The 69,414-nt window shown below is 48.6% G+C and overlaps 2 protein-coding genes and 3 long non-coding RNA genes across 6 annotated transcripts; 4 read left to right on the top strand and 1 right to left on the bottom strand.

The window, feature by feature from the left end:
* The first annotated feature begins 2,219 nt into the window (after nt 1–2,219).
* Nucleotides 2,220–10,396, top strand: LOC131582131 (uncharacterized). Its single transcript, XR_009278287.1, has 4 exons — nt 2,220–2,292; nt 5,405–5,554; nt 6,248–6,299; nt 10,276–10,396. It is a non-coding gene; the product is annotated as an uncharacterized LOC131582131 (long non-coding RNA).
* A 12,491-nt stretch (nt 10,397–22,887) lies between these two features.
* Nucleotides 22,888–26,211, top strand: LOC131582345 (uncharacterized). Its single transcript, XR_009278314.1, has 3 exons — nt 22,888–22,960; nt 24,994–25,134; nt 26,069–26,211. It is a non-coding gene; the product is annotated as an uncharacterized LOC131582345 (long non-coding RNA).
* A 1,374-nt stretch (nt 26,212–27,585) lies between these two features.
* GATA2 (GATA binding protein 2) lies at nt 27,586–45,877 on the bottom strand. Of its 2 annotated transcripts, none has more exons than XM_058844930.1 (6): nt 45,625–45,877; nt 38,264–38,752; nt 36,961–37,560; nt 34,144–34,289; nt 31,066–31,191; nt 27,586–30,230 (listed from the first exon to the last, which is right to left on the bottom strand). In XM_058844930.1, the coding sequence occupies exons 2-6, from the start codon at nt 38,490–38,492 to the stop codon at nt 29,931–29,933; spliced, it is 1,401 nt and encodes a 466-aa protein (XP_058700913.1). In that variant the 5' UTR covers nt 38,493–38,752; nt 45,625–45,877; the 3' UTR covers nt 27,586–29,930. The 2 variants fall into 2 exon arrangements, with proteins under 2 accessions (XP_058700913.1, XP_058700912.1); XM_058844929.1 differs by lacking the exon at nt 45,625–45,877 and adding an exon at nt 39,279–39,568.
* On the top strand, nt 39,894–45,827 carry LOC131582255 (uncharacterized). The gene is made up of 3 exons (XM_058845210.1): nt 39,894–43,711; nt 44,113–44,655; nt 45,658–45,827. The coding sequence occupies exons 1-3, from the start codon at nt 43,165–43,167 to the stop codon at nt 45,825–45,827; spliced, it is 1,260 nt and encodes a 419-aa protein (XP_058701193.1). The 5' UTR covers nt 39,894–43,164.
* Nucleotides 45,878–45,955: 78 nt separating the features above from the next.
* On the top strand, nt 45,956–49,854 carry LOC131582096 (uncharacterized). The gene is made up of 2 exons (XR_009278271.1): nt 45,956–46,558; nt 47,240–49,854. It is a non-coding gene; the product is annotated as an uncharacterized LOC131582096 (long non-coding RNA).
* The last annotated feature ends 19,560 nt before the right edge of the window (nt 49,855–69,414 follow it).

Raw genomic sequence — 69,414 nt, 5'->3', positions numbered from 1 at the left:
CTTCCCCACCACTGCCACAGGAGAGTTGAAACCTTGGCGAGCAGAGGAGTCACTGCTACCACTGCTGCTTCCTTTTCTTGCTGCCAGATAAAGAGGACAGACTCTCCTTTTTCACTCCATTCTGCTCACACAATGGGCAAAGGGGATCAGAGCCAAAATTACAAGTGTGAGCCCTTAATGCATCAGGTTGAACAATGGGCTTTGGAGGCGTCTGCCTTGTTGCGAGAAGCAGTACAGCTAGTTCTGACTACCCAGTGCCATGGAAAAAAACCTCATTGTCCTGGCAAAATGCTCCCCAGAATGAAAACACCCTCCTCCTTCTTTCTTCAGCTTACTAATGGGAAGCAAAATAACAAACCAGGCCCACAATTAAACAAACATGCCACTAACTGAGCCGAGCTCAAGTGTAACAGATGTTGTTGCAGTTGGACAAGGCTGGAGGCCGGGAGCAAGCCACGCTGGCTGGCTGCTGCTCCCAGGATGCTGTTGCTGAAGAGGTTTCTTTGCTATACCACAGCCTTCTCCTTCCACCAATCTTTCTTCCCTTTTCTTTGGTATGCCTTTGTTCTTGCTCTCCTCCTTGTCCTGGCCTATCCCCAACTGCTTCACCTCATCACATTTCATTCATCACTTCATCAATTTCACTTTTTAGCACTGAAAACCACAGGTTTCAGAAAAGCTCAAGAGATGGGGAAAAGCCATGTCAATTAACTTTTTAGGCCATGTTAGTATAGGAGAATAAAACAATTATTTTTCTCCATTTCATTTTCGTTGATCTGTCTCCTCACTGGTACCCAGGCTCCACTGGGTTAATCAATGCCACCTCCCAGTTCCTGCAGTCTCCCTCCAAGTTTGATGGCTGTGGTGCAGGTGACTGTGAGGCTGTAGCTCAGCACACCTGAGATTCCCACCCCAAAAGTGCTTCTCCTCCAAATATTACAGGCATCTCTGCAACACAAGAAATTTGGTGTTTGAGAGGTGACAAACAGCTAAAGAAGGGCAAACAAAAGGGAAATTGTGTCCTTTTCATATCGCTGAATCCATCTTCTCTGTGCCTTTAGAACTCTGGTGCAGTCTATGATGGGAGTCTTATTTAAGCCAAGGCTTAAAGTCCCTGACTGCCTACCTGGCACCAGCTGACTGATGCCTCTGATGGCCCATGCACCCCCTCATTTACGGGGATCTGTTTCTTCCAACTCCATGTAAAAGGGACCAAAATAATTTGGCACAAGGCAGAATCAGAGGCTGCTTGGCCTTGCTTGTTCCCCAGCAAAGCTATGCCAGGCTTCTATTACTGCTAGAGGAACAAGAGGGACTCAGGGGTACTCCAGGGCTGGGGACAGACTTCACAGGCCTTTGGGTCACTCCCTAGAGCAAAGCTTGCTTCTCTCATCCGAGAGCCATGGTCACCAACACCTGAGGTGTTGGGAGCTGGAATACAGGAATACATTGAGCATCTGTGCCCACACACATCTTTGGCTTGTCTTTTGCTCTACTTGCTCTTGCAGGTACAAGGCCCTGTGCAGCGGGGTTTTGCTTTGCCCCAGGCTGCTGTAGCACTGTGACTTCTGTGATTATTAATAGAAGCCTAAGGAAGTAAGAAAAGTTAACTTCTCTTTCTCCTTCAAGCAGGGTAGCTGGAAGACCCCTGAAATCTTTCCTGAGGTGTGTCAGAACAGACACTGTGCCAGCACAGAGGCCCTCAGAGCCACATGTCACCAGCACAGTTTGTCACTGGAGCATCCCCCACCTGCCATGCTCAGAAATTCTATACAGTGGAGGAGGAAAACAGCTCAGAATGAAACCTTGCTTGGTTTACCCTGCTTGTTGGGCAAGACAGTCTGGATACCCTGGGCACTGGCAATGTTAAGCCAAAACCACCTCTCAATGCTCTGCTGTCATAAGAAACCTGCACAACTGTTATGAACCAGGGCTTCCAGTTCAGCACTCTGATGGTCAGAGTGAGAGCAACACCAACAGAGAGCCCCAGCCAGAACAGGCTTTCATTGCTCCCAGTGCAGTGCTGAGTAGTATTTCCACTCATATGACAAATTTATGAACAAGGAGCCTTTGGCAGAAAGTATCCCTGTTGTCAACACCCCCTTCCAGGTGAAAATGAAGACCAGTTCCAGGTGAACATCCAGGTATTCCAGACCAGGGAAGTACTGGAAGTAAATCGCAGCAAGCCAACCAACCACCTATCCCCTTATTTATCAGCTAAAATTTGGGAATTTTATACTTTTGAACTGCTTACACTGAGACAAAGCACCTCAGATGGAAAATTTGATGGCGGTATTGGGTTTTACTTCCTTTTTCCAGTCAATAGACACAATACATGCACATAATGTGACTGCACTTCGGTAAATACAGCAGCAATTTTACAAGGATGGCTTTTAGAACAGTTACTGACATGAGCTAAAATGACTAGGAATTACCATCCAGAAGTGGATGCAAAATTATCAGACTTCAAGTAACTCAGGAGATACCCTGTCCTATAATACAATGGTACTTTTTTCAAAAAATGCATTCTTCTTCTCACTCCCTTTATTCTTCACCCCACCCCCTTTCTCTCATTTAAAACACAAATTTACATCTGTTCAGTTCCCTCTCTCTGTTGCCTACAGCCTCTTTTATTTTCACAGCAGCTTGGAAATGCAGATTTTGTGACTAAGAGCTAGAGAGACACACCTTGTTACAGCAATGTATCTGGGCTGTGGCTGCAGAGCAGCCTCCCTCCTCTCACCAGCTCTGGGGTTCACTGGATGCTGCTCTGAGCCTGTTCAGGATGCAGAGCAGAAAAATGAAAGCAATTTTTGGTTTCCATAGGTTTTATGGCCAGCTCAGTGTATCGAGGCAGCTCTTTACAGGGTCAAGTGAAAAGGAGGGGAAAAGAGGGAAGCCCAAGTAGGAGAGTGTGCTCAGCAGAGAGGTTGGCTGGGGATGCTGCAGAGCTGCTGCTCTCCAACCCTGTTTCTTTAACGCTGGTACATTATATATCCTGTATGGATGCTTGTTCTGGTTCTTATTCAATGCATTGACCAGAACATGCTGTTTAACTGCAGTTCTTCCCTTAATCCCATCCCAGCAAAGACCTGTGTGGTATCTGTATTTAAAGCCCATTTAATTTCAGCCTTCTGTATGCAGGACTATTTTGACAGAGCTGGGGAAGTAATGACACAAATAGTGATAGCACAAATAGTTGTGCTGGCAGATCAGAAGAGGTGGCAACCTCTGGATGAGAGCCATGAAAAGCAGCTGTGGACAGACAACTCCACACAGAGTTTGGCTGCAGCTGGAACAGGATGCACAGCCTAGAGCTTCAGTCACCATTCTACCAGGTCAAAGAAAGGGGAAGAGTGAATCAGTCCAGAAAAAATGAAAACTATTCTGAATGCTGGCTCATAAAATTAAAGGCAACTTTTAAAATCTCAGCAAAAAAAAAAAAAAAATTTGGCTAATCTTCTACCACTCTCTTATTTCTGTGTACTGGTGTACACCTGGTGTAATTCCCATCCCAGACAAAAGTAGAAATACCAGGATACACAAGTAATTGTTGTTACTATATCTCTTCAGGTCAGGAAGAAGTAGTGGGGATTTCTCATGAATTATCCTACCAGTTTCTAAAAGTGTGTCTGTACAGCCTCGAGTGTCTCTGCCTCTTCTAGAGCAGACACTGTAAGGCACCAGCAATAGCACCATTTCTGGTTGTGACTCAGTACAATTTGGCTGCAACATCTCAGATGCCTCATCCCATGAGCTCTGGAGCTCTCCACACATTGCTTCATGTCCAAGTGAGCATTTACTGGAAAGAGAAAGTAAAGTGAAAGGGTAGCACCCTCTGTGACACAGAGCAAGAAATGAAGGCAGGACTGAGAGAGACTAAAAATGCTGTATAGTGGCAATTCTCAATCATTTTAACAGCCCTCAGAAGAGCTGCTACAAAGCAGAATAGCTTGTAACAGCCGTGTGGGGCCAGAGCCAGAGCAAGGAAGGTATCAGCCAGCTCTGTCCCCATCACAGAACTGAAGCTTAGCGTGACTTGGATTTGTTTTCTCTCTCGGCAATGGGGATCTATGGATGCCAGATGATTAGGGCTCTTTTAACAAAAAATGCAAAGTAGAAGTATCACATAACCCTGCTATCTGCTCACCCTTCATCCAGAGATTACCTTCTCTTTTAGATCCTTCTTCTGTCCCTCCTGGATGGAGCATTCACTTTTGCAGAGCACTGGCAATGTGATGCCATGTTCATGCAGGCCTGGAGGAACCTTGGTTTTTCCAGTACCACCATCAGGATGAAAACGTGACCTTTTGCTGCAGCCAGACCTGCCCATAATCCTCAGGTCACTGGTGACAGAATGCCTGACATCCATATATTGCCTACAAACATTCCAGGAAATCTCTCTGAGGCAAAGCCCCTTTGGCCATGCGCTGCTATGTCAGGCAGCCTCCATCTCTTTGCATTTCAATCCCATCCATCTACAGCCAATCATCTGGGAATCTTGTCACTTGCATGAAGTCTGTGCTCCATAATTACAAGGGCCAAACTAAGGTCTTTAAATGGTTTGTGAGGTGACTCAGGTGATGAGGATGTGACCTAAGGTATCAAAACTTCCAGCAATAAAGGGGGCATCATGTTAGCTAATCCCCTTCAGGGGCTGGTATGTGGCAAGCACTGGAATGCACCACTTTTTTCCCTCTGGCTTGATATAACTACTTTCAGTGTTATTTAAAGCTCTGACTAATCACAGGCAATGGCCAGGTTTATAATGCAACAGTGTGTAGCCTGGAGCAAATTCTGACATAATTACACTGTATAAATTCCCCCATTAGTAATGACACTGCATTGGCATTGTGTAAGAAGCAGCCATGGTCCAGTCAACTGGCTCTGTGAAAATCTATCTGACAATTGTTTACCCTGTTGGTATCTTATTAACACTTCTTACAATGATGAGACTGTTACATGACAGCAAATGGAAGCCAAAGGCTGAAGAGTCTCTCCTTCCCTTGTGATGGCTTCAACTGTGGTTGTTTTCTTGCCTGGTTTTCTCTGGGTGAGGCCTTGCTCAGTTCTGATCAATCTGAAGTAGAAAAAGAAGCATGTGGTTATGGTACAAATCACAAAAGCCCATAGAAATCCTGACTGGGGTTGCATCATCTGCTTCAAGGAGCAATTACTCCCCTAGGTCCCATCCCTTCACTGCAGTGGGATTATGGGCCATATTAGGATTTGTTCCGACCTGGCATTGCCTTGCTCCATGGCAGGGTAGTGAGAGCCAAGCTGCTCTCCTGCTGGTTTTAGCTCATGCCAGTGGAGCAGCAGGGTGTTGTGAAGGGCTAATTTGTCAGATCCTGGTATGTTGCTTTGCAAAATGACTAGATGATATATTTGTTTCCCATTGCAGTGTCAGGACTGTGGCACATTTGGACAGCCTGGGAAGAGGGAGACTGCACCCTTGCTTGGGAGGACAGTGATAGAACCCTCAAGACTGTGGCCAATGCCATTTGGGCAAAGGAAACCAAACACATTTCCAGTTTTGGAGCACTGATTCAATGTAGGTCAAGGAAGGATTTTGACCTTTTTGGCCATTATCTTACATAAAGATCACAAAATTAAAAATAATAATCCAAATAAATTCAATGAATATTGGTTATAAAAACAAAATCTTGTAGAGAACTTCAAAACAGTTTTATCATCTCCCTGAGTAAGGTTCAGGAGGGACCCACTGAAAAGGCACCTTAAACAACAGGCTTTCTAGCAGCAGAACAGCAACAGAAGTTCAGAGGTTGGGAAAGGGCAGTATGATTCCAGCCTCTCTCTAATCTGGGAGACCTGAGCTAATTTCAAGTATGGGGCATCTGGAGCCTTTTCAGATGTTCAGTTTTAAGTTGGCTCAGGAGACCAGCAGGTCTCCAAAACTGGCAAACTTAAGAAATAAATGGAGGGGTTTTTTTAGTTATAACTGGAAAAAAAATCCTACCTGTAGAGGATTATCCCTTGCAGTACGTTGTCTATACCAGTTAATTTACAAAATCCCAATGACTGAGTTTCGTTGTGAAGAAAGTGAGAAAGACTATTCTTTAAGGGATGTATTGACACAACTATTTGGGAATCTTTTGGGCTTGATGCAATACAAGTAACATTGTTGGCATTTGTCCATTTTTCCATTTTCTAAGAGATGAACTCATTAACCCCCCACCCCAAAATCTGAGGCAATATTGCCTGTCTTTTGTTTGTTTGTTTTCAGCATCATCAGAAAAGCAGTGATCTGGAGCCCCACACAGTCTCCTTCTTAAGCAGTAAGTAATGCCTCTAAGAGATTCTTCCTATTGGTATTCAGAGGCTAGAGCAAAGTACAGAGATGGTGTTGGAGATGGTTATGGAGACAGTCCCCTGCTGGTGTTTCCACACTGAGCTGGGTCCCTATGGGAATACAGTATTTTCCCCAGTCCCCGCCTCTCTGGGGTGCATGCCCTTGCCTGGGCCAACACCAGCATAGAAGAAGTTAGCACTGCTGTTCCCTGTGGCAAACCAATCTGTGGCTAAAGGAGTATTTGGATACCCTAGGCTGCCAATTCAGAACTTTCCTAAAACCAGCAGTAAAATTTGCCTCCGATTCCTTTTTAGGAAAAGAAGGCTGTAATATAAAGTCCCATTTTCTAGGTGTTAGAAGTTTACAACCCACACCATTAAAAGCAACATTCTGTGTCTAACTTAACTTTTGGTCTTCAGGAACAGCTAGGAGGAAAAGAGAAGGTTCCCTGTTTGTTCTACAAAATAGAAAAGTGGTTGCTTTCTATACTGTAAATATGCATTAGAAAGCTCTTATAGGCTCGTGCTGGGGATTTGATGTTTTTAACTGACTACATTCCTTACATTTTTGTATAACTGCCAAGAAAGCTAAATAAAATGGCTTTTTTAGTGTTTTCTCTAAGAATAGCCCCGCTTCTTTGTAAATATAGCAAAGGAATTGTTGATAATAATTCTTTGGGAGAATAACTGGTGTTATTGATGTTAAAAGTAGAAAGATTGCTGTTTCTCTGTCTCAGAAACAGAGCTAACCAAGTAGGCTGGGGCTTCAGAAAGCCTGAGCATTCCTTGGCCAGTTACTGAACTTAGACTGGTTTCATTCCTGTGCCAGAAGGTGTAGAATCAGAGAAGACCAGCACTGAAACTCAAGTAGAAACAAAAAACCCAAACACTAAGATTTGCATTTTCTTTCAGGATGCAAAACTGGACTTTTTCCCCCTTGTTTGCATTTCTCCGTTTGCAGATGGTTCTGCCTTCTACCAGTTTACCCTGTAAAACCGGGGTTACTTTACTCAGTTTGATTCAAATGTGCACAATTAACACTTGGGCACCCTTAAACCTCTGCAGTGTTGGGGGAAGTCCCACCCTCCTGAGATATCAGCATGCAAAGACCAACATTCTCAAGCTGAGCCAAAGTTTAGACTACAGAATCCTGGCTTGATTGGCACCCATCATATATATGCCAAGACCTTAGATGTGTTTTGTAATGCCATGCAATAAACTGGTGGTAAAACCAGGATAGCAGAATGAGAATTTGAACCAGCCTGTGCCATGCTTTGACTGATAAACATTCCTGCCATCCAGGATTACGAGAAGGTGGAAGGCTCTTAATCCACTTGTATGTCACTTCCAGGGGAAAAAAAGCTACAATTATTTTTTTAGGGTTGACTGAAAGCATCTGTCTTCCCTGCAGTTGAGACAACCCCTCACAAAGGCTCCCTGTCATTAACCAGACCTGCCCTTCAGCTGAGCATGCAGAGATTTGGTGCTTGTTCAGCCCAGCTTCGTCAGGGCTGGTAGCCCTCGTCAGGATTATTTTTCAAAACAGAGACTCAGTGGGGCCAGGCTGTAGCACACAGTGCCCAGACACTTGCCTTCTGTTTGCACTGAGTCTGCTTCCTCCCAGCTTCCCCAGTTGCTCCCCACCTTTGCCATAAAAGCCATTCAATGGTTGTTCCTGATTCACCTTTGTCAGTACCACACAGCATTTTGTAGCCTTCTATGATCATTTACTCTCTCACTTACTTTCCAGACTGAAATGCCCCAGTCTCTTTAGGTATTCCTCATAGAGGTATAGTAGGTTAAAACAGGGAAATTTTAGGAAAAGCAGTAAGTGCTCAGTGCTGTGATGACTGGCTTTTTTCCTCTATTGTCAGTTTGGTTACCTGCTCTTTTTGTCTCTGAAATTTCCACTGTGCCAGATGGCAATTGAGGGCAAGTATCCTAGCATCTTTTGAGCCAAAGAAAAGTTCTGTGTTTCACTTTCAAGACTGTGCTTGTGCCACAGCTTTGATGATATCCAAAGCCACAATATCTCAAGTAGCAACAAAATTCATGCAATCTGTAAGGGAAAGGCTTCTTGTCATCTCTACAAGTGACTTGTGAATGTGAGGTGGTGAAGGATGGAAGGCAGAGTTCCCACCCCATAAGGACTTTCAAGTTTAAAAAGTTAAAACAGCTCCTGGTGGTCCCTGTATCTCCCAATTAAAGCAAATAAAAGCCCAACTAACTGAAAACCAACACCACCAAAACCTACTTTGTTTTTATCAAGATTGAGAGATGACACAAAGGCTGACTACAGCATTAATGAGCTTGTCTGTGGTTTAGGAAGATTCAGATCCTTCTACTGTTGTTTCGAGTATGCATCTGGGCTGATGGCTGTTCTGCTTGTGTTCTTAGATTTCTAGTAGTTACCACTACTACTTCCAAATTTGGGTGGATTTTAGCAGGTAGGACTTTGTTTGAGTCTAAATAGCAGCTAATTTAGCAGGCTTATGGAACTTCAATTCCAAATGAGGACAGAATTATGAAAACTGATTGTCCTATGAGATTACTGTCATTCAAAGTCAAATTCACGTGCTGAACTTCATTTGTCTATTCCTTTTGCTACTCTTGGAAAAGTCTGAGCATAAGTCTGGGATAAGGACAGTGTGGAGCAGAAAAACAGCAGAATAGGTTAAACACTGCAGATGTGCTCAAATTGGGGTTAAGGCGAGATCCCAACCTGGGATCCAAACCACTTTATGATTTCTGCATAACTGGATAATTGAGCAGTAATGGGATGCAGAGTGTTTGCATGTTTGTCTGCCCAGGAGAGGCACAGCTTCTTTTAAGTTGCCTGGACTACAGGGCCCAAAAGATCTTGTACTAACTATAGGATAAAATATCTATTGCCTCCCTGAATCCCTCCATGTGCCTGAGTAAGAGGGATGTGAGTGAGGGCTGAGTTCCCAGAGTGGGTGCAGGGAGCACAGTGTGAGAGCGTGCGATGCTGTTCAGAAACATGGCTTAAGGTCAGACTCCACTCTAAAGCTTCCCCAGAATCCCAAATCCTCTTTTTATATGAGTTTCACTCAAACACAAACAATTAAAGAATTTCATCTTCTCTTACTACGGTGGGAAAGCTTGGATGCTTCTCTGGTCTCTTAACTTTATTAAACAGCCCCAGAGTGTTCTCTAGATGAGGGTCCTGCCTGGCTTCAGACATCCCAAATCTTTGTGTTTGCTGTGGATAAGTTGGTCTCTGATGCCAACTGGCAGCAGAGAAGAGAAATAACCCAGCCTGTTGCAAAGAAGAAAAAAAATGAGGGGCAGCTACAAGCCTCAGGTCTGCCCATATGATTGGAATGATTTGACAAGGACCCCATCAATGGCAGCATTTCAGAGACCTCAGCATGGGCCATTGCACATCTCCACTATCTGTGTCCTTTCATGTTTCCCCTCCTAAAGACAGCACCAGCCAGCTTTAGAGCTTCAGCACCATATGTTCTGACCCCTGCCTGGAGCACAGGGAGGTGCTTTTTGTAGTTTTAATTTTGGAATTTGCCCCATTAATAGGCAAGGTCTGGTGGAATGGAGACAAACATTCCTCCTGGGCTAGATTGCTCTGGTCTCCAGCAGCTCTCTCATCACCAGGGGTTTGTTAAAGCATGCAGTATGCTAACATCCTGCCAGCTCACCTTTCGTAAACTGCCTCAAAAGCATTAGTCCCACCAGTGCAAATAAGGTGTCTGCCGCATGTCTGCTGGTTTCTTCCTGGTGCACTGAGGCAAAGCAGCCTTTCCTTGTCAGTCATTGACCAAAACTTGATTCTGGAACAACTAACTTGCTGGTTGTAGAGGATGCCAAAAACCTCTTGAAAGCTGGAAGGCAAAGGTGTTCTCTTATTAAATTAACTAAGCTCTAGAATGAATTTTCCTGAGAGCTTATTTGATATCTGGAATAGAAATGGCTTTCCTTCTCCAGCTCCACCTACTCAACATTCCGAGTCATATCCAGAGAGCCTTTAGACGCATTTCTCTTCTCTCCAGACTACAACATTGGAGTTCCACTGCATTTATTTCTAGACAACTGACAAATATTCCAGGTGAGTCCAACTTGAATTTGTTTGCTGAGTTAGTGTAGTGGGCTTAGTTCAGTCTAGGGAGAATTGAGCAGTTGGAGGGTATTTTCTGGTCTATCAGACACTGACATCAGGGCTGAGCTGGAGGAAGTTTGGTCCAGTTTGGTTAAACTGTTAAAATTGCAGCCAGTTCCTGAACTGCTTGTTAAAGCTCAGGTCTGGTACATCCCACTCTATGTAGGTGTTTTCCAGGGAGTCCCCCCTGTTCTGTTTAGCAGACAATTCCCCCCCTTCCATTCTCCAAGAGCAGGCTGAGAGGGATGTCTGGATAGCTCCAGGCCCCTGGATCACCCAGGTACCTCATGACCTCCCTGCCTCCCAAGAGAAATGCAGCTGTGCCAAAGGAAAGTGCAGCCCAACATCTGCACATGCCCAAAGCAGCATGGACCTGTCATTGCTAAATGTAGTCACAGGTTCTGTGGTTGAGGAAGGACCTTGCATTGCAATGCACACATAGAGAGCAACCCCATGATGAAAGAGGCTTTTAAAAAACAAATCATATTGAGAGGAGTGGTAAGCCCAGCTCCATCTGTATCTAAAGACATAGATCCTGGTGGTACTGATGAACTGCTGGAGTGAGAGCCTAATGTCCTTTGGCTCCTGTAGGAAATAGGACTTCTAGTAACATATGTAAATAAATATCCCCCTGTGTCTTTACACACTTAAATACCTTTGCAAACCTGGCTCCTTGCCTGTTTCCCATACTTGGCTACTGCTTCTTAATGTTTGCAGGGTAGCAGGAGCAAGAGCTCAGCTGTAATTTGGGGTTGTATTGTGCAAAGTGCTGCACAGGCACAGAACAAAAGACCTCTGACTGCTTCCCAGCACCCAGGTCTTGTTGTTTTAAAAACAACCTCCCCTGTTTTGTTTGTACAGTTTTCTTATCTTTTATTCATTATTTTCTTCTTTCCTTTATATTTCTGATGCCTCCAAGCTAGAATACCTTTGCTGAGCTCCTGACTGAGCCAGGCCAAGCCTGCCACATGGAAAGGACTTTTTACCTGTGTCCTGCTTATCCGCAAGTGGTGAGTGTGGCTGGAGTGAAGCTGCAAGGGTTGAAATGAAGGGTGTTGGGGTAATACTGCACAATAAAGTTGTGCTTCAAGATTGCCACTGGGATTAGGGAACATGAGCACTGCTGGAATAAAAAGCAAAAGTTTAGACCACAGAGAACTGAGCAGATGCAAACATGTGATACAAAACTGAAAAACTGTGCTCCAAGAGAGGCAAATGCACTCCAGCTGTGCCTGGAGTGGGTGGGTCATGCTTTTCCTGTGCCCAGGCTGTTTATTCGACAGCAACTACCAGGATGGGGTTTCCTCCAGGTTTACATCAAGGAGCATGTCATCTCTCTTGACCCTTAACTAGGTAAAAGTTACTGTATTAATAATCAACCAACCTGGGGTTCCAGACTGAGTGACAATTTGCATCCATCCCCAACTTACATAAAACTAAACCACCATAATTTAAAGAAAAACTTCTTGAGCTGGTGTTTCCTGTAAAATCTCAATAGAAGAAGTGTGTCTTCTGGGTGCTTTGATGCATTTCAGGTTCATTTTGGGGCTCTGTAATTCATGGCAGCTGGTTCTCTGATTATTTTATATTAAGGACCAACTTCCAGTAACATCAGTGGGAGCAGGATTTCAGCTCTAAAGCTATTATTAACTAATGCAGCACAACAATGCCTGGCTTTCGTTCTGTTTTGTTTTCTCCCAGGGTCGGAACGTGTGTGTATCCCATTAACTCTGTCCTCACTGCTCTCAAGATGTTCCGCACAAATGATTTTATTTTTTTTGTAAAAAAATATATTTTACTAGGCAGTTTTATGAGAACTGACAAAATGCCTCGTAAATAACCCAGCAGGAAATATGGGGTAAATAAAATTTTTACAACTTTATCATAAACCTGAGAAGTCTTTGGTTCCTTTTCGAATGGAATGAGCAAGGTATTTCATTAAAGGAAAAGACATGCTCTCTAAAGCCCAACAATTATAGACACAATGCCTTTTTAACCTGCAATTCAGTCAAACAGGTTTGGTGGCAGTGGAAAATGTTAAAGGCCCTGTTTTGACACTTTGGGTCATGCTCCCCACAGATCAATTTGTGCTGTAGGTTCCCTACACAACAGAGCTGGAAAACTGGTGTGTGCCTGACCTGTCCCCAAACCCAGGACCTCTAAGGAAACATGTATCTGGGAGAACCTGCTCAGGACAGGCTGCCTTTGTACATCTCCGTGTATGGGGCTGTGTCTGGGCCCCTAAGTGCAAAGGGAATGCAAACAAATATGATCCTCAGGTCTTCAGCTCAAGCCTGAAATGCAAAGATTTGGTCAAAGACCAAGAGTCTGAAATAGAAATGCTTGGAACAAGCCTCAGTCCTTGAACTTTGTGTGAAGGGGGAATTCAGCTCTCAGAAGGAGGATCTTTGAGTGTGATATTTCGGTATGGTGGGAAGACAGGAGGGGGTGTCACTTTTAAGTTCTTTTCACTTGTAAAAACTCATATTGACATCCATGACTATTTTCTACTTACAGTGAAACAGATACTGGGCAAAATACAATCTGTTCCTGGGTGCATAAAAGGTAGGGAAACTATCTTCCAAAAGAAGTGAAAAGGTACCATTGTAGGCCTGCATGGTCAGATGAAATACCAGATGAGGTGATCTATAGAGAAGGCCTTTGCCATTTCTCATGCCTCTTGTTATCTGATCCCCACCCTATTTGTGCCTCCAGCTTGGCTAAAAACTTGAGAGAGAGCAATCCTGAAAAGGCTGGGACTCACAGAAGCACTGGAGATGTTCAGATACCCTTGTTATCTTCCCTGCATTGACAGCAGACCAGAGGTGACAGCACCACTCAGGCCTCACCTTGCTGGCACCGCAGGCTGTACTCCACAGCCCTGCTCCCCACCTCTTCTCTGGGGCATTCTTGCATAAAGCCCACCGCTCAGGGTGGTATGGGCTCCACCTTCCCTTGGAGGCACTGCTGCATTCCCTGCCTTCCCTCCCAGTCCCTCCCTGCTCCACAGCCCTTCCCACCTACCCACCACATTGCCTGGGTGCTCAGGACATATACAGCAACTTCCTACAGCAGTGTCATGTGAGGAAAGCATCTAAGTCTTTCGCAGCTAAAATGCCATGTAAACAAAGAGGTAAGTTCACCCCACCCCACACCCCAAAGCTATTGTGATGTCGATTTTTTCAATGGCCACCGGCCACACTTTGGGAGCAGGACACCTACAGGAGAGCCGGTACCAATGGGTACAGCCCTGCTGAGGACCCGGAGCCCCAGCTGCCTTCCAGGCCAAGTCACGGTGTCCCCGGGAGATTTGCCTGTATAAGGCTCCAAAGTCTGGCATGTTGTCTGCAAAGCACAGTGTAGAGAGACAATTACCACAGCCCTTTCCCTAAAGGAAATTCCATCTTGGCACCAAACAGCACGGTGGCAGGGAGAGCACAGCCCTGGCAGGGCAGGCCGGGCTGCGGGCGGGGCTCTGCCCTCCCCCAGCAGGGGCTGACAGCATGTCAAGGGAAATTGGCTTTTCCGTGGGACACACTGCTTTAGTGAGAGCCCATATGTTCCTGAGTTATCTGTTCTGAATTCCCCTTATTATCCCAGTGCCTCTGTCACCACCCCCCTGCCTCTACCCTCTCCTCAGGCCTCCACCGTGATGCAGAGGTTAAATAAAATATCATTTCCTTCTAATTTAGCCTTTGTCTTTGGCAATCAAAATGCCCTTCAGGCCCTTCCAGGTCAGAGTAGGACATGGGAAACCCCTTCCCAGGCATTTCACTGTAGATAATGTGCGTGATTCATGAGATCATTCAAAGCACTGCCTTCTGCTGTGGCTGCTGCTTTTGGTGCTTGGGCTCTAACTCTTTTTTCCTTCCCCACAACATCATCTCTCCTGGCCAAATTTTGTAAACCATGTCCTGGGAAACTGGCAGCCACGGGAGGAGAAGAAAAATAAGAGCAGGTTAGATCTACTGCAGCAAAATCTCTGTGCACGGGAGAAAAATAGCTGTGTGAGTCCAGAGAGCAAGAGAATGCTGTCCCTGCTCTAGGAGGGACTGAGCCAGGGAAGCAGCAATACTTTGCAATTCTGCCACTCCTGTTCGAGCCCTTGAGTGCCAGAGTGGACAGAGAAAGTGGGAGGACTCATGTTGTAATACTTCTGGGCAAATATAGCAAGAGATGGGGGAACATACCCAAATCTGCCTCTAGAAGCATCACCTGTGTGTTATTTGTTGAGGGTGCAATACAAAGCAGGGGCATACATTTTTATTTTTTTATAAAACCCAGTATTCTGTTCAGCATCTTCCTGGAGACTCCCTCTAACATAACACCCGACAGAGATAATGCTGGTGAAAGAGCCAATGGTGAAAAAGGAATACCTATAAAGGACAGTATATAATTTATAATGGAGTGTTGTTATTTTAACCTTTCCTTCCTTGTTCAGTTTTATGTATTTGAGTTGAAAGTGCAGAGGCAGCAGGAAGATAGAGAGCATTAACTTCACCCTGTAACATGCAACACAGGTAAAAAGGGGGGAAGGCTGACTTGTTTTTGTCACTCATGTGGTCTCCAAGTTGGATGAGTATGGGAGGAAAGTCTCTAGCGCTGGTGTCCCACACATTTTTCTGGCTGTATTTGTCCATTTCTGTCATGGCTGAGTGAGCAAATGTGTGGCTGGGGAGCAGATATGATTGTCATGTGTCCTAGTACTTGGCCCCAGGTATCTCCTCCCTATCTGCTCTCAGCAGGAGATGCAGTAGGGATGCAGGAAAAAAACACTGAGTAAAGGAGAAGATTAAAAAAAAGCGTTGAATAAAGGACTGAAGGCACTGAGTAAAGGTTGTTTGTGTGCATCCATGGTTATCCACAGATTAAGAATCCTGTATCATTTTGTGGATAGAGCTGTAGGGAATTAGATCACAGGACCCTTTCAGAAATCGAATCTATCTACCGTCTGTCTGTCTGTCTATCTATCTATCTATCTATCTATCTATCCATCTATCCATCCATCCATCCATCCATCCATCCATCCATCCATCCATCCATCCATCCATCCATCCATCCATCCATCCACTTTAAAGCAGCAGCCTCCTAAAAATCGATTTAAAATATTTCAAAAAGCCAAGCTGGCAAGACATGAAAATCAGAGGGAGACAGCAGGGTGGGGAAAGTGCCTGAGAGGTGGGAATGGAGAACAAATGGTCCCCACCCCTGCAGTGGTCCCAGCCCCCATTCTCACCCTGCTAGCATCCCTCCCTTTGGTAAACAGAGACAGGCAGGTTTTCACCTTGCCTCCTCCAGAGGACCTGGCCCTTTGTTTCACTGTGTGACTCCCTGGCAGATGGAAGGTGCCTGAGGGGTCTTGTTCAAGGAAAGGCTCCAGTATGCAAAATGAGCCCACAGGCAGAAAGGAGAGGGGTGGGTTTCCTCACCCACTTGGTGGAACAGTTTTTGTCTCCTGATGGTTCTGTTTTGACTTTGAGAAGACATAAGTAGTCTGTAGTTTTACTAAATGAGCCTTTTGTTTTAATAGGAACTGTGGAAAACTCCTGGCATTTGGAGCCAAACTCTAGTTCTGAAGGGAGAGAGAGCCAAAATCCTGAAGTCAGAATATTTAAAATATTTTAAATTCTTGCACAAAATTTCTTAGGAGGTGAGAATCTGACCCATAAATCAGTGTGATGCAAGCTTTGCAAAGTCCTAATAGTTGCCAATCCTTGCTTTCAACCCCAGGGGATTTACTTGTTTTTATTCTTGTTGCTTTCAGTGGAAGTAAGAGAGGCAGATAGAGGAAACAGCCAAGTCAAGGAACAAGAGATGATGAGAAGCCCATAGTTAGTTGGTCAGTTAATCTATCACTCAATGCTTTGTTTTACCAGGTCTTCTTCCAAGGCCATTGCACCACATGTGTGGCCTAAGGTCGATGTATGTGCTTTCTTCATCCTCCTACAAAAAACAAAAAGCCAGACTGAGGTATGACATCTCTGAAAACGTATTGATTTATTGTAGGAAGTGTTAGCACTGCATGGGGAGATTCATTTGCACACCCAGCTCTACTGTGAAGGTAGCTCAGATCTGCCCCTGTGGTTGGGCAGTCTCTGGATTGAAACCAGTCACCAGCAATGGACCTGTTATGATGGTTTGGAGGTCTCAGACTGGCTGGTAACAGGAAGATGCCCAGTGCTGTTGGCATGATTTGTCCCCTTGTTTCATTATTTTCCTTCGCTACTCTGACCTATTATTAACCGACCCACCTTCTACCTAGTGTTTCTGTTTCCCCTGATATATTTGTAAAAGGCCTCTTATTCTCCTTAATCCCTTTGGCTATAATTAACTCATTCTGCATTTTTGCTGCCCTTATCTTTTCCCTGCAAGCCTTAACTGACTGAATATTCTTGTTTGGTTGCCTCCCTGTTTTCCATTTCTACTAAAGGTTTCCTTTTTAATCCTTAGATCTCTGAACAGGCTTATTTCTTGCCTTTTTCTTCTTTATTTGCTCTTCTTTTCCTCTCCCACCTTGCTGTGTAAGGTAGACCCCATCTACCTTACACACATCTCAGGATGTGTAGACCTCAGGACTGACTCACATGGCACATTACTTGCTCCACTTCTTAATTCACTTCAGCTTATTCACCTCTTTCCTTTGGCACTATGCAATTTTTTTTTTTTTTTTGCAATGCTGGATTTACTCTTCCTTCTTTGGGAGATTCCTACCTTCTCTGACAGTTCTTTTCTTTCACCTAATACCTTTTATTCTAGAGAAAACATGCAAAGTAAAAATTATTTATTTTCCAGAAAATATTATTTATGCAGGATTTATTTTTGACCCAGAAAACCAGAAGGGCTGATTGTGGACTCAGAGCTCTCCAGCAGTCTGTGGCTGTGGATCGGGGTGGTAAAAGCCCACAAGGGATGGTGCAGACCTGTTAACCATTGCCATGCTGAGACAGCCTGTAGTGCCTGCTATTCTAGGGTGCAGAAGGAGGGGGCTTGGGCCACCCTCTCATTCCTCAGCCCACTGCTACCACCTCTCTCAGGAGCAAGCACATCGAGAGGATGATTTTACTGCTAACAAAGAGATGTAAACAAAGTGCAATCTCCAGCCATGCTTTTCCTCTCCCTCCCAAGGACACCTGAAGGAGAGGGCACCAGGCCATGCAGGTACAGTGTGTAATGAATGCAGTGAGTGGGGATGGGGATGAACAGCCCATTCTTTTGTTCCTGTTATTGTGGAAACAGAGGCTAAAGCAGACGCCCTTGGTGGAGAGGGCTGGCTGCCTGCTCCACTCCATGCTCAGTCCTGGGTGAGGGCAGCAGCAGCTGTCCATGGCCATGCCCACAGCCAGTCTTGCTGGCCTTGGTCCCTGTCATCACTCTCAACAAAGCCCATGGCCACTTTTTTGCCCTTTACTTTCCTCCGGTTTCAGGCTTTGCTGCTCTAGCCCTGTGGTTCAGCAAGGTAGAGTGGGGGAGGGGAAGGAGGAAGAAGTTTGGGGGAGGTTGTTTTACAGAAAAAAAGAAAAAAAGTGAAAAGGCAGTCCTCCGGGGCCTGGACATGTTGGTGGTTTTGCCACTTCTGTTGCCTGATCCACCTTTTCAGACACACATGAGGAAACTTCCAAGAATAGCCCTGAGCCGGCCCAGAGCGCTCCAGCATCCCCGAGCACAGGGAAGGGACAAGAGGAGCCCCGCACGCGGGGAAGGGGAACAGCCAGACCAGGCTGCTCCCAAGCACACACTCACGCATGCACACCTACCAGCCTCCTTCCACAAAAGAGGCTTCTTTCATTTCCTGTGAGAGGAGGAGGCGGGAGAGAGGGAACTTGAAGGCTGCAAATTCCTTAGCCACATATCTCGCCTCCCTCTCCTTTCCTATGCTGCCTGCCAGCTCCACGTTCAGGAGCTGCAGCTCCTGCTTCCCATACAAATAGGCAAGGCTGAACAACTGTGCTTTTAAACCTCGTGAGACATTCTGTTTGTTGCTTTGGGGGTTGTTTTCTTATCACAGCATTTGTGTGCTTTGCCTGTCAGAGCCACCTCAAGGCTGCTCTAAGTCCAAAGGGCCAAGTTGCTGGGTAGCTGGTTTGGAGCACAGGTGTGCCTTGTGCCTTTTTTCCACCTGAGCTGCCCCTTTCTTGCCCCCAGCCAGCTTCAGGAAGCTTGTCTTCATGCATATTGACAATTACCCTGTGCTGGAGTAATGCTTTTCCAAACCTTCAGCTCTATACCTGCCATTTCAAAGGGATATTGTTGTCAAACACCCAGCTTGTCACAAAACTGTGAGCTAGAGACACTAAAGCAGCAGGTGGTACCCAGGTGCATTGGGCTAATCCTCGGCTTTTCTAAGGCAGGGTTACTTTTCCTTCATGAGTAACTAGGATAAGAACAGGAGAGGCAGACAGTGTTTCTCTTTCAGTTATTTGGCGCTCACAGGCTTGCCCGTATTTTTTACAAGGTAGGCTGTATTGCTTCTCCTGTGTCAGGGACACACATTAGGGGTAATGGGTGAGATCTTATTCTCTCCAGAGCTGTGGCAAATTAGCTCACACCAGCCACTGCAGGGCTGCTGTGGCTCTGAGGAGGTGGTAGATCTTTGCCTGTTCCGAGCATCCTGATGCTGTGCTGTGGCTCAGTTAGAGCCACTGCTGATGCAGGAGGGAGTCCACCTGGCTCTTCTGTTTCTTTGCCTGACTCTGGAGGCATAAATGAGTGGTATCAATCAGAAACAATGCCTAAAAGTCAAGTAGATTTGATGTTCATCTAAATAGGGGAAATCCTGTGCACTGAGATTTCAGGACCTGGTGGCTGGAGTGCAAAATGCATGGAGAGAAAGCGCACTTCTGCAGAACATTTCCTAAGGCATCCAAGGACTCTCTGAAACCCACAAAGCCTGCCCTAAAACCACAGCTGCAACAAAAGAGGAAGAGTCCACAGCAGAACTGGGAGCATATTAAACCTTGCAAAATTGGTCTCTTTCTGTGGTGGGAGCATGTGTATAAATACATACATACATACACATGGAGAGAGAGCTGTGCTTTTTCAGCATCAGCACTAAAAGTGCAGGTAGGATGTGGGAATGCTGAGCAGGGGTGGTGATTTCAGGCAGGGCTGGATCAAGTGCAGTGGCACTCATGGTGCTTTCACAAGGAGAATGACCAGTCGTCCGAGGACCTAGTGCTGTGGATTTAAAGGATTCTAGGTGGTTTGTAAGTCACAGAGGTAAATTCAGCAAAGATATAAATGGGAGAGTGAACCATCAGAAAGACAGCAGCAAGGATGAGGCTGCAGATGAAAAGATGTCCAAGTGGTGCAGAGGGCATAGAGCAAAAGGAGTGCAGTTTCCAAGTGACACTGAGGAAGAACATAGGAAAAGAAAGTAAAAAGACTGTTAAAATTCAGCCAGCTGTGTAACATTCCATTACCATCTCTGTGCTTGTCCTGACACCACTGAGTGCAGTTGCTGTTGAGTTCCAAGTTGTGCAGGGTCCCATGAAGGCAGTGTTCAAAGCTGGCCCCGGTGAGACTGCCCAAGGTGGCTGCTTTCCTGGGTGTTGGGTGAGGAGCTCAGGGTTAACTCTGTGATGCAGGACCTTTACTGGACAGGTGTGCATCCCTCCTGAACAGCTTTGCTGGAGATGGAATTACTCTGGCAACAGGGATCTGACAAAGAAAGGAAATTCACAAAGCCTGTGCCTGGACACGTTGTCTGTAAGAGTTGTTTCTTCATCTGGACAAGCCTCTGGGCCCAAAGTGCTGGTGCATACTTTGGGAATGTGCCCATGGTATGGTTTGCAGTCAGTGCTGCGTATTTTGCCTGCTACATGCATCCAGCTGCAAGTTTCCATTCTTGCTATGTGACCATGTCCAAGGCCTGCACTAACACAGATTAATGGATTGCCACAACGCCACATGATGTAGAAAAATCCTGCCTTAACTAAGCAGGCATAGACTGTAGGGGACTGAGTTAAGCAGGTGTAGAGCCTGTTCTAAATCTCAGGAGTCTCTGGCTCTTGGGTACAGCAGATTCACCTCCTGGAAGACTTTAAGAAGCACAGAAGAAAATGCACTGGAGATCCTTGCTGCTGTCTCAGTTCTTCTGAGCACAAGGCCAGCAGGAAAACAGCTACGCCGTGCTATGTCTGGACTGCAGGCAGACAGGCTCCACTGGATAAGCCACAGCCCTGATTCCCTAACCACCTCATCCAGGCCAGGGATGTGGTTGGAGCTCCCTGACCTCCTTTAGCCCACATACCCAATCTTTCTCCCCAAGAAGTCAGGTCTGCTGTAACCATCAAAATGGAAGGTCTGAGGAGTGGCTGAGACAAAGGGTTACAGCAGTGTTTCTGTCTCAGGGATTATCCATGTCTTGCCCTCCACTGGAGCAAAATTCACTTTCATATCTCTCAAAGTCAGCTTGCTGTGGAATCAGTGGAGAAAGAGAGTAAAGCAAGAAGATAATGCAGTGGGGGAACATTTCTTTGCATCTTTCCTGGGTAGAGGCATCATCCCCGTTCCCATCACTTGCAGGACCAGCTGTGATTTCTGGCAATGCCAGACACAGCCATCACTCTCTGGGTTCCTTTCCCTTTCATTGTCCTTCTGGAGAACAGGACTCTTGTTAGAAACCCTGCAAGTATCATTGAGAGCCAGCTCTATTATTCCCTAGCCAGTGAAGCAAGACAGGCATACTCTCCCACAACCTAGGGATGCCCCTCTGATCTATTACCAATGGGGCTATCTTTAATGGGATCAGAGCCTGCCCTTTTTCACATCCCACAGGGACAACACCTGCCCACCAGAGAACAAAGGAGAAACCTGTTGTGATGGGAAAAAAGACAGAGTTCTCTCCAGAGAGGCAGCAAGGCTGTTTGATTAAGAGCATCTTTCTCCCAGCCAGCTGGTTTGCTAGCAAAACAACCAACTAGACTTCATCTTTATGCAAGAGAGAAAATCTCTGTGAAGCAAATGCCACGAGTTCCATTTTATTCACCTATATAAACCACAAGAAATCTGGGGAAATCTTTGCAGAAAAAGGCTGCAGGAGCAAGAGGGAAAATATTTCTGCCTAAACCAAGTATTTTTAAAATATTTTTAAAGGGTAATTTCAGTGCAGTATTTGAAATTCTGCAGCAAAGAGATCTATCTAGAAGCTTCATCTCTAGCTTGTCTTCCTTAAATGACACAACAGTTACCATGGCTGTACATTTCTCTGTAGCCCCTGTCTTCACAGAGGTGCAGCATCCCAGTCAGGCAGGTCCGATTCCAGCTGTGTTTTCTGCATGAATGTCCCCTGGGGACTGTCCCATGTATGCACACCTGCCCAGGAGTGCCCTTTATCTGTAGCACTCCCAGTCCTGGAGCAAGAAACCAGGATGGGACCAAACCCCCATCTCCTTCACTGTGGTGCCAAACTCCAAACCAGACTATGCCTGTTTTTTTCTCTGCCTATTTCTCAAATTGGGGACCAGGCTTCATTGCTGGTGCTTATCCCATACGCTGCCCAGTGGAAAACTGGCATGTGAGCACAGGTGTAGGTTCCAAGGGGGTCAGAAGAAAGTTGCCCATGACACAGGGGCCTTTGTGGTACATGGTTCATTAGCCCAGTCCAAAGTTGGAGTGGAAGGACTCAGGCATACCTGGGTGTGTTTGTGCATCCTAGTTTCTCTGGCAGTTTGGTGACTCTCACAGAAGTGTAATTGGGAGCAAAGTTTTATTCCAGTGGATACAGCACGTAGAAAGAAGTTCACCTTCAGTTAGAGAGGATCTTAATATGACCTTCCGTAAAAAAGGGGCATTGTTTTGAGTTGTTAAACAGCTGCTGTGTTCCACCCCACTAATGGTTGCAATTCAGGAGTGAATAATATAAGCCTTAGATAAACAGCTGGTAAAATAATTGGGATCTTTCCTGGCAGGGGGAAGCAGGCAAGTTACTCAACAAAAAGAAATTATTATTCTCACTGCCTAGGAAATGAAGTGCTGTCCTTTTCATCATCAAGTGGGCTGTCACACGAAATCTCTCCCCGCCCTTCTGGAAGCAACCCATACCACTTGTAGTGTTCTTTTGCCATCTTCACTCTCATAGGAAGCAAGAGACCATTTTAGTTTGGATTAATTTATCTTCTCTGTTTTACCTTCAGACCTTTGTCTCCTTCTCCACCCCATCCCTGGTCTTCTTAAAAATAATCCTTCCAACTGCCCTTCTACTGTTCTGTAGGGGAACAAACACTGTCTCCTTTCTCGAGGCAGCTGTGACATGAGTGCAAGAGAAGCAGAAGCTTCCCCCACCCGCTCCCTCCTGCCAAACTCGGCGTGTCCACTCGGTACACGCTGTGTCTGCTGGGCTGGGGCAGGACTGCAGAGCACCGGGCCTTGGGTCTTGGCCTCCATCGGATGAACAATTTCCCGTTGAAGGTTACTCACTTCCTGTTTTCCGTATTTAGACAATCTGGGCCTATTGGGAGCTTTGATTTGTTGTAAACTTCAGCTGTTTTAAACGTTAAGTCGCGGGAGACTGAGGTAAGGGGAAGGAGGGGGAAAGGCCTGTAGACAAATTAGGGTTATTTAATAGCAGGACTGTGTTCTCTCTGCAGTGTTCTAGTGACCATTAGAGCATGTGAAAGGAAGGTCGGGGCTGAGAGCATGGGAGATGGCGAAAGGGCTGCGTGCGGCTCTGTGTGTGCGTGGGGCTCTCCGTCAGTGTGTGTGGTCAGCACTTGGAATCAGCCAGGGGATGCACTGCAATGACTAATGTCTCCAGTGTGTCATTGTGCCACAAACAGCTGGATGGAGGTGCTAAGAGCAGTGCAGCAGCTCCACAGCAAAGGCAGGGAGGAGCTTCTAACCTAGAGAGTGCTGTGCCCTTTCCCTGTGCCTATCAGTACACACCACATGCTGACATTTGTTAGAACCTGCCCTGAAGTTTGCTAGGCTGGAGCAAGTTAACACTTGTAGGTAGCTGATAGGGCAGGTCATGTCTTCTTTATGCCTGTTTTGCAAGGGTAAACTGAGGCAGGGAGCACTGTAATTATGCTTGTTATCAGAAAGTGAGTGTGTGAGGGAATGGGGTGAGTCCTGGCACTAGTCAAGCAGTGGTCTGCCTCCAGAGATGTGCTTTTTCATCAAGAACATCTTTCCTGTGCTGCTGGGAGTAATGCTTGGAAAGAAGAAAATAGTGTGCAGTCCAGAGTGCCTGTGGGCTCAAAGGTTATGTGAAAAATTTTGGTCTGTTCTTTTTGTTCATCTAGTTCTCTTCTATCTATGATTAACTCTCAACATGGGGTTGTTTTACATCCAAAATTTTCAGGGACCCACAAAAAAGAAAAGAAAAATAAAGCAAAATAATGGATGGGCTGAATTAAAGCAGGAGATGGTAAAATGATCTGTATTTTACAGCAAAATCCAGTAGGGATTGCCTTGAGATCACCCTAGCAATATAACCTGCCACCAGAATGCCAATGAGGGCAAGTGGGAGTAAACTCAAGAACCAGAGATAAAAAAATCACAACCAAATAGACAACAGAATGTCCCAGGTAAAGAAATCTGCCATGTACTCTCTGCCTGACAGAGAGCAGGCAGGAGCTGAATCAAGAGCCAGAAGAAACTAAGAGCATTGGGAAAGACTCGGTGAAGCACTGAAGTGTTTAGAAGAAACAAGGGTCCATGTTCACGTTGTGGCATTGATAGGCCCAACTCCAAATGATTTACACAGGCTCTTGACCCTCCTGAGCCAGAGTCAACTTTCCCCCAAATAATTCCCTGCAGCCCAAAGCACAGAGAGAGGTGTGTGCAGGATACAGGCAGATGGCTGTTTTCTGCCTGGTGCTGCTGTATAGACTGCATTAGCATTATACTTCCCTGATTCAGGTTTTTATAGACCCAGCAGTAGCAGTTCCCTCCCTCAGCCGTATGTCGAAGCCTTTCCCTGAAGGAGGGGTTAGTTCGCTATTGTCTTTCTACCTGCTGGATGTTTTGTCTCTCACTCTGGATTCTCTCTCACCAGGATCTCTCATCCTGCAGCTGCATTTTGTTCAGATGCGCTTTCGCTGTTCAGAAATGCAGCTTAGTTCTTACTGCAAATGCAGGGCAGTTCTGCAGTGTCTCCCAAAAGTTTCCTCAGGTGGGGGTCCTAGACCTCTCAGCAGCACCTTGGTGCAATGTAAGCCCTGAATTTAGGACAAACTCTGTATCTGACAGTAACTCATCAGACTGAGCCACCAGGGTTGGCTGCAAAGCTGGCACCACAGAGAATTGCACCTAAAGCTGTTCAAGCAAATGGTGTCTCTGAATTGGCACCAGCCGGCTGCCCTGATGCTGAGGTTTGATCTGTTAGACCCAGAACAGCCTGGTTTGCACTCATATCACCATGCTTAAAGAACAGTCACTTAATCTCACTTAGAAATGTTTACTTGCAAGGACCAGATGGCCCAGGGAATTGGGCTAAACAAAGCATTTTACTTCTAGGTCATGCATTCTAATCCAGTCCAGGTTGGTGATAAATGAACATATTCACCTGATAGCCACTTTTGGCTTCATTTTTGGTTGTTTTTCAGGCTAATTTCCAAGGGGAGATGCCTCACCACAAAATCTCCCTCTCTGCCCTGCCACAGTTGGTACTGATTTGACTGTCTCTGCAGAGAAGCCAAGGATCAAATGCTCCATGGCGCCAGACTGTTTTCTTTTGCAGCCTGCAGGTAAGGGGAAGTTGTCCTGTGTCTGGCTGTGTCATGCCTGCTCCGCGGATGGGCAGGGATTCAGTTTGTGAATCTGCTGCCCCAACCCCCTCCACCAATGTGAAATTATTTTTTTTTTTAAATGGGAAAATGCTTAATTGCAGTTGACATATAGGCACTCTCTGTTATGAACTTTACATGCAATCACAGATAACAGCATCAAAATTAATGCCTGCTTCCCACTTGTCCTTCTATAAGCAATAAACGTTTGGCAAGTCAGTAAATAACAAAATTCTCATGTGGCCATCTACAGGTCACCAGGATACTTAAGAAGTTTGCGTTAATTATACCATGTTTGCCATCAAAGAGGGGATATTAACCCTTTCGATCTGTTACAGGAAAGCAGTGGAGTCATTTGAAAGTAAGTAAATAAAATCTTGTCACCAGAAGTGCAACCTTTGCAAAATAATAGTTTAAAAAGGGATGTTTGAAGCAAAAACCTCAGTAGACATGGAAAATACAGTACCTTTTCAGCTTCCCTTTTATTTATTTTGTATTTTGACATCAAACACTCCCTGTAACCTAATCTTCTTGGCTTTTGATGTGGCCGTGGAGACATGACAATTAAGCACTGCTTAAAACAATAATCCCAACAACAGGAACCAAAGGCAAGTAATGTCAGGGTTCCCCCCTCACAAAAATTCTGTCCCCCAGTGTTTGGTGGTAGTGAAAGGACTATAAATCCCAATTTGTTGCCTTGATATCTGCTCTGTGCTTACACTTTACGTTGAACTTTACACACTTGCTCCATTTCCATTCCCTGCTGTTTGTTTTTCTTCTGCTATGCGAAATGTCTGGAGACAAACACAAAACACACATTGCAGAGAGATGGTTTGATCTTTCACAGATTAGTGCCACCTGACAAACATGGGATTATTTATTATCTGTGTTGCAGGAACTGCTGAAGCCTCTGCTCAGAGAAGCACGCTCCTCCGGGCGCTGGGGGATGCACCACCCCTCCTGACAGTCTGATGGATTATGGCCCCAGTTCTGTCAGCAGATCCAACCAAACCAGCAAACCGACGGCAGAGAGGCAGCCCCCAGGTAAGCCACCATCACAATCTGAATGGGATGTGTACTGTGCAACCAAAGCAAACAGCTTGATTATTCCTGTTTTAAAGAGATGTTGTTAGTTCTCCTTTCTCAGTTATTCAAGCATAGAAGGAGAGAGGCTGAGTTTAGTTATCCTGTATTAAACCTGCCTGAAAAAGAACATGTTTCTTTTTAAATGAAGCTTGCACAGTATGCTATAAACTGCTTTTTTTTCTTTTTTTTTTTTTTAATGGGTGTTTGCACTAAGCCTTGCTGAACAAGTTAGAGAGATTATTAACTCATCTGAAATGATGCAGGAAGGCCTTGTCCCAGTTGTGTGTTCTTCCTTCAGCACATGGAGAGCTGCTGCGACTCCATGGTATTCTCAAGCAGGACTTGCAACCAGGGCTGGGCAAAAGACTGCAGGGGGAAAGAGAAGCACCACTCAGAAAGAGCTGGGATTTACACACACACACACACACACACAGGAAAAGGAACCAAGGTTATTTTTTTTCTTAATGAGTAGAGTTATCCCCAAGCTGATTTCCATAGGGACTCGAAGGAGGAAACCCAAAATTCATTAGCAGTTTTCTTGAAAATATTGTTGCAGCAGCAGCAATGTGCACCCCTACGCACGGCAGGGTGACTTTGCGAGACTTTGCTGCACTTTAGAAGGCCCCAAGGGGCTCCTTGTGTGGGTCAAACTTGAATGTGTGATGAAAGCAGCCACAAAGTTTTGGTCATGGAAAATCTGTTAGACAAGCAATTTTCTCCATCCTCACATGCCAGTCCATGTGCACACCTCCCTGCGCCCAGGGCTGCAGTCCTCATTCCCAGGGCAGCACTGAGCAGCTCCAGGCTGGCCATTCCTCCTTGCACACGTTTCCAGGTGGAGAGTGTTTCTTTGGAGAACTTTCCCTAGTCTAATACAGGTCCTGCCTTGAAATCCATTAAGCAGCTGGCCACTTTTCTACATTTACAGTGCTTTTAAAATGTGTTTTTAATGTAAAAGTATTTCTCCAAGCACTTTAATAAAAGAATCAACACACAAAAAAAAAAAAAATTCAAGAGAAACCACAGTTCATCAGCTACAATGTGACTGCTGCCTCAAAATTTAAACTAGTTCAGAAACTTTGGCACACTTAACTGCATGACCTCGTCACCCCAAAACAACGCTGGAGAATGAGCTTTTGTACCTGTGCTTTTAATACTAAATCATTCTTTAACTACCTTTTTTTGTCCTACCCTGTTAGGTTTTCAAAATATCAAGACTGCTCTGCATAAGGTATAAGCTAATAATTCTACTGGCAACAATGAGAATAATTTTTCCTCTTTCCCTACTAAAAGCAGCTTTTATGACATGAAGCAGGGCACAGGTAGTTTCACAAAAAAGGTATTTATTATTCTTAGCAATATTCACCTTGAAGGAATATGAGGAAAGCATACACTTTTTACAGACAATATATAAACATGTTGTACATAATTAACAATAATTTAGTTCACTAATCCAAAAATAAGCAAAATAAAAATTAAAATAAAAACAGAAAATACTGAAGAATTTTTTTATGCTGATACAAGTACAAAATAATTTAAATCTCAACTGCCGTTGTCTATGCTGCAGTGACTGACAATATATTGCACTTTGTCAACTGTATCAGTAATCCCTGTCTTTAACCCACATCCCTTCCCCTCTGCCCAAATCCTACAGAAATTTGAGTTGGGTACAAATAATATACAACTGTACCATTGTAAAAGGTAAAAAGTAAAAAGGACCTAATTTTTTACCTCAGTAGATTAAAAATTCTTATGATTTCTCCCAACCAATTTGGTTTCCCATTTCTTTCCACTTCTTTACAAAGTGCACCTATATGCCTACGCAGACCAAAGAAAAAGGAGGAAAGCAGGATTTTCATGGCTGCTTGGTTCTTAATTATAAAATACTAGAATTACAGGTTTTTAAAAAAATTTACATACACCCATTTTTTTATTTCATTCTGTTGTTTTTTTTAAAGCAGGACTTTTGCAGTAAAGATACAATTTGGCTTGATCCAAAAAAAAAAAAAAAAAAAAAGAAAATCCCAACAACAAAATAGTTAAAATTTAAAAAAATAAAATAAAAAGCTTGTCACAGAGTTAAGCTTACGTTGTTTACATTATCAAACCCCTCTGTTCATTGGGGCATTTTCATCAGAAGTATACCTAAATATGTACACTGTATGTTATACTGGAGCTTGTGTTCACGAGAGGCATCAGATCATAACAATCAATAGAATACACTTCACATTGGCAATAACTTTGTTTTCGGTCATTTACGTACAATATGCTTTAATAATGGGAGATTTAAATTTATTTTTTTGTTCTTTTCTTTTTTTCATATAAAATCCGCTACAGAAAACAGACGTTCCTCTTAGAACGATGCTTTCCCTCAGCTGTCTCTGTGTCTGGGATTTGACGGATGTGTGAAGCTCAAACTGATTGTCTCTCTTTTCCCCCTCTCCAGTGATCTCAGCCTCATTTCTGCCCTTCCTCCCTGTGAAGTCCACCGGGGCCTGGATGCCTGAGACAGCACGCGCTGGCTGCATGTGGATGTGGTGGCCACACTGCCCAAAGTTTACCCAAGCAGCTAATCTGCATTTTTAAGCGACAGCTGCCAACACAACAGAACAAAATGCTTCAACCTCTAAAGTCTGCAAGCAGGATGGTTTTTGTGCCCCATTATAGTTTTGGCTGTGCTAGAACTTACACAGGCATTTACCAAAATTGTGTTGCAGCTATCACCCCTTGCTAGTGCAGGATTGCCTTCCTCAGAGTTTTTTCCCAACAGTTTGTCTGACCTAGGTTGTCTGGTTTGAGGAACAATAGGGTAGTTGGGAGAGGGGCTCTTTTTTCAAATAAATCTTTCATGCTAGGGAGAAGAATGAAGGTTGTGTCAAAATAATCACCATCTTGGGCTTATTAAAATCCCGTATTACAGCTACATTTTTGCTTTGTTCCTCACCTGTGGAATCTTTTCCCCCTTCCTAGTAACCTTGGTATGGAGGATAGATGGAGTTAATCCAAGAGGTCTGTTGAGTACAATTCCCCTCTCCTTGTTTTGAAGGCAGCTTTTCTTTTAGGGTAGCCATTGCAAATGACAGCACAAAAACATGCAATCAGAGGGGTTGAGGCTTTTTGTGGAAAACAAAATAAATATGACTTTCTGTCTGATTTTTAAAATTACGGTTTAATAAAGATGCCTTTTTTTTTTTTCCCCCTTTTCTTTTTTTTTGGCTTTTTTTCTTCTTTTTTTCCCTATCCCAAAGTCCACAATAGAAATCCAGCATGTCTGGCTTCCAGTGAGCCAATTCCATCCTGGGAGGCTGCTTATATCTCTTTACAATATTCACAGTAATATCAAAGAGAGAAAGGAAAGCCAGTTCCAAGCCTTCTCCTTCAGCTTCTGCCATCTTTTGCTTCCTGCTGGACCATTAAGTATCGAACAAGTGAGTTCTTTTTTCTTATACCTGAGGGGGCAAAGTGCATTACAGGCACCACTACACATTTCTGCAGAAGACCCATCATTTGCAAGGTTTCCGTCCAGCATTAAGAGTTAAACCACATGGGAGCAAAGGTCTCCTTTTGCCATCCCTACATTCTCCTCTTGGCAGAACATTGTCTTACTTGGTGTCATCTTAGGCAAAGTCCCATGTTCTTAATATCTGGATGGGTCTCTTGGTCATCAGGTTTTATCCCATGGCTGTAACCATGCTGGATGGGTGTGGGTGTCCAAATGAGATGCTGGAAGATGGGTGGATGGGGGTAGGTGTTGGTAGGATGTGTCCAGAGTGGCTGAAAGGGGGCAAATGCCCCATGGGTGCCATGTGACTGGCAAGGGCAGCAGCGCTGAAGGGAGACGACTTCTCCTGCATGCACTTGGACAGTTCCTCAAAACACTCAGAGCCTTTCTTGCTTTTCTTTGATTTGTTGGACATTTTCCTATTCCTGGTCTGAATTCCTTCCTTTTTCATGGTCAGAGGCCTGTTCACCTGCAAGAAATGAGAAAATCAGGCTCATGCAGACAAAATGACCTTATTGTGCAAAAATGAAAATATTTGGACAGCCCCCATGTGTTTTTCCTGGATGGAGACCTTTTTCTGGACAAAAAAAAAAATGGTGTTTCTCTCTGCAGAACTTGTTTATATTGATTTGTTTAATAAAACCACACACACAAAAAACCCCTAGACATGAAAAATAAATTGAACTGAATTTGGCAGCTGATGACTCTCTTTCCCGTAGGCTTACCCTCAGTCCTCATTAATTTCCTAATAGAAGATCAAACTAGGAGGCACACGCTGACCCAAATGCAGTCCTGAGACATGAGCAATCTTGTACCAGTAACCTCTGTTGCCTACAGTGTAAATAACGTTCCAACATATCAAGTGTTTCTGCTTAGGATTAATTTCTTTTTAAAAAAAATAAAATAATACAACAAAGCCTTAGATACAATTATTTTTTTTACAAGTCAAAATGAAGATAGCCCATCAGGATTAATTTTTATACAGAGCCCATTCCAAATGGCCTCTGTTTCTGGAGGGAAACTGAACACAAAACCCACTTAGTTAAAACCAAGTGTGGCAGCTCTATTTTGCCTGGTTTGCCCAAGCGTTAGAAGCCAAGCTAATACATTGTAATGTCACCGAACTTAGCATCACTATGCTGACAAAGAACGGCTGTCACTTCCCAGGGGAACCTTAGAGACGGGGGAAGGAATAAAACAACAACCAACCCCCTGAAACCAATAAAAGCCTAGTGTACACCATGCAGTTAAGACATCAATCCACACTAGGCAAGCAGCGACACATGAGATGAGTAAATACTCACATTGTGCAATTTATAGTAGAGTCCGCAGGCATTACAAACTGGGTCCCCGTTTGCATTACGTCGCCATAAGGTCGTGGTGGTTGTCTGACAGTTGGCACAACAAGTCCCTGCTCTCCTGGCCGCTGACTAACCAAAAGAAAAAGAAAATTAAAATGCATCACCAGGTGGAGGGAGATCATGAGAGAGGTCAAATTTGGCTGAAGATTAGTTTGGGAGAACTTGTTACTAAGATTTCAGAAAGCATCAGGGGTGGAGGAAAGCTGCTGTCAGTTTCAAGTTTTATGGTCGTTATGTTTTTGTTTAAATTTTAATATTCTCCTATGCAAACTTTCAAGCCCCATAGCACTCTGTGCGCAAGGGAAGTAAGGAGAGAAACAATGAATCTCCGATTCCACAGGCAAAGATTTTAGAGGGGGGAAAAATAATCCTGACTTTTTCAAATTTTCCCTTTGCAGGATTTTAGAATGAATCATGAAAATGCATTTGCCTTTTTATTTTTCTTTAATGACTTGTTTAGTCTGTGCCAGCATTGGGACTGGGTTTGAAAACAGTGAATCTTTAAGAATGTGATTTTTACCCCTGCTCTGGTCCTTGAAAGGTGGACACAAAAGAAAATGAACCACATTACTTAGCTGGGTGCAGTATTTATCAGAGCCATCACTGAAAATTCAGTTTGCATTTACAAGTGAAAGGGAGAAAACAAAACCGGCTCCAACTTTCTTTAAATATTTAGCAAACCAAATTTCATGCCTTGCAGCAATGATTCCGCTGACCCCGTCTGCCGCCTCTGTCCCTACTTAGTTCCTTGGCTGACAAGCCCTCAAACAACTGTCTTAAAATTAAACAAAACCACCAAAAATCCACCACCCTTTCCTAGAACTATTGTTCTGCTGAAACCAAGGTGAGGGGAAAGAAAAATGCCCAAACATTCACCCACCTCCCAAAACAAGAACAGGAAAAGTAGAACAGCAGGCGCCTGTGATTCCTGGACGGGCCCTTGTCTAACAGACCCCACGATAAAGCGTCTTTTGTGCATGGACAGTGACATATAAAGTGTTATGGACGGATTAACTGCACATCGTATTTTGGGATATTATTTTGTATTAGAAACCTTCAGCCTGCCTCTAGAAGTGGTCAAAATACCAAGTCCATTTTGTGCTACTGAATTAATGCTGAGGACTCAGTATTTTCTTAAATTGGAGTTTACTTCCTAAAGCATATCAAGCGTGGTTGTTCCCTGGGGGCTTTGCTCCCTGGATATTTCTGCAATTATCCATGAAGAGCCATGGGATAAAGCAGCAGCAAAGCTCACAGTAATGCACAGGGCATCTCTGTGAGCACAGAGCCAGTCCCATGGCAGTGGGATTCCCAGAGAACTCCGTGTGCTTCCCTGCCCGCCAGCCCCAGTGGGGAGCAGGCGCCGCTGGAAGCACAGCTCAGCCCGCTCACCAAAGAGGAGCACAGGGTTCTGTTCTCACTTGCTCCTGATTTATGCCATGGCCCTCTGTAACTTTCCCAAAGCTGATGGACGGTTCAGCAGCTTTAGGCAAGAATCAGGCCCTCAGAGACTCGTATATTTCGGTGCCTTACTCGCCTGTGAGAACAGGCCAAAGGCAGAAAGAGGGGGTACCCCCTACTGCAAATGCACTCATGCAACCCAAACACAATTAATGCCAGACGTCCAAACGCTGACATTATTAATACGATCACTTTGCTATTGCATGGCAGATTAACAAATTCCCAAAGATGGCCACCTCCTCTCCCCCACAAACAAGCAAACTACAGTGGAAAAAGGGGCAATAAACAAAGCTGTAAATCAATTAAAACAAAACAAAACATTTAAACAGCTAAACATGAAAAGAAAACCGCTCTAGTGCCCCCCCAAACCCTGCACAGTGAGCTAAGTATAACAGTCTCCCAACACACTGGAAGGTGGAGACCTATGTTTGCATATTTGAGATGGCTTACTGATACTCAGCTATGCTGCTTAACTCTATGGCCTGTCCCATTCAGTCTGGAAAGCACTTGAGCTTGAGAGACTGATAATGTTACACTGTTGTCTTAACATTTTTCTATATGTCAGTCCCTTTAGAAGACAAGTCATTAAGAAGCTTGCATAGCTGAAATTCTAACTTGGGACAGAAATCTTCTATATCCCATCCCAGTGTTAGAACGGTAATGCTAATTTTCTGCTCTCTAAACCTCATTGATATTTGCCCACGAACAGCTAGGAGACTTAGGCACCATAAATCACAAAGCTCCAAAAAATATATTTATTATTCTTAGCATTTTACGCATTATTTGCGGAGTAGAGTGTATTAGAAATTTCAAAACAGCAAGCATGACTGGCAAGGCTTGCCTATAGAAACTCTCTAAAGCTTTTAGAGTCAGGAAACAGATACACAAAGTTTCATTATCTTTAACGTACAGATATCCGGATAGGAAACAACTACCAGGAGCTTAGAAAGGACTTTTTTTTTTTAATCAGTCAAATGAAAATACGAAGTATAGGTGACTCCATGGAAAAATAATAGGATTTTTTTAACAGTAGGGGATTGTCTGGGGAGGGAACCAATATTAATATTGCCAGAGAATATGAGTGAAAATTACTTCATGGCTTTTATACAAATAATTTTTAAGTAGGGAGCAGTAGCTTTGACTCATCTGATTTGTTTTGCTTTTCTGGAGCTGGAACTTTTTTTTTAGTACATGGTGGAGGACATTCATGCTCGTAACCCTTTCACTCCCAGTGTGTGCCCAAACCGTCCCAAGAGGCCAAGTAAATGAGGAATTAAATTAAAAGCTGTCATCTGAGGAAAAACGGGGAGAAGGACACACGATATCCCGCATGCATTGTGAGCGGCAGGAGGCTCGGGACAGAGGCTGGGGGCGGAGGGGTGGAGGGGGAGATGTGCCCGAGGCTCGGCAGTGACCTCGCCGGGGGTGACTGACCCCCGTGTACAGTACAGCTCGGCTCCTCGCAGGGGCTGAGCAGAGATGAGGCACGATTGACTCGTGCCTGTGTGTGGTCCCCTTGCCTTATTTATCCCCAAACCCAGGAGAAATGAAGACACCTACCAGCCTTCGCTTAGGTTTAATGAGAGGTCGGTTTTGACCGTTCATTTTGTGGTAGAGCCCGCAGGCATTGCACAGGTAATGCCCGGTGCCGTCTCTTCTCCAGAGAGGGGTAGCAGTGGCTCCACAGTTCACACACTCTCTGCCCTCTAAACGAAAACATGAAGAAAAAACAGATTTCTCTCTTTAAAAACAAATTCACAAAATCTTTTTGCATTGTCCTTTAGGCATTTTTGAGAAGTCAAAAGAGTGTGTTAATTCTGTTAATTAAGCACAACCAGACAGCAGTGACATCTACAGTACAGGCAGCAAGGAGCTCAGTGTTTCAAGAATTCCCAGGCTCCAGTGAGTATTTTATGTCATGATCAGGACTAGGCAGAGTTCTTTGCAAGGTGAGAAAGAGTGACACTCTTATTGTGTCAGATGGAAGTTATCATTTCAGCAAGGAGAACTCCCTCAGTCTTCACTGGGCACCGCTCCCCTCCCGTATCTATTGCACTCTGGTGGTGAAATCCTGTGTTCCCCTGCCACAAAAACACCCGTGCACGTGCACACAAACACACACACACTTGCAAACACACAACACTTTAAAGAGAGTCAGAGGAAGAGGTTTTCTAGAAAAAAATCTAAGCAAAAAAGACCTTAAATTCTGCACTTTCTTTTTTGTTGCAAATTCTACAGGAGGATAAAGTAGAGCCGAGCAGACTGGGAATGGGTACAAGATACCAGAGTCTCAGTTATGATTTTTGTTCTAAAGGCATAAAAACGCTGTTAATGCTGTTATTTGAGAAAGTTCAGTTTCACTATTAAAAAAAATAGGCTTGAGTGCTTTTCTGTTACTGTGATTTTTTTAACAATCCAGTTTGGATTTGGTAGGGAGCAGTTTACCTTCATTATTAGTTTTAGTACAATGTGGTAAACACTGTAGAATGGCTGCATTAAATAAAACACAACATGTAACTCCTAGATATCCTTCTGCATCGGAAAGCTTCCTGCTAAAAGTTCATTTGACTTGGATGGTTTGAGGGCAGGTCTGCTTAATATAGAAATCTCTCTTAATACCGTTTATGCAAATCCTAGAGTATTTAACTGGAAAGGAAATTCTTTTTGCTAATAACTGAAGCAGACCATGTTGAGTTCAGTGGGGCTTGTGTCTGCTTTAATCTAGGGAGTGAGTAGCTTTTAAACAACACAGTTTAGAGTGAGAAATGAGGGGAGATCTGCGGCACTGCATTTGTAGCTTTTGTCCCTCCTAGGGCAGGAAGCTGCAGGAGTCGTCTTGTCGTGACTCTAAGTTTTCCTACAAAAACACTGAATGGTCACGAACTTTCCCCAGTTCCTTGCACTGGGAGCTCCCTTACAGAGAAGGGGAAAAAAAAAAAAAAAAAAGAAGCAACTGTAAAACAAAAGAGAAAAGGTCCTTGCTTCCCTCATCTAAAAATCATCGGCAGCTATGGGACAAAAAATTTTAAAACAGTTACTCAGGATCCCTCTGTCTTTAGAGACCTGGATCTTGAACCAGTTTCCAAATTCAGGCGGTTTGAGCTACTCATTGCCTGTAGTTTCTCTTCTATGCACTACCTAAAAATACATACACATAGTAGCAAGTGCCTGGAAATTACAGCAGAGAAAGAATGTATTTTTCCTCTCTGAGGAATCATTTGAAACAGTACTGATGAGCTTGTAAAATAGCTGGTATTTTTGTTGCAAAACTCATAAGAGATCACATTTCTTAATTATTGTCTACTTAAATAAAAACATGTAGTGTATTCATAAGCAAATATGTTCAATGGAATACATATGCAAATGCCTATAGGGCCTTTTATTTTCAAAGGGCTGTCTAAATTCAGTCCCAATATATTGCAGTTAATTTCCTGCCATTGGTGAAAATGTTAAACCAAGAAAGTCAGTAGAATTACATAAATTGTCATAATTTGTGTCGAGCTGCATAACTACTGCGATTTCAAAGTGGGGTCAAAACTTTGTTCATCGCCTGATTTACGAATTTAGGACTGCACTTTTACAAGAAATGCAAGGAAGGGTTGTGAACATGGGAAAAGTCTGCAGACAGTCATTTGGAAGCAGAGATACGTCTGATTCAGGATGAAAGAAAAAAGGTGAGGGGAGTATTTTCTAGTTAAAGTTAGGCTGAGTAAGTTAGCAGTGACTGGGCATTTTAGTCTTTTGCACCGGTATGTAAACTATATTTGAACTTCTGCTCTTGTAAAATGCAAAGGGAAAAAGGCCCTTTGCGATCTGAAGGGGGACAGGCCAGGAAAGTTTCGCTTTCATCTTCCACTGGGGCCTTGGGTGGTGTTAATGGAGAGCCGTGGAAATAATGGAGGGAGCAATACCTATCGCTGGGAAGTCCCCATGTGCCATCCATGGGGGTTTTGCCTGCCTTGAGGGAGCAGGGTCGAGCCTGAGCCCCTCGGGAGCCTCAGGCCTGCTTTTCTCCGACTGAAAGGGTTCGGGTTTCTTTCTCCATATAAATCCCTCTTTGTACAGCGCTGTCTGCTGGCTCACACTGCCCGCTCCCTTGCCCCGAGCCCCTTCGAGCGCCCTGTGGCCAGCGACTGGGTGCACTGGCACCCACAGGAGCCCAGTCCGAGCTCCATCTCCAGCTTTTAAACACACAGAAAAGCAGAACCAAGCAGTCACCTGTCCCTCTGTCCCGAAGAGGGCCAACACAAGCAGCCAGCCTTGCAGCAGCAGCCCGCACCCTCACCCCAAGAACCGGCGCAGCCACACGCACGAAGCGCCGGGAGCGCGGCCCCTGCAGCCGGGACACGGCGGGCAGGCACGGGGTCCGACACTTACCCGAACAGGACCTGGCCTTGCTCCGCGGCTTCGGGGTGAAGCTGGACGCGGGGCCCCCCAGAAAGCTGCCCGGGTGGAAGAGGCTGCTGCTGTAGTCGTGGGCTGCCGGCACGTAGGAGGGATATGTGGGGATGGGGTGGTGGGTAGAGGGCTGAGCCCCCATGCTGGTGAGGCTGCTTCTGAGCGGGCTGGCACTCTCCATCTTCATCCCCTCCGACAGCGATACTTGGTACTTGATGCTGTCTTTGTCCTCCTGCCGAGCCCCGGCGGAGGAAGAAGGGGAGGCGGCGCTGGTGGAGTTGGGGTCTGGGGACACTTCCTTAGGAGGGGTCGGGGGGAAGCCGAAGAGGTGGGAGCCGGAATGCGAGGCCGGAGTGAGCGAAGACACGGAGGCGGTGCTGGAGGTGCTGCTGCCCGGGTACACCGAGATGGCCCCAGGCGCTCCGGCCGCCGAGGGGTGCAGGGGTGTCTTGGTGAAGGGGCTGACGGTCCAGGGGTTGTGGTGATGGGCAGACAGTGCCGCCTTGCTGCTGTCCAGCCAAGGGATCCCAGGGCTGTGGATAAGGTGAGGCCGGCACATTTGACTCCCGGTCAGGCGGGCTGTAGAAACACAAGAGGGTTTGGGGTCAGCGTGGGGAGGCTCGGCCCGGAACGGCTCGGGGAAGACTCCAAGTCCCCGTGGTTGGGCAGCTCCTCGGTCTGCGGGCAGCCGGAGGACAGGCGGCCACGGGAGAGACTTCACAACCCGGGGAAGTGCAGCCGGGCTGGTGCAGCAGGCCCTTCGCCCTGTCCCATCTGAGGGAGATACCAGCTAGCCCGGCCAGCAGAAGAAGCAAAAGGAACAGGAGGGGGACTCAGGCAATCCCTTTCCTCCCACCCCATTCCTGGGAAAATGCAGCAAACCCCTTTCTGCTCTAACTTTCTGAGCTGTCGTAACACCCTCTCTTCGGCTCCTAAAAACACCCCCAAATAAAATCCATCGCCAGTTTGAATCGGTTTGTATTTTGCATCCGGGAAGTAGCCGTGTCTGAGAAGTTTTAGCCCGTGCGCACACAGTTTCCCCTTCCTCTCTCACCTCCCCCCTTTCTTTCCCTCCCCTCTGCTACTCCTTGGTTATCCCTAGGGTTAAAATCCACCCGTGTCTGGCTGTCTGTCCTGTTTTCGATCTCCTTTTCCCCGGCTCCGACACACTGAAGCGGCCCCGAGTGAAACTTCTCACCCCCGCTCAGGACACCCGCGGCTCGTACGGAGGGGCCCGGAGCGCTGCCGAGACGGCGGGGAAGGGCCCGGGGTGCTGATTTACCGTGTGCCTGGCTGTAGGACACCCTGGCCCGGGCATGGGCGGAATTGGCGTAGTAAGGGTTGCCCTGGGAGTCCAGGTGGTTGAAGAAGACGTCGACTTCATCCGGAGGTAGGAGCTGCGCTGGTTCCATGTAGTTGTGAGCCAGCCCGGGGTGGTGGCTGTCGGGGTGCTGCCCATTGAGCACGGCGTGGTGGGCCATCCAGCGAGGCTGATCCGTGGCCACCTCCATGGCCTTGGGCCTCCCCTCTCACCCACCCCCAGGCCAGGAGCGAGCGGCGCTCGGTGGGGGCGGGGAGTGCTGCTCGGAGGGTCGCTTTTGACGCTGCCTGGTGGGTTTTAAGAGATTTGAGGTGGCTTTTCTTAGAAAGAAAACCGCCGAGTGACTGGAGCGCGCCCTCTGAGACGTGGGAGAGGACCCCTGAAGTCAGCGTGTCCCTCTGTCACCAGGCGGGTAGCGGAGGCAGGTCCGGGGAAGCGCCAGGGCAGCACCTGTAGGGAGAGAAGGGAGGGTTTAGCAGGTCGGCAGCCCTGGGTGCGCTGCTCGCCGGGCCGGCTCCTGGCCGGCTTCTTTCCCCAGAGGTACATGGATGGGGAGGGGGAAGCAGAGCCCCTCCTTCCTTCCAAAAATATCCTGTCCCCAAAACTCCTTGCCTTGCTCTCTCCCTGCTCATTGCCCCACAAAGTAAACAGAGATCTATTTCAAACTCTTAACTAAAAACAAAAAGGAAAAAAGGAGAAAAAAAAAAAGAAAAAAAAGAAAAAAGAAAAAGCTTCGTTCCCCCCCTCGCTAGAAACGTCAATAGGAGTTTTTCCAGCTGGCTTCAAAAGCGGGGTGAAAAAGGAAGAACGGCAGAACTAATATAGCGTAGTTCTAGCAAGAACTCCAACACAAAAGGGAAAGGAGGGGGAGAAATAGGGAGGGGGTAGAGAAGAAGAGTGGAGAGAAGGGTGTTTAGAGAAAGCAGCGAGTGCTCCCTGGCAGTGGCGCGGCGACCCCCCCGCGCCCCACACTTACCCGGCCCGGGAGGCTGGGTGGCGATGAATGCCGGCGCGGAGGATGCGAGTGCAGCAAAGAGGGGGAGAACGGAGGGGGAATTAAAAAAGCCAAGAGGGAGAGGAGGGAGGAAAGGCAGACCGAGAGCGGGAGGAGCAGGGGAGGTCGGATGGAGGGTGTTACTCAGATGGCAAAGCCGCTGCTCTGGCCGACTCGGTCCCATCCCCGTGCATCCTATATGAGCGCTGGCGCCAGCTGGCCGCGGCGCCGCAGACGGGCCGGGGCGCGCAGGGCCGGCGGCCGGGCCAGCCAATCCCGCCGCCCCACACCGCCCCCAACCGCACCCCCGGCCCCAAACGGAGCCGGCCCGAGGGGGGGAGCGAGGCAGACCCCCTCCTCCGCCCCCCTTCCCCCGCTCGCAGCATCTCGCCCGGCAGCGCCGTGGGGGCTTTCCCCGCCCGGGCGCTGCACGCCCCTGCGGGGCGGGGACGGCAAAAGAGAGGGGGTCCCGCCGGGGAGTGCGGGGATGCGGAGTGGGGAGAGGGGGGGCCGAGTGGAGATGGAGTGCGGGAAGGGCTCGGCGATGGAGCTGACTCCGCCGGGTGCTGCCCCGCCGCCGAGCCGTGACTGCCAGCGCCGCCGCCGGGATGCCCGGGGCTGGAAATCGGCACCGGGGAGATAAATATGCTAAAATCCCTTAAATCAGGCACAGCAGCGCGCAGCCGGGAGCGGGACAAACCTCAGCCTGGTCACATTAGTTTGAAATAACTGCCTGGATCGGAAAAAAATAATTAAAAACAAATAACTGCGAGGCTCCGCGCCGATCCCGGAGACCGACGGGACGTGCAGGGCCCGGGCAGCGGGGCCGCTCCAGGCGGCTGCAGGGCAGGGACCGACTCTGCCCGAAACCCGGCCCGTAGTGCTCGGGCCGGAGCCCAGCCGGGGTTGGCTGGCGACCCTGGGCCCGGGGAGCCGAGCCGGGCTGGGGCACAAGGGCGCTGGGACGGGGTACAGACTTCCCAGCGGGGCTGCGACATCGCTAACACTTTTTCTTTTTTCCAATCTCACACTTTTTTCTTAAAATAATTAATTACTTTTGTTATCCAAACATCACAGTTTTAATATTTGCAATTACTCGTGTGTTTTGGGGCGGAGAGCGGAGGTGCATCCCGAATCAACAGGCGTTTTCTGCGGAGTTTGTGGTGCAGCTCAGCGGCAGCAGCCGGGGTCCCGGTCTGGCTTCGCCACCCGCGAAGGTGCGGGTAAACCGGTCCGCCTTTGGGGCGGAAAATAATAATAATGGGAAAGGCATAAATAACTCCCCGGAGCGCGGCCGGGCGTTGCTGCAGGTCCCGTTTCCCAGGCGCTCCTGCCCCGTTCCTCAGCCGCTGGCTTTCGGGAGAAAAGGGACACGCTGACCGCAATCCTTCGAGCCTCCTAGCTGGCCGCGGGGCGAGGACTGTTCCCTGCCCGGGGATCGGGGCGGGGGCGGCGGGGAGCAGCCCCTCCGCTCCCCGCGGCTCCGGCCCGACGGCGCGGCCGGGGCGGGGGGCGCGGGAGCGGTCGGGGCCGTGCGGGCTTGCCCCGAGCCCCACCGGGGGCTGCGGGCAGGGGGAGCGGGGCGGCCCCGAGGATGCTGCTGCCCCCGGGGCCGCCCCCGCGGCGGGCAGCGCTGGGGGCTGGGAGCTGGAGCCGGCCTCCCCCGGCCCGACCGCCCCAGTCACTACGACGCCGGTACTCTGACGTCACCCGTCACTGCCAAATTCGCCAGGAAATGAACTTTAAAAAAAATAATAACAATAACAATAATAATAATAATGACAGTAATAATAATAAAACTCCTTTTGCTCGCTGCGGAGCACGTCTCGTCGGAGCGACATGAGGCTCCCTCTCTGACTATTCCCCCACCACCATTCGTTGTCACCCTGTAACCTTCCCCAGGGGACCCCCAAGGCAGTCCCCGGGGGGCGGGGGAGACGGGGCCACACTGGGGGGAGCTAAAGGTTGGGACAGGGGAGGCGATTACGCTTCCCCCCCCACCCCACATGACGTCTCCTCCACCCAAAGCCCGGGTGTCCCGCTCCTCCCGGCCCCCTGACCTCGGGGCTGCTCGGTGGCGCCGGGACCGCGGCGCCCCTCGCCCCCTCCTGCCGCTGCGGGGGGGTCGCAAGCGGTGGGGCCGGGCAAGCTCCTCCGGCGGCTGCCGGGTGCGGAAGGGGCGGTGGAGCCGGCTTCTCCCGGGACGGGCTGGTTGGCCCGGGCAGGCCGGGGACAGGCGCTGGGCCAGACTCGGTGGGAGAGGGGCCGGGGTTCGGGAGGGCAAATGCCCCCCACTCTGCGGAGCGTGCCTGGGAGTCTTAGTCCGGTGGTGCCCGGGAGGAAAGGGAAACAAAGAAAAAAAAATGTGAAAAGGGAAAGTTAAAAGGGAGAGAGAAAACCAAGCGAGCTTTCCAATAATCCGGCTTCTCTCTCCGAGGCGATTTTCTTTCTACATGAACCAAAATTAGCCAAGTATCACCCGAAAATGGATTTTTAATGTTTTGAAAGAAAGACGACTATAAAATAAACTCGGGCCGTTGCAGGTAGATCCCCTCGGAGCCTCGCTGTACCCACCGCCGGAGGCGGCCGGGGCCGGGGTGAGCCGTGCCCGGGGAGTCCCGGCCGGTAGAGCAGGAAGGCGGTCACCGGGATCACTCGGGCCCCGCCGGCTCCCGCTCCCGACCGCCAGGGAAATCCAGCTCCTCGCTACGTGCTTATTAATTAATTTGGATATTTTAATTACTGCCCTCCTGCCATCAGCACGGGGACGCGATTTTTGGGTTTCGGGGAGGGGGGGTGTGGAATGGGGTGGGCTGTTTGTTTTAGGCAGGTGATAAAATCGCAGTTAACGAGCTGATAATTCGTTCGTGTTTGTTTTAAAAGACAAATTGTAAAGATTAATCAGGCGGCTTGATTTATGGCGAGGCAGACCCCGGCGCTGCCCGGCCAGGGCTCCCTGAAGCCCCCGTCTCGGGTTACCCGAAGCCCGGCAGGCGAAGGAAAACAAAAGGGGCGAGCGGGCGGCGGCTCCGGCAGCAGCGCCTCGGGACCGGCTGCCCCGGCGCCCGCCCCACCTCCGGCCCGGGGGTCCGGCTACCAACTCCCCGCCGCCGGGTGCTCTCCTCCTCCGGCCGGCGCCTCTCCTCGCACCCACCTCTCGCCTCCTGCAACCCCTCCCATTAAAACCCTTTGTAAAATAAATGACCCCTCCAGCAGGGATGAAAGATTTCTGCTGAGAGACCGGCTGAGCTGGGAGACTTCCTAGCCGGCCAGCTCGCAGTACGTTGGTTTATTTTGTTCTATTTTATAATTTTATTTAATTGTATGGTTTTTTGATTCCCGACGTGTCCCGTCCCCGCTGCCTGGTTCTGGCGAACGGAGTGCCGGCTCTGGTCTCGGCCGCTCAACGCCCCGGCGGCACGGCTGAGGTTTTTAATTGAATTAATTTACCCACCGGGAGCAGCAGCGAACTGCGCTGGCTGCTGGAGGCGAGCGGCTTAGCTCCGCTCCGCAGCCCGCCGCTCACGGCTGGTTAAGCAGCTCTTCCCTCAATTTTCTGCCAAAGCTTCCCGGGAGAGGGTCTGGCCGGGCCCCACTCCTTCACCCCGCGCCTGCCAACCCCCTTTTACCTTCTTTTCCCCCTTCTTCCCCCGGGCACTAGGGGCTCCGTTTTATTAACTTTGGTTTTTTGGTTTGTTTTTTTTTTTTTTTTATTGCTGTTGCAATTTATTTTTCTCTTTTAATAAGGGAGCTTTCGCAGATCTAGAAGCACAACTGGTTATTTTGATTTGATTGACAAGTGATGTCATATCGTTAAGGGAGGGGGGAGACGACAACATGTTTTAGCAACAGTTAGTATTGCCATGTGATGGAGTTGACACCTATTCTTGAGCAGATGAGAAGGCAAAAAACAAATAAGCCGGCGCCCCACACGGACCATTTATTTACATGTCCGGACAGGGGATTCTTCCTCTTTTTTTCCCCCTTCATCCTGGGTGTTTGGATCTGGGAAAATTTGTACCTGAGGAGAACCCGCAGAGCCCAGGGCACGTTCCTCCAGCCACCCCTTCCTGGGGTGCCCCTGCGGCCCCCGAGGGCCACACTGTCCCCCGATGAACGGAGACCTGGGAGCCGAGACCTCCCGTGCAGCACTGCCCCGCTGCCTCTCCGAGGTGCAGCCCACAGACGCAGGCATGCGAGACTCAAGGGAGGGCAGGAAAACTCCGTGGAAAGAAAGAAGAGGGAGAGAAGTGCTCAGCGCTTAGCACCGCCCGGGGCCGCGGCGCTGCCGGTGCCGGCGGGCGATGTGCGAGCCCCGGGCGTGCTGGGGAAGGCGGCTGCTCCCGGTGGGGAGGGGCTGCCAGGGACTGCTCTGGGCGTCCCGCAGCTTGGGGACCGGCCGGCTCTGCCAGCAGGTAGGAGCCCCGGACAGCCGGTCCCTGCAAGCAGCACCCACACCCGTCTCGGGTATATTTCTTTGGATTTTTTCGGGGAGAGAAAGATCTTGCTTTCTGCCCTTTAAAAAAAAAATAAAAAATATATTCTCGGTGTTTTCGGCCCTCTGGTCTTGTCTCCGCTTTGCTTTTCTTCTCCCCCGGCTCCCCCGTCCTGTGTTACTAGCACCTATTAATGGCTCCTGATGGGGTTATAAAGTGACACCGTTATCTCGTAACCACAAGACCCTCACTTAAACTGAATCAAGGAAAAATAAAAAGAAAAAAAAAGGGAGAAAAGCGCGAAAGAAACGACTGGGGAATAACTCACGGAAATTTTTTTTTTGCTTGTTTTTGTAAATACGCTATCCCGCATCCCTCAGAGAATTTCTGCGGGGTATGGACCGCACCGTGGGAACCCTCGGTCCCTGTCTCGCTCCCGACACGCTCCCGCACACGCCTTCACCTGCGCTTTGTCGCAATTTGCCTGGTGCCCGCAGCCCCCCGGCTCGCTAGGCTACAAAATAAAGGGGAGGAAAAGCCTCAAGTAGACCCCAGCCTGCCCACAAAACCGCCTTTTGTGCAAGTTCCCGAAGAGAACTGCGTGCATGGGGAAGGGGGAGGTTGCACACGAGCAGCTTTGTCCAGAAAAAGGTATAATTTTCTTTTTCAGGAGCTGACAGGAAAGATTTCGTTTGCAAGATCTCTCTTTAATTTTATATATGTATATATTTTTTTCTTTCGAGGTTATCTCGGGAGCAGCTGTTGTAGGAGGGAGGCCGACCCCTCAGGTTTGATTTGTTTCTCCTCAGGCAAAACTTCGCTGGGGAGGGACCGACCCGGCACGGAGAACGGGACTCGATTCATGCCCGGCAGCGGCGGTGCCCAGCGGCCGCCTGTCCCTGCGAGCCGCGGGGCTGAGCCAGGCCCGAGATTAGACTTCCGAGAAAAAACTATTTGCGTTTTAATAAAGATGCTCCGTGCGCCGGGGAAGAACAATCCCCGCGCCCGAAATTCGCACCCCCTTAGTGAAATCGCTTTTCTTATTGAAATCGCATCAAATCCAGGCAGGCTTCACTCCTGGACGCTTCTCTTTTTTTATTTTTTTTTTTCTTGCCTTCCAGCCTGAGCACCCCAAAGCAAAAGGAGGATAAAGAGGGGAACTTAGCACACACAAAAACAGAAGAAAAAAAAAAAATAAAAAGGCGAAGGGGTGAAAGAGTCGGCGGAGAGGAGCGGCCGTGTCCCCGATGTGCCTGGGTAATTTTAAATCATGCAAAGCCCCGTAAAGCTGCCGCACGGGACTGGGACGGGAGGACTCCCCGGCAGGCAGGTGCAGAGAGAGCGGGGCCGGGCCCTGCCGGCTTTCGGGCAGAACAAACCCTCGCATCTTTTTTTTTTTTTAAATGCCCAAATCTGCCAACAAAGGGAGAGAGGAGATAGGATGTAGCTGCGGGGAGGGGACGCAGGGCTCTCTGCGCACGCTGTCTCCGGGAAATCTCTGCCTGGCCGCCCTGGGTGAAATGCAACTTTCCAAGATGGAGATTTAAATAATCACCCCAGTGACAATGGGAAAGAAAAAAAAAAAAAATCAAAACAACCAACCTCAGATCCAAGCAGGGCCCGGCGGCCCCGCTCCCCGCGGGGTGCGGTGCGGGGATAGAGCCGGGGGAGCCCCGCGGTGCCCCCGGGCCGACGGGCGCTGCACCGGGCTCAGCCCCGCCGGCTGGGAGGCGGCAGCCCGGGGGATCCGCCCGGACTGGGGACATTTTTTCGTTCTTTACAAACCCTGCCAGATTTGTCCCTGGGGGAAACTGCCCCGAGCGAAGCGCTGCCGCAACGGGACCCTCACCTCGGCGCCTGCAGGGCCGCCCCCGGGCCGCACAGAGCCTTACCTTGCCTCTCGCCTGTCCTCGTTTTTCTTTCAGTTCTCCGCACGGTGCATGGGGAGCGTCAGTTCTGCTCCTCGAGGGGCCGCTCGGCGGGCTGGGGAGGGGTCCGGCCGCCGGAGCCTCCCCGCGACGGGAGCGGCGGCTCTGCCGCGGGCGGAGGGTGCGCGCAGCCCGGCGGAGGGGCTGCCGCCGAGAGCGCTTGCTGAAAACTGGCAGCAGTTTCGAGCTGAGCCCTTTTTTTTTTCCTCCCTTCCCTCCTTCCCCCCTTCCCTTCCTCCCTCCTCCCTCCCTCTCCTTTCCTCTCTCCCTTCTTTCCCTCCCCTTCTCTCTCTCACTCTCCCGCATTCACGGATGGCACAGCGAGCCACTCTGTATTTATGTACATAATAAGGCAGCTCGTCCCCTCCACTTCATTTGCATCATTACAATATCTGTACAAGCACATCACATTGTCTGTTGCTTGCACCTTTTGTTACGGTTGCTGTCACAGTCTACGCGACTTGACTTTCATATTTTAAATGACTTGATATTATACCAACAACACGCACTCACATCCCAAGCGCTGGGAAACCGGGCTCCGGCACGGCGGGCGCCGCAGCCCCAGCCTCTCCCGAGCCTCTCGCTTCTTCCTCTGATCCCAAGCAAGGTGGGCTGGGGGGAGCCGCTTCATAGCATCAATTATTCCTACAAATTACTCCTAGTCGTATTAATTTTCTTTCCCTCTCTAGTGAAGAAAATGCTCTGGGAGTCTTGGAATTTTTTTTAATTTTTTTTTCCATTGACCAGCCTGATTTTTGTATAACCTCATGTTTCTTCTCACACCTTTCCCTTCCAAATTCAGCCTTTCGGGCTATGCACCTGCACGTAAGTGAGGCAGCGGAGAAGCTGGAAGAGGCACAAGCAGACCTGGCGAGTCGTTATAGCTAGGAAAGAGACAGTAAAATACGTCTATTTCGTAGAGCACTAAGAAATCCAACCAGAACGAATGTTTTTGGAAATGTGTGCGCTTTCCAGCCCTGGCTTGGCAGTGCTCACCTGCCGGGTGTTTTCCTGTCGCTGTGTGTGTGCGGGGCCGGGGGCTTCTCTCGCCAAGCCCCCGCTGCCTGCGCGGGGTCACGGGCGCCGGGGCTGCTCGGGGGGCGCGGCGCGATTCTCCAGAGGGGGGGACAGGCGGGACCCCCGCCCCAGGCTGCAGGAAAACCATATTAATACAGAAACAAAGGCCGGACCGACCGGTGGGGGCCCTGCGGGAGGTGGGGGAACGAAATACGGTTCGGGAAGGGAAGGAGAAAAGTTTCGCGAGAGAGGAATTATCATCATAATGGAGGTAAAAATGTGAGCAGGGAAAAGAGGAGGGGGGGATCCTATTCTGCTGGCATTTTCTGTCTGTCTTTGTGATATGGTTCAGGGGAAAAAGGGTCCTTGATATGCGGCAGATAATTCTTATCAGCCCCACGCAGCCCATTTCCAAAGTAAGTGTTTTAATTACTCCTCCTGTATTACCCTTCATCCTCTGAGAGAAGATACATCACCAGATTTATGCAGGGGAAAAATACAAAAGAATGTGGTATTAAAATACATACATACATATATCCCCTCTTTTTTCCCTTGTGCCCAGGAAGAGGGAGACGCTGTCGGCAGCCGCGTCCTGGGATCGCCCTGCACGGAACGACTCCAAAACGAGGAACTGTCGCTCAGGCGGAAAAACTACGGGGAAAGTGGGGTTTGAAGGCTGCAGATTTTTCCCCGAGCGGGGTCAGACGGGGGTATGCGAGCCGGGGGCTCAGGGGGCTGAGAGCGGAGCAGTGCCCGCCCGAGCCTCGCCGCGCTGTGCCGGCTCTCCAGCCGCGCTGTCCCGGGACAGCCGCGGTCACTCCTCCACGTGCCACCAGAGACACTGGGGCCGGAGGGGCAGGGAGTCAGCATTTTCCCCTCATGCCTGCTGGAAGAGAAGGATGTTTTTCTTTCCTGTTAAGCTTTCGTGCTAAAGATGTCATCTGAAAGTCTGGGAGGAAGGGGGGACCGTGCTCTGCTCTCTTTCACGGTAACAACCATATTCTGCATATTGAAAAATATGATAGACAGTGAGGGAAAATTTCATTCCCCATAAAAAAAAAAATAAATAAAAAAAAAAAAAAGGAAGAAAAAAATAACACCGAAAAACCCACCCCAACCTTTCCAATTCAACAAAAAAAGAGGGAGAGAATTTTAAAAGAGAAGAAGCAGCACCAGCAGCAAGGAGAATATAGGCTCAGCAGCTCTCCAGGTTCGCTTCCTTATTATTACTATCCAGGGGTAATTTTTCATCTCTGCTAGCTAATCTTTGTTCCTTGTGAAGATAATGAATAGCCCAATCCTTATCTCCTGGGCTCCTGGAGGCTGCTGGAGAATGGGGTTGAACAGGGTTGAAAATTGGTTCCAAAGTGCTGCTGAATAAATGGTGTTCCTTATCTCTCGCTTCCAGATTATCGGAACCCTTTCAAAACTCACACAACAAATACAGCCACCGCATCTAATGCATCATTTACCAGAGCAGATCTCCGCGTTTGATCGGCAGATAGGCAAAATCTATGTATTCCTTGCTTTACTTAGTATGCATGGATGCGGGGCTGCCGTGCACGAGGGTTGCCCCCAGCCGGGCCTGGGACACCCCCGGGGCTCTTCACACACGCGGGTCTTTGCTGTGGATTCCGTGGAGTGACACGAGGGTCCCCTGCCCATCCCCGGTCCAGGGGAGCAGGGTGGGACAGCAGCTCACCGTGCAGGGTGCTGCCACACAGCACGCTCGGAAATTTGGGGCTGCTCTGCTGAGGTACTGGAGGATTTGCAGGGAAGGGAGAAGAGTTGTGAACATCATCCCGGGCACCCCAGGCACCTGCTCATGCTGACACTCACTCCTGCACCCACAGCCACCTTCACCTGCGTCCCTGGGCACTCACTGCTTCAGGAGTCAAGTGCGTGGCAGCACCTCTGTCCCCAGCCAGGCTCAGCTGTGTCCCAGCCCTGCCCCAGCCCTCAGCACTCTCAGGGTCCAGTTGGGTCAATCTAGTAAAAACTCCCAGTGCTCCCCCCAGCTTGTTCCCCCCAAACCCTGGCCATGGAGCCCTGGCAGTCCCTTGGGTCCTCCACGGGCTGGGCTCACTGTCACTTCCACCCCTCACTGTTGGTGCTGGGTGATCCCTCCAGCTCCCAGCCACAGGCAGGACAGGGCACCTGAGGCAGCCCAAATTTGGGAAGCAATTGGTGATTCTGAGAGACAAAAATAAACGTTACAAAAAGGGACTTATTTTCTCCTAGAGTTAGTGTGAAGTCTGTCCCTTCCAGCTCAGGGCAGTATCAGATTTCCTTCCTTTCTTTCTCTCTTCCTCTCTTTCTCTACTTCTCTCTTTATTTCTTGTTTCTTATTCTCTCTTCCCCTCCCCAACCCCATTTTTTCCCCCTCCCAAAACCTATCTATATAACAGCAAATGCCTCCCAGTCTGGGTGTGTAGCCCCCAGCCCCAGAACAGGAGATCCCCCCACCCTGAGCTAAGGACAGAGGTCCCTTTGGCTCACCCAACCCTTCTTTCTTCTGGTAGTACCTGAGCTTGTGCCCAGGAAGCAGAGAAGGAAACATTTTGTCCTGCAGCACATCACATATCACTGGCACTGCCCTGGACCCCCAGGCCAGGGGGACAATGAGATTCTGGTTTGGGGACAGGACACCCACAGTCTCCTGGTCCCCTCTGCCTGTCCAGCAAAGCTCATCTTGTCCCTGCCTGGAAAGAGAAACTTTCATGGGATGTTTCAGGCAAGCAGCAGCCCCTGCCCGTGCTTGAGAGTTTTGCAAATGTTCAACTTGTACTAATTTTATATGGCTGTATTCACAGTTGTTCTCTGTAAAAAATGGACCTGTGTTAGTTTATTAATAACCTAAACATTACGCATTAAAGACCTATGAGTGACACAAGATGACAAAAAGCTGTATTTTTCCAATATACACAAGCACACATTTAATAACCTTCTATTGCATCTCAGCTAGGCCTTCTCTCTGATGGTTCCCATGGCAACTGAGATAAAAAAGCAGCCATTTTCCATATCTCTATGAAAGTCTATTATATTGCAGGATTAGTTCATCTTCTGCTAAGGTCAAACACAAAGTCATACAACCTGAAATATTTAGAATCCATGTACATTCATTTTTTTATATGCCCTTTCATTTTCCACAAAAGACTGGGCTCCTCTGAGGTTTTATTCCCCAGAAAATGCTAAGCAAAGCAATAAAAAAATCATGATTAGCAGCTGATGAAAAGTTCAATTGTTTTTTTTTCTCTCTTTTTTTTTTTCTCTCTCTCTCTCTCTCTTTTTTTTTTTCTTTTGCCTTAAAAAAAAAAAAAAAAAAAAAAAAGAAACCACTATTGTTGGGCAGATAGTGCCTTCCCCATTTATCTCTATCAGCAGCCGTGATTGCAGCCGATACCTGCCGCCTAATTGGGGCTGGGAGCGATTCGCAGGCGGACGGCGGCACCTTCTGGCAGCGCGGGGGAGGCGCGGCGGGGCCGGGGCTGGCGGAGCCGCCCTCGCAGCATCCCCGGAGCGGCGGAACCGGGCAGCAGCCCCGGGGCTCCGGCTGCTCCTCACGGGGCGCCCCGGGACGGCCCCGCTCAGCTCCGCAGTGTGACAATTCACATCATCCCGCTGCGGGATCGAACAATCGCGGTCATGCAGCTTTCCGCCGTGATTAAACATTTTTATTTAGTAGCGCGGGTAGATTCCCAAAGCCTTTCACCTGCGAGTTTTAGTTATTGCACACTTGCAGGAAGAAAAGAAATAATAATAATAAAAAAAGCGTTATACACATCTGAGTGGCTCCCTGAACCCTGATCTCTTTGCAGGAAAGTGAAGTCACTTTTCTTTTTTTATGAAGGAGTTGGCAACGTAATTCAACCGGGTCTTGGTGACACCTTGAAATGCAATAAAATAAAACCTGGGCAGCCTTCAGACACTTTGAATGGTGACAAACGTGTTATCACCCATGCCATGAAGAACTATGGCTCACTCTTTTTCCAAGGTCACTCCTGAAAATCTGGGAAATCAGGGGAGAGAAGTTGTACCTGTGGCCATTCACACTTGTGGCTTTGTTCACAGAAATATGCTGCAGCATGACATTTACTCCAGCCCCTTTAATGTGGAAAAATAGACACTCTGTAAATATGTGGAAATGGGCAGCAGCTTGTGGGTGGCAAAAGGATAGAAGAATATTTTTCCTTCTTTTCCCCATCCCTCCATCTCCAGGAGGCCCCGGGGGGTGTCCCAGTGGCCCCAGCCATGCTGTTGGAGCAGCCCAGGAGGGGCCAGGTGAGGGGTTTAGCAGGGATGGTGTATTCCAGTCTATCCCTGGAAATGATCTAAACCTGCTGCAGAGAGGTGGAACGGGACTGGGAGATAGGAACTGGTGTGGGCAAAGCCAAATCCCAGCCTAATCCTCTGTTCCCCCACTGCCTCAGCTCCCTCCAGCCTTGGTGAGGGCAAAGAGGTGCTGCCAGAGGTCAGCACGTGCCCAAGGGTGCTTTCAAGAAGCTGTTTATAAGCAGGTAGGTGTTGCACAGCAGTTGTCAGAGCCATGCCCATCCTCTGAAAGCAGGGAGCATCCTCTGCTCTCAGCATCACACCTGGGAGGGGGATGCCAAGGTGGCTTCCCCAGCTGGGGACCCCCTAACCTTGGGGACTTGTGCACCCATAAAAGCCCACACCTGCACCTTCCCCTCCCCTTCCTTTGCTCTCTCCCTCCTGCTCTTTTGGGGGGAGGGCAGATGGCTGCATTTTTAGGGCTATTACAAACCTACACCTTTTTAAACTTTGGATCCTGGGATTTGGATGTTTGGTGGTTTGGGTTTTTTTAAGGTTAATGTATTTTTAGTCTCAAGATCTGGACTAAAGAGAAGAAGGCTGAAAATGTGTCTTGAGCTGAATATTTGAAGGAGGAATTTAGTGCGTCACCAAGCACAGGTGGGTTTCTTTTTAAAGTTTTTTGGTTTCTTTTCTCCCTTACTTCATCCTTGCCCTCTGGTCAGTGGCTGTCACGGTGGCTGCATACCTGAGGTCTGTAGTCCTGAGAAAGCCTTTTGTATCCTTCAGCTAATAAAACACATTCCCTTGAGTAGAGCGTTAGCACCCTCTTCTTGGCCAGTGGTGTTGGTGTTTTCTCACAGCTCTGGCTCTCTTGTGATAGCTGCTGCTGTGCCAGGTGGGGCCTGAGCTATCCCAGTGCTGTTAGTGTGGATGTCATGGAGGGACTGTGACAGAGCTCACTGTGAGCATTCCTGTCCTCCAGCAAGTGGGGATGTTTGCTTGTGTCCACTGGGGCTGCTGAGAGCTGGAATTGTGCGGGGTACCGTGCTGAGGGCTGTTCAAACTCAGCAAAAATGGGGAAAACAAACAAGTCTCCTTTGGGCTGCAAATATTTAGATTATTTCCAGTGGCCAGTTAGTGCTGGGAGGAGCCTGCAGGATGTGGGGCTGCTGGCTTTTTCCAGGAGCAGGGTGATTGTTCGTGATGGGAGAAAGGGGCTCCTTCCAGCCCCAGGGGCTTGGGAGGCTTGGCAGTGCCTCCAAGGGGGTGATCTCTGCTCTCCTCCCCGGTGAGCCAAATGCCATGTGGTTCATTCAGGGCCATGGTGAAATGCCCCAGTTTGGCCCCTGGTTGTTTTTCTGTCTCTCAGTGACATCTGGTGCATTGCTGTGAGTTCCCAGAAAGAGGCCCTGATGGAGGATGTCAGGGTAGGAAGAAAGGAGATGACCTTGCTATTAAAAGGCAACAGAAATGGAAATGTTTCAGGCTGTTTCAAGCAGACATGTCTGAGAAAAAAATCTCCTTGCTCTGTTCCATCAGGCCCTTGTGGGTAGCTTTCCTCTGTTCACTTGATACCACACTGGAGATGCTTAATTTATCCTTGTTCCCATTGTATGCCTGAAAAGATCTTGTGGAGTTTGAGAGGGATTTAAGCCCTACTGATCCCTCATGACTTTGTACATTTCTGGTCTTAGAATGACACCAACAGCCCTGACACTCTTGGATCAGAGATGTTGGTCTTGAATAGGAAGAGTTCAGGTCCCAATCCTTTGAGTCCTAAACAATCCTGTAGAACCTAGTTCAGCAAGCCCAGCAACATCTCTTTAAAGAGGGAATTTCTTGCAAATATCTGATCTCTGCTCTGAGCAGGGTCCTATGGAGGAAGGAAACCTTGCCATTGTATGGCTGATCCTTGTGACGTGGGAGAAGTCGAGTAATTATTGAGATTAGCAAGAATAAGCTTTGCTTACAGTTTGAGATGAATGAATATTTTAAACTCTCTTGGCTTTTTGGCTGAAATCAAATGTGGCATCAGTGTAACATCTGTATCCATTATCTGGGGAATGGAAGACAAACCTTTCTTGACGCAAGGCATGAACTTGATTTAAAAGGGCTTTCCTTCAATTTTGTTCCCCAGTGCTGAGCGATCCTGCTGGGTGATACTGTGGGAAGCAGAGGCTGCTCTGCCTGGAAGGGAAGGGGAGGAGGGAGGAAGGTGTGATAGGCTGTGCTGGGTATTTGGAGAGTGAGAGCAGCGCATATGAAACGTGTCTGGGGCTTGACCTGTGTGCTAGAGGACAGCGTGGGTATGGTGACAGCACAGTGACAACAGGCAGCTTTGGGATGGAGATGTATAAATAGTCCCTGTTGGCCACAGGGCAATCATCTCCCTGCTTCAGTCTTCTTTGAGCTGCATCTGACAGCCTATCTCCAAACCCCCAAACAGTACTTCAGCAGCAAAGGCATAAATCATCCCAAGTGCCACCCACCTGTGCCCCAGGGTGTGGTGCACAGCGCTCTGGCTTTGTCCTGGGAAGAGCAAGGCCTGGGAGCCAGCACCAACCCAGAGTGTGCCTGGTACAGGGGGCTTGGTAGCAGCCACCAGAGTGAAGGATTTAAATGAGTAAGGCCAGGAGCACAGGCAGCTGCTCTTGACTTCAGCCACAGTGCAGCTGTTGCTCAGACCAATGCTTTCCAGCCACGGCCTGTGGACATGTCAGTGGTGCTGCCAATAGCTGGCCCACCAGGACCACAGCAGGGGGAAGCATCAATGAAGCAGCTTCCAGAAACCATGGGCACAGAGCAGGGACAGCAAAAGGCTTTCTGAGCTCTGCCTTCAAATGCTCTTTAATGATGAAATTGGCTCTTGTGAAATATCACCACAAGCTCTGTGGTGCTGCGTGTGGGTGGGCACTGCCAGTGGCCCATGCTGCTGAGGCAGTGGCCAAAGCTGGGCAGTGAGGTCAGTGTGCCCCAAATGGAGAAGACTGATGCGCCCAGTGCAGGAGCTCAGGGCTGGGCTCTCCTGTGGGTTTTCTCCATCCTCAGTGCATTTAATCTGTACTGGGATGAAAACATCAACTTCACCACTGTTTTCACTCGGCACGGTGGTCTTGGTCTGTTCTTACTGTCCTTAACAGTGACAAATCCCTGAGCAGAAGAGTACTTAATGACTCTGTTTTCCAGTCCACAGAGAGGGGAGGTGGCATTTAAGAGACCCCAGGAGCCTTTCACCACCTCAGGGGCCTGGTCTGGGGCTTGTTGGAACAAATCAGCCTGGCATGTCTCTGCCTGTCATTGCAAAGTGAACCCCATGTGTGTTGGAAGGAGGTTTTTAGTTGCTGAGCCAGAAAAAGTGGAACACAACCTGAGAGCAGGGCAGGAGCCCAGCTCACCTGCCACACTTGGGCAAGTGGCACGTGAAGGGGAAGAGCTTCATCCCTCAAAGCCCATCTGAGCCACTCAAAGTGTGTTGCTGCAGCCCTGCACAGCCACCAGTCAGGTCAGTAGGTGGATGCAATGTCTGTAAGCAGAGGGTCTCCAGGAAGGTCCTCTCCCCTTCAGAGACTGAGAGAGCTGATGTTGGGAGGCAGAGCACATTGCCTTTGGTTGTTGGGGGCTCTTAGGACCTACTGGAGCATCTGTTTGGGCCACTGTTGGGAACAGGATATGGCAGCAGGGGATGTTGGAGCTGCTCCACCAGCCAGTTCCTCTGCTGTGTGGATGTGTAACACACACCAGCACAGTACATACTGTGCAGAGTGTGACTGTGGATGAAGTATTTATTTAGGTGTTGAAGGTGAAATGAATCTATGACATTTCCCTCTGGGCTGAATCTTTACCTGCTTTCCCAGCTGAAAGACAACACTGCTTCTCTGCACCACAGGAACCTCCTCCCATCTCAGCAGGATGTTTGCTGGATTTTGGGAGTAAAGCCTTTTCCCCTCCACACCTCCCTAATGCAAACACCTACGCCTCCTTACCCCTCTCCTCATTCACTTTTGCCTTAGTTTCCAAAGGCTGGTGCCCTTTCCCTTGTTTTTCCCAACTGTTTTGGAGCCCAGTGGGTGGTTTGGGACAGAAATCTGCCCAGCTCATGAAAGCCATAGAAACACTTCCTATGGGGCTGATAAAAGCAGGGTGGTGTTTTTCCTTTTCTTTTTTCTATTTTTTTTTTTTTTCCCCTGACCAGAACCCAAAATAGCCCTTTCCAGTGCACCAGATACATCACCACCAAGCCACGTCGCTGCAGTAACTGCAAATCCTTCTGGATGATGATGCCTGATGCTCTGGAGGAGACAGCCAGGCTGCTGCTCCTCCCCAGCATGCACAGGTGAAGTGGGAGCAATGGCACTGGGATGGGTGGAGCCACTGGGAGCATCTTTCAAAGCAATGCTTTCCTTAACCTGTTAATCTTAACCGTGGCCTGCTGGGCTCAGGGCTCCTAAACAAAACCCATTCTTCATTAGGTAATGTGGCTACAGTTTTTTCAGAAGTGAGGGGTTTTTTTCTTAAGTCACTTTTTTTTCACCAAACTAAGAGGGAAGAGAAGGGGAGGAAGGGAAACCCCCTAGCTCTTGTCTTGGTGGCTTGTCATGCCTGCCTTTAATTGACAGACCTTGTTATTAATGTTTTCCAGCCGCCTCTCATCCAGGGCTCAAACCTCCCTTTTAAAGCCCTGTCATGTTAAAAATTGACATGTGTTGACTTTGGCCTGGGAGAAGCCAGGCCCTGGCTGTAGGTAGGAACTGCATGTGTTTAGTCTGGCTTACATTTTATTTTCTTCTTTCATCAAATTAGTTCAGCTGTATTTTTTTTTTTTTCTGGAGGAAAGAAAAGAAAAACTGCTTGACAATCTGAGGCTGTGGGTTAGAATTGCAGCATTGCGTTAAAACAACAAGAAATAGGTTACAAATGTGGGCTGTGTCAGGCTGGGTGGAGATGGGGCCACTGGAGCAGGGATGGGAAAAGCTGCTGCAAGTAAACACTACCTCTATGGAGGCACAGAGATTCCTCCTGCAACCACAAAGCCATGGGTGCTTGTCTGATTTATTCCAGTTGAGCTTGTTGCATTCAGCCTTGCTAAAATTAGTGCTGTCCTAACTGCACCAGGTTAATTTGTCCACTTCTCCTTGCTCAGCCCAGTGAGCAGTCCTGCTGTGGGTACTCCAGTTCTCCACGCTAAAGCGCAGCCAGAGATGTGCTGCAAGCCCACAGAGTGACCACTGGGCTGGAAAGTCAAGGAAAGCCTGCTTCCTGCCCATTAAGTATCTGGGATTAGGGTTTATGTGGCACGTTTCACTGGGATAGCAGCTAAGATCCAGACTGCATCCATCAGGGATTGTTTTGGGTTGCAATGCAAGACGTAACCAGGAGTATGTATTCTGTGACCATCTGTTAAAACCAGGTGGGGCAGCGTCCTTTATCTTTTCCATGACCCATCCTCTCTCCAGGGGGATATCTTCTTTTAATGGGCTATTATGTCTCACTGCAGGACTGATAAAATTACATCATCCCACTGTGAGATTCTCCACCCAGGGGGAGGAGCCAAGCATTCCTACCTGGATATAATCTGAGACATGGAACACCAGTCAGCCTTTTCCCATTGGATTCCCAGAGGAAGACCTGACCCATCTACTCCACCACTGGATCTTCAGAGGAAAACGTCACCCTTCTACAGGATCACTGCTTCAACAGAACCACATCTGTCACTCCAGGAGGACTGCAGCCACCATTTAATCAGACTGCTATCAACACCCTGACCAACAGGGTGTCAGGTTGTATTCTGACTGACAGTGTTTTGTACTACTGCATTTAATTTTAATTTTCCTATTAAGTTGTAGGGTTTTGTTTTTAATTTATACATACTAGCAGAGAACTGTTATTCCTACTCCCATATCTTTGCCTGAGAGCCCCTTAATTTCAAAATTATAATAATTTAGATGGAGTGGGTTTACATTTTCCACTTCAAGGGAGGCCCCTGTCCTTCTTAGCAGACACCTGTCTTTTCAAACCAAGGCAGGGATGCTCCTGTCTCTGAGTGGAGGAGTACCCAGACACTGGGAAGAGCATGTCCTGCCCCTGCTGTCCCAGGTTTTTACCCAAACCTTAGTGCCTCACTGTGGAAGGCATCTTGTTCCCTCTTCCTGTATTTCCCCAGTGCTTCAGAGTTAAATGTACCCAAAATGTCCATGGGGTTCATTTAGCACACAGGACCTCTCCCCGGCCCCATCACTGAGGACCAGGGAAGCACCAGGTCCTGTTTGGATGCCAAATGAAAATAAATAGCTGAAGCTTCAGGGAGTTACTAATGGGCTTGTGTCACCATCGTGCCCACACTGAATCCTACCCTGCTCTGCCTGGGCAGATGAAATTCCAGCCTGGGGCTGGAAACAGTGCTGGGAGGATGGAGGGGAGGAGCCCCAGGAGGGGCTGCCAAGAGGTTCCATGGGGGCAAGGGGGAACACCTCTCCCACCCCCCAGAGGCATGGCAGTGGCCACTACTGTCCTTGACAGTGACAAATGCCAACCAGAAGAGCACCTAATGACTTTATTTTCCATTCCACAGAGAGGGGAGATGCGTTTAAGAGAGCCCAGGAGCTGGTAGTCCTTCTGCAAGGAATGCCTGCCTTATCATACTCAAACAGCAGAAGTGAAGTGGAAAATAGAGAAGGATCCTCCTTTGCCTCAGGGCATGTTGCAGAAAACCCATCTTTGCCTCCTGAAAGGTCTTGCAGGTGGGTGCCATTTTTGCATCTCCCCTCTTAGCAATTCCCATGTATATCCTTTTTTCCTGCATCTTGTGATGGATGTTTCTGTGGGCCCCATGGGATGCCCATCAAGCAGACCTTTATCATCAGTGCCCACTAAAACTGTGCAAGACCCACCTGGCAGTCACAGGCCCCCCAACCTGGATTATCTCCCCATTTTTGGTCTGTATGGGAAAACAACATGAGGTCCCATCTGTGATGCTGGCTGGCCCAGAGGTGCCACTAAAAACTGGGAGAGCTGAGGGGTCCCTGCCACCCTCATGGACCCATAAAGAAACAGCTGCAACCAGGAAAGTGTGAAGAGATTTGGCACCAAGACCTCTTGTCCCCACAGCCACAATCCCTTTCCAAAGGGCCTGCCTGGGCAGCTCGTCCATACACACACGGACCTGACTCCTCATGGAGGGGCCGAAATATTTTCCAAGAGTTACTTTTGTAACATTAGTGAAATCAAAGCAAAATGTGTCAAAATTCCCATTAAGCACATTTAACTTCCCTTGTTCCGAGACAAAGTGCCTTTGCCTGGAGGCAGGTTTCGGGTTTGCTGCATGGCCATGGGAGACTATTGGATTACAGGCAGCACTGAGCCAGAGTTTGCTTTCTTCAGGGTAAAGGCTTTTCCTAATCAGGATCAGTTTAATTCTGTTATCTGAATTATTAGCTTGGCTCTGTGTCTGGCCTGTGCAGGAAGAAGATGAGGGGAAGGGGACTGTTTCTGGAGGAGGAGAGGGGAGAGGGTCTGAGCCCTAAAGGACAGTGTCTCTCCCTGTCTGGGACCTGCTCTTTACGCTACAAAAGCTCTGTGTTCATGTTGTAGACAATGATGGATGGTGGAGTCTGTGAAGGCCCTCCAAGGGCTTTGCAGCTTCAGGATAAGGCTCATTGTCTGTCTCTGCCATGGGTGAGTGTCAACCTGATTTACTGGTGGGGAAACTGAGGCACGGGGCAGCAGTCAGTAATGTGAAGCTAAGCTTCCCTCACCTGTAGAGATGTAAGATGAATTAAGTGGAAGATATAGCAAAATCCCTTTGTTCCTCGTGGAAAAAACAGCATCTTTGCATCCTGGCTCATGTGTCAGGGGAGAATGTTTGGGCCTTACCACATCCTTGCTTTGAAAAGGATACTTTTTTTCCCTTCGTTTTCTTTCTTTCTTTCTTTCTCTTTTTCTCCCAGGAGTGAGGGTGTGTACGGAAATTTGAAGGGAGTGTTTTCCATGTTATTCCTTCAATGTCCTCACTCCGTGTGTCACAGGGTCTGTCTGTGGTCTCCACTCCCTACTGGATCTTGATGGTTGTGCTTGAGACATACACAATTATACTGCTTTGAGCCCAGGCCCCCCAGGGAGCATTTTGGCTACCAAACCTGCCCACAGGGCACCAGGCAGCAGCAGCAGTTTTCTTAGCACCCATGAAGATCAAGAGACTTGCTGGTACATGAAGGGTCTCCAACCCATTTGATTTGGGGACAAAAGAGCTGCTTGCTTCTGTGGGAGTAGGAGCAGGGAGATCCATCACAAGGCAGGGGAGTGATGTGAACAGCACCATTTCTCATCAGTGATGGGGAATGTGACTGGATCCATATTGGTCAGCATCTAGGGATCCCACACAGGGCAGAGCGCAGCTCCAAGGTGATGGAGGCACTGCCATAAAGTTTTCAGCTTTGTTTCTTGCTGGCATAATCTGTCTTTTGCAAGAGTTGCTCTCTGCTCAGCTTTCTGACATTATCTCATCCCCACTGTTAAATGCAGGCTGAAAAGATGTCCCAGCACTTTAATTTTCAGCCACGTAAACTCTGAGCATCTTTGAAGCCTTGGTTCTATATTCTGTTCTGCATCCACATCTCCTTGCTGATGAGAAGCTGTTGCGCAGGGAGTTCAGCACCTGTCTTTGATGCTCATGCCCCTCATGGCTTGTTTTGGTCTATCAACTCTTACAGGTTCCCTGTGTCAGAGATTCTCTTTTCTCCTAAAGCAGAAGCTGATGGTTTCACGTGGGAACACAGTGATTCCTGGAGTTCTCTTTGCTTGGCCTCCTTAACCTGATGGAATCAACAGGCTGGCTCTTCTGCTGGGCCCAAAGTTTTTCCAAAGAAGGTAATTTTGTGGGGATACTGCTGTGGGGTGTGCTAGCATTTGTGATTATGTTATGAATTTTAATATTGTTGAGGGGTTTGAGGTGTGATGCTGATGTGCAGGTTGATGTTGAGAGTCAGTGTTACTTTGGGTCACTGCTGAGGGCTTCTGCCATAGAGGTGCTGATGTCCAAGACGTGTGGTACCAGCTAGGCTAGTGTCACTTGGAACATCTTCAACATCCTCTAGTTCAGTCATGTATCCTTGAAGTCCTTTCTCCTCTTCTGGGAAGAGGCCAAGAAGATGAGAGATGGCACGAGCTCAGGCTATGGGAGCTTTCTCTCTCTGGCATGAGCAGCTGAACCTGGATGACAAGGATGGCACTTCTCAGTGCCATCATCTGGGACAGCCCACAGCCATCCTCAGCAGCTGTCCAACACCTCCTCCATACTTCAGCAGCGTTTCTTCCCCTGGGAGAGATGTTGCCACCTCAAGCCCTGCCTTGCAGCTACTCCTGGTGAGAACAGACTTTGCCTACAGTTCCTGTCTGGGTGTTTCATGGTGCGCTGCCACCCACACGTGGGAAAGGGACCTTCTCCCAGCTGGGAGTGGGCAGAGCTCTGAGCAAGCCTGCTGGGCTGTTGTGCCTCCAAAGCTGGCTGGTGCTGGCCTCTCTCACCCCAGGGTTCCTTACCAAAATAGCTGCTATGGAAAGAGGTTTGTTGACTTTTTTATTTTCCTTTTCTTTTTTTCTTCCTGTGCTCAGACTTCCCCAGACCTCCTCAGAAGACCCTGGCATATCATCTTACAGATGTGGCATAGAAGCCTTGGTTGCAAAATATATCCGGCATGGCAGTTGGCAGTGTTGTGCAATCTCCATCAACTTACGGAAACCACTGTGAGATACTATTAAAGAGGGACTCCAGCCCCATCCATCACTCCAGCCGCAGTCACGTGTCCCTCTGTCAGGCAGAAGGGCACAGGCAGCACAGGGACTGTAAGCACCAGAAGAGTTCTCCCTGGCAGCGGATGCTCTAGTGCAGGAGTGGATGGGACATGAGCTCTCTTTCCGGTACCCTTTGCTTTTCAGACCGCCTGTGTTGTGTTGCCACCAGTATCCTACCATTAGATATTCTCCTTCCGTCTGTCACTGCTGCTGGTTTCACACCAATGGTCAAAACCTGGGTGGTCATGAACGGCCATGGAAAGCTCAACAGTGAAACATGGCAGAGATGATGGTTACAGTAGCCCTGAGAAGCCAGATGTGGGATGGCAACAGGAAAGTTGCTGTTCAGGTCCCAGGTTTCCTTTTTCTTAACCCAGCAGAGACTTTCCCCCACTGGCTCCATGGCCCAGCTGTCCCCTGTGGCATTCAGTACAGTGTGCTGGGCAGGCAATAACCTTCCTCTCAGTGATCCATCCTGTTTCTCTGTTCTGTGGGGCTCTTGGCAAATGCCCTCTCAAATAAGTGGGGCTTTGGCTGCGAGGGGGACTTGTGCAACAACCTGGCTCTCCAGGATTGCCAGGAACATGAGCATGGACTGGCAAAATTCAGCTATGGGCAGACTTGGGCAATGAGCTGCAGCACACAGCTCTCACTGCCTTTACCCATCTCTGTCCTTGGGACACCTCCTCACCAGTGCCAAGGGCTGTGGCAGGCATGGCAGAGCACTGGGAAGGGACATGGTGCTGGTGTGATTTGCCATCATTTACCCTTTGCTGCTGAACCCTGCTCAGCATGGCCAGCTCTTAATCACCGGGTTTATTGCTGGCACCTCCTGGCCCAGCTCACTCTGTCCTCCTGAGCTGCCTCTTGCCCTTCTCTCTCTCTCTGCAGGCATATTAAATCACCAAGGTCTGCCCAGGAGAAATTGCTGCTGCTCCATTACCCTGCTGTCAGCATCCACTGCACTTGTGAGAATCAGGTTCCACATCAGAAAATAATAAAGGCAATATTATGAGCAGAGGGGAGAGGAGATTAAAAACCTGTTTAAAGAGCCTTCTGGTCCCTATGCTGTTTATTGCACTTCGTGACTTTGTGTTATTTTTGTTGTCACTGAAGCTGGACTTTTAATTTTCCTCTGATCATCAAGTGACTGGTTCGTAATTTCCCTGTGGCTCCAAGGATTAAAATAGGTTGTTTTTAAAAATACCTGTTGCTCCCCAAGATCAGGTAGTGATACTTTCTTTGCTGGTTGGAGTGCTAATTAAATACTTTATTTAGCCCAAACACAGATGTGGTGTGCACCGAGTCCAGCCCCAGGGTTGAGCCAGACTCACAGTGGCAGTGACAGAGCTGCTTGTGGAGGACTTTGTGTCCCAGTGCTTGGCTAATTCTGTTCTCCTTGGAATCTTGCTGCCACTCTCATGTTTATCCAGGACTTTTTTTTTTTTCTTTTCTTTTTTTTCCCCCTTCTTTTTTCCTTTGCTCTTTTTTTTCTCTTTTTTAAATTTTTTTTCTTTTTTTTTTTCTTTTACCTGACATGATTTACTTTCTGGGGTGTTTTGGTCAATTTTCACCTTTAATGCCTTTAACTAATGAGCCTGTTGAATTTCACAGAATCGTTTTCATGCACTGACACATTTGTGCTGTGGGTTGGCAGCACTATAAAGGGAGGGTATTTAAGTCCTCCAGCCAAAACTGCCATCTCCTTCACCTTCATGCCAAGTGCTTTATCTGCGATAGTATTTTTGTGGTGTTTTTTAAATTAATGGATAACTGCATATATAAATGCCATGAGCTGCAAAGAAATACTGGGTGATGGTTTTTGAGACTGCGGGTGTGTATGGGCCCGTGCAGCCCTGGCCCAGGAAAACGCGATGTCCAGCACAGACATGTGGCACTGCCTTGATGGCAGTGCCCATCTCTGCACTGGTGGGTCTGTGTTATACTTACCCAGCCAGCAGGATGAAGGCTACCTGGAGGGGTGTAACTCATTTTATTGCAGTGCAAGTCTGTGGCAAGCCTGGGGAGTTTCAGTGATGTGAGTCTGGGATCCATCACATAAGCAGCTCTCTCTGCTGCTCCAGGGCAGGCATTGCTCCAGCTGGCATCGCCACAGGAGAGGGGGATTGGTCTTGGAGATGTTGGCTGGAAGCCACTCCTGGGGGGCTCCAGCCTGAGAGTGCAGAACTGTTACTGATCCTAGATCAGCTCAGCTCTGGCTTTGCTCAAGGCCTGCAAACCTCCAAGGACAGCTCTCCCCTCTGGGGAGCCAGCCCACGGCCACACTCTTGCCCTGCCAGCTGCGAGAAGTAGCAGGTAGAGACTAGAGCCATGTTTTGCACACCATGGGGCAATGGCAAACACTATTGATGTGAGGGCCTGGAGGAGGGAGATGGGCCATGACAGGTGTAGTCACTGGCCTCTCTACATGGCAGAGCTACTGCTGGGGTGCCCTGTCCACGTCTCTGTACTGGATTTACTTATTGCCTGAGATGTGAGTGCGAGTGGAGCTGTGCTGTGCACACTCCCAAAGGGAGCAGGAGGTGAAAGGCCTGTGCAGGAGCTACTGCTTCATTTTACCCTGCCATCCCCTTTTTCTTCACCCTGCTCCCTGGGCATTAGTGGGGTAGAGCTCTGTTACCTTGCCAAGAACAAAGGTGTTGCCTGACTTTGCTGGAGATTAATCCAGGTCCAGCCCCTGCTCCCCTCTCATTGCTACCCAAGTACCACCATGGTGCTTGGCTGGTGGGAGGAGAGCAGAGCTCTGTCTCACCTCTGGTCTATACCCTGTCCCTTCCCCCAACCCCAGGAAGCCACATTTGGGACCACCCCAAAGTCATGCTGGCACCAGAGACTAAAATTTTAAAAATTATTAAAAAAAATTCCACATGTTTCTAAAGAAAACTCCAAACTGAGCTTTCCCAGCTGGAGGGTAGGGGTCGGTTGCTTTGTAATCACTCCCAGCTTACTGTTGAAAACATCTTGGTCAGATTTTTATCAGTGCCTGAACAGGAACAGCCTTGGAGGACTGTTTCTGGGGAGATTAGGTGGTTACCTAGTGCAGAGTGAGACGCTCCTGCCCAGCAGCTGAGGTGCATTTCAGATGACACTGATTTGAAGTGTGCCTGGGGACTGGCATCCCTGGTGTTCCATGGCAGAGGCAGGTGCCTGCTGTCTGGCCTGGGAAAAGCCTTCAGCTGCCAGGTGACGGCCACAGCGGGGTGTAAGCATGGAGGTAACTCCTGTTTGTGGTGTGAAGGAAGGGCTGGGGATACCCAGAAGGCAAGTGGAGTGAGTTTATCCATCCTCAGAATGTTGTGAAAGGAGAAAAGGACAAGAAGGCTCAGGGCTGCCCTGCGGGAAGAAAAGTCACACTGGGGATGAGGCTGGAGCAGTGCAGAGAGAACCCTGCAAAAGCCTGACAGGGAGATGTCTGTGCTGCAGAAACAAGGTCAAGGTGAGACCAAATGGTGTGAAGAGGGCTGGGCTGGAATTGGTGAGATTTGATCCATGGTATTGCTAAGCGGCTTTGGGGCTAAATTTGGTCCCAAGAAAGCTGCAGTGACAGTGACCAGGCCTGGCAGAGGAATCTGCACAAGAGGAGATGGATTTGAAGAGCAAGAAACTGCTGGTGCAGGCTGGGATAGATGTACAATGGGCAAGGAGGAGATGAAGCCAGATCCTTGGAAGGGAGCTTGGGTGTGGGTCTTTGGTGATGGGAGGGAGTGAGGGTTGGAAGGCAAAGAATGGAGAGCTCTGTTCCTATCAGGCAGCACAGCTCTGTGAGCCCAAACCCTGCAGGCATGAACCCTCTGCCTGGCTAATGCAGCTGCAAACCAGGAGAGCCTGCTGGAAGCTCTCCATGGAGATTGATTCCCCCAAGAGCACAGGCAACCAGCCCAAGAGTGGCTGAAACTCCCCATGGCCCCACTGCCAGCATCGCCTCCCCTAGCCAGGGTTTGTGCTATTCCTCCCCTCTGCTTTCACTGTCCCATTCTCTTCCATATCCCCACAGAAAGAACACAAGCACTTTGCTCCAGCAGTAGCACAAAGCAGAGGGGAAGGGTGAGAGCAAGACCATGGCTCACACCAGCCCGTTGCCACCTGGGCAGGGCTGGTGACTGGGCTGGGAACACTGAGCAGCACTCAGGGTTTCCAGTAAGGCTGTGGCCGTGGTGGGGAGCAGGGACAGGGGCAGGAAACATGCAGCAGGAAGCTGGCTGCCGCTGCCCGGCATTCCTTCGCGCTGGAAACCCGAGTCACGCTTCCTGCAGCCTGCCGGGACAGCCTCCACCCCAAGCAGCGCCTGCCACCGGGCTGGATGCCATAGGAGAGAGCACATGCATGTTTTAGATGATTTCATTGTGGAAATGAGCAGTGCCCTATTGCTCCTGTCCTACTTCAGAGTCATCACAGCATGTCTCCTCCATGCCATGCATCCACACTGCACACACAGGTATAGTTCCCGTGTGCACCTCTGCTCTGCACCTCCTGGGCTTCAGCCCTGGAGAAACCCAAGCTGCTGTGCTTTACAACAGTTGGCAAGAGACCCATCCCTAAGGGACAGAGTGGTTTCCTTTCCTCCACACACATGTGGCCTGCAGCTAGGCCATGGCCAAGAGTGGGGCTTGTTACCATGTTCCTTCCAGCTTTCCCCATTTCCTCCTGTCTGTCCTGTGGCCCACAGTCCAGGTGGGAGGATGGGACTTTGGGCTGTTCTCCCAAAACTTCTTCTACACTTATGCTTTGGGTTATTTCCTGTGTTAAGGTGCATGTGTTTTAGCCAGAAAGACCTCAACTGATCAATAATTATTGTGATTACTTTTGTTTTCCTCCTAGACCCATTTGATTCCCCCTTGCTTGTGTTCATAGATAATTTCATTAATCTGTCCATCCAGTTAATTCTGGGCTCTGTGCTGGCAAAACAGCATACCTCCAGGAGGGCTACTGGCTTTGTTCTCCTCTACCAGCCCACTGAGTGTGTTCAATCCTCAACAAGAGGCTAATATCTGAACTTACGGTTGCTCCAGAAAGGCCATGTGGTGGCCATGTCCTGGTTTGTTTCTTCTGGCATCCTGTAGTCATGCAAAGCCACTGCTGCACCTGCAGTAGAAGCAGAGTTGCTTCTCTGTTGTCCTGTCCTTTCTCCTTCCTTTCAGCAGGCAGGTGACAGTTCTGTCTCAGTGTTCCTCTCCATTCTGGATGGAACTGAGCGCTGCCTGTGGAAGTGTGAGCAGTGGGATGGCTGCAGGAGCCTCTGTTTCAGAGCTGGACTGACACAGTTGGCAAAGCAGGAAAGCAGATGGGCACAGGTGATAAGGAAAGGCTTGCTGGACAACTTTTTGGATAGAGGATTGTGGTGTACCTATTTACAGCTGACACATGCCCACATGGCTTAAGGGTGCAAACTGGAGCCATTGAAACCCCACAGTTCACAGCAGGGGAAAATACAGTATTCCCAGACACCACAGTTGAGGCCAGCACCATGATTCTCGAGGTCCAGAAAGCCTATTTTTCTGTTTTCTCTCATTACAATACAACTCTAGCTAGCCTGGAGTATAGGACAGGTCTCTTCACTGCAGAGTTTTGCCAGCACAGCTCTACCTTGGAGGGGGTCAGTGCTTTAGCCTGCAATCCCCCAGAGTGTTTTCCTTGGCAGTCCTTGTTCTGGCAGCATAAGCCTGGCCCACCATTGATCTCTGCTACCTTGGCTGCCTTTCACAGCACACCTGGAACCAGCCTGATCCCTGTTTGAAAGCCAAGCTCCACCTGTGACCTTCACCAAGCCCCCTTGGGTGCGACCTGCGGGCTTTGATGGCTCTGAAGCGACTCACAGCAATCCACAGTGACCGCGGTCCCCCTGTCCCTGCCACCTCCATCCTGCAGCAAGCCCCACTGGATGAGAAAGCTCCCCAAAGCACCCCTTGGCCAATTTCCCCCCTGCAGAGGGATCAGCCCTCTGCCAACCTGCCGCCGTAGGAAGCGGGAGCGCGGCTGGTGGCTGCGGTTTCCCACGCGCTGCTTTCCCAGCCGAGATTGCAGGGCTGGAGTAATGAGTTACCCAGAGCAGAGCACAGAGAGCTCCGTGGGGCCAGCGGGGTTTCCAGGGGAGGAAATCCCAGCGCTTCGTGAGCTCCACATAATCACAGGCAGCAAGGAGCAGGAAGCACTTGTTAGGAAGGAGCAAGGAAACAGAGCCGCTGCCTCGACCCAAGCACACCTTTTAGGACCGGAAAGTGGGAGTAGGAAGGCATAAAAGTGCTTTGAGCTTTCGCAGAGGATTGCAAAGGGCAAAGGGTGAGGGGAGAAGGAACAAACACCGGCAGGGCTCTCGAGGAGGGGGCAGCCTGGCGTGTGCGTGCTGTGAAGGGGGCTTCATGGTGAAGCTGCTAATTAAATAAGAAAGGCTCGTCTCCATGCTTGTTAGGTTAACTCAGCAGGGATATTGCAAAAGCAAATTCCTCCCAGCAAGTGTAATTAGGGGGCCGGAATTCCTCTGGTTCCTTGTCCTCCCTGCGAATCCTGCTAAAGCCATCAGGTGAAGACACCGGGTGAGGGGGGAACATGCAAATCCTGTGCAACAACAACCCCCTTCCACCGTGGCAAGGATTTCAAATCAAGGCTTGACTTTTTACTCACTCATTTTTCCAGGGTGGAAAATACACATTCAACTAAACAAGCTCCCTCTCTGGGCTGGGTCATGGGGCTACCTCCCCCAGGACAACACGCTCATGTTGAAGATGGAAAGAGGACTGTGAGGGGTCTGGACAGGGCACCAGCAGCTCCCAGCCCACAGGATTTGGGAGGTGTCCACTCACAGCACAGTTGTCCTGGATGGTGCTGCTGAACCGCTTCATCTTCCTTGCCAAGGGGGACACAGCTCCAGCCCAGCAGAGCAGGACATTTTGGGGTTTGTCTGGCACACAGTCGCTTCAGCATGCGTTGTTGTGCTTGTGCCGCTGTTGCCTGTGCAGGCAAAGGATGATGCTCATGGGGGACAACACGTGAAGATGCAACACGTGAAGATGTGTCCTGCCTGGCACTAGGGGACACCAGGTATGTCTGGGAACACAGGGCCAAGGGGAGTTACGTGGCATGGATGGAAGGGGAGAGCTGGATGGAGGGGATGGAGGGCATGGATGGAGGGTGAGGGGTTGAGAGAGGAAATGTGGGGGGAGGAGAAAGGGCGAGCCTGGGACCTTAAAAAGCAATTAGTCAAAGCTGAATTGTTTTTCTAAACTCTTAATGAAAACAAAGAGTAGGGCATGGCCCAGATGGTGCCAGGGGATCAAATAAATGTCGCACTCAGGAAGCAGCTGCTACTGGGAATGTTTCCTGCCAGCCCTGCTGCTGCTCACAGCCACTTTTATTATTTGTTATTTTTCAGGACTGCAGCTGGGGTTTCCCTCCAGCTCTGTGGAAATATGCTTAAGGCTGGCCCATGCAAAGTGTCTGCTAGGGCTGGTCCCTGGCCCTTGGCAGCCCTGGGCCTGCCACCTCCCTGCCTGCTATCTGCCTCCACCCTTCTCCATGACAAAACCTCTGATGGAGGAATTTCATCCTCCATTTCCCACCCAGCCTGGTCCAGCACCATCCTCGTCTCATACCTTCTGTGCCTTTATCTTGTGTAGAGTTTTACTTTTTTGCCCTGTTTCCCTGAACCCAAGCATCTGCCAGTGTGAGTTCAACATCTCTCTGTTCCATGTTGTTGGTGTGAATGGCCAGAATCAAGAAATTTGACCAAAATGAACATTTTGGGTGTTGTTTTTATCCGCCTGATGGGTTTTGGAGAGAGAGAGGGGATTTTTCCCTGCTGTAATTCCAAGTGACCCGAGAACACCAAGTCCTTAAATTACCCTTGTTTTTAGGTAAAAAATATGGATCACAACCAATGTTCTCCTGACTCTTGCAGCTGAGATTTAAGAAAAACACCAAACCCAGCCAAATGAGCTCCTAGCCATGAGCTGGCAGCCCTATGAGCTGGCAAAAGGTAACTGAGAGAGGACTTGTGACGCAAGCAAATTGTGGAGGCTGATGTCCCTTTGATGGATGGGAGGGTGGCTGACTGGAGGGGCACTGTGCTCTGTCCCCCATGATGGCTGGTCTCATCCAGTCCACCAGCAACCCTCTGCTCCCTTTCTTTGGAGCACAAAAGCCATGACCATCTTACATACCCTTTTTTGTGCACATCAGTTATGTAAGATCAGTGTGCTTGTCCCACTGTTTTTCTGTGTTTTTCAAAGCCCCTGAGAATATGTGTGCAAAGACCTGAACTGGTAGAGAAAAGGGCTTGTTAGTGCTGCCACAGAGGGCAAGAGCAGAACATGCACTTAACTCTTTATTAGCCAGCAGAGATTCTGAGCCAGAATGAGATTCTACATGGGGCTGCACCTTTGTGGCACCAAATAGTTGGACATTGCTTTGTAGGGCAGCTCCTCCCACAACAACACAATTTTAAGACATAAGGAACATGCTGGTTTGTGTATATCCAAGTGTTTTATTGGGAGACCAGATGTAGGGACCACGCAGGTCCCTCCTGAGGAGCTGTGTGCTGAGTTCCTGTCCCTTTCTTATTATACATGGAAAAAATATGTCAAACATGCAATGTCATGATACAGCCTGATCTTTGAGAATCTCATTTTCTACCCAAGCCCTTCTCTGTGTGCTCAGGAGGAT

Source organism: Poecile atricapillus, chromosome 9, assembly GCF_030490865.1.
Source record: "Poecile atricapillus isolate bPoeAtr1 chromosome 9, bPoeAtr1.hap1, whole genome shotgun sequence".
Taxonomy (NCBI): domain Eukaryota; kingdom Metazoa; phylum Chordata; class Aves; order Passeriformes; family Paridae; genus Poecile; species Poecile atricapillus.
This window is presented reverse-complemented; position numbering and strand designations above follow the sequence as displayed.

What these genes read in the sequence shown, in the direction of transcription:
- GATA2 (XM_058844930.1), bottom strand. Translation starts at nt 38,492, where the DNA reads ATGGAGGTGGCCACGGATCAGCCTCGCTGGATGGCCCACCACGCCGTG. An exon ending in CAAGGCCAGGTCCTGTTCGG is followed by an intron (nt 34,290 to 36,960) that starts GTAAGTGTCGGA and finishes GTTTTCGTTTAG; the next exon opens with AGGGCAGAGAGTGTGTGAAC. An exon ending in TCTACTATAAATTGCACAAT is followed by an intron (nt 30,231 to 31,065) that starts GTGAGTATTTAC and finishes CATTTCTTGCAG; the next exon opens with GTGAACAGGCCTCTGACCAT.
- LOC131582255 (XM_058845210.1), top strand. Translation starts at nt 43,165, where the DNA reads ATGGAGTTGACACCTATTCTTGAGCAGATGAGAAGGCAAAAAACAAAT. An exon ending in CCGGCCGGCTCTGCCAGCAG is followed by an intron (nt 43,712 to 44,112) that starts GTAGGAGCCCCG and finishes CGCATCCCTCAG; the next exon opens with AGAATTTCTGCGGGGTATGG. An exon ending in GAGCCGCGGGGCTGAGCCAG is followed by an intron (nt 44,656 to 45,657) that starts GCCCGAGATTAG and finishes TTTTTCTTTCAG; the next exon opens with TTCTCCGCACGGTGCATGGG.